The 65,127-nt window shown below is 56.5% G+C and overlaps 3 protein-coding genes and 1 long non-coding RNA gene across 4 annotated transcripts; 1 reads left to right on the top strand and 3 right to left on the bottom strand.

Moving 5' to 3' along the window:
- Nucleotides 1-4,631: 4,631 nt before the first annotated feature.
- On the bottom strand, nucleotides 4,632-23,254 carry ACVR1B (activin A receptor type 1B). The gene is given in 11 exon segments (XM_055792019.1): nucleotides 4,632-7,959; nucleotides 8,132-8,262; nucleotides 8,877-8,904; nucleotides 8,906-9,002; nucleotides 9,507-9,657; nucleotides 10,193-10,259; nucleotides 10,262-10,368; nucleotides 10,747-10,977; nucleotides 12,254-12,502; nucleotides 13,744-13,983; nucleotides 23,085-23,254. Coding segments are annotated over 11 exon segments (1,542 nt in total). The 5' UTR covers nucleotides 23,200-23,254; the 3' UTR covers nucleotides 4,632-7,833.
- Nucleotides 23,255-25,379: 2,125 nt separating this feature from the next.
- ACVRL1 (activin A receptor like type 1) lies at nucleotides 25,380-38,255 on the bottom strand. Its single transcript, XM_055792006.1, is given in 12 exon segments — nucleotides 25,380-26,505; nucleotides 26,619-26,749; nucleotides 28,071-28,268; nucleotides 29,241-29,516; nucleotides 29,590-29,656; nucleotides 29,658-29,737; nucleotides 30,096-30,195; nucleotides 30,308-30,507; nucleotides 30,831-31,055; nucleotides 32,381-32,451; nucleotides 35,539-35,853; nucleotides 37,018-38,255. Coding segments are annotated over 10 exon segments (1,479 nt in total). The 5' UTR covers nucleotides 32,448-32,451; nucleotides 35,539-35,853; nucleotides 37,018-38,255; the 3' UTR covers nucleotides 25,380-26,370.
- Nucleotides 28,607-29,200, top strand: LOC129782864 (uncharacterized). The gene is made up of 3 exons (XR_008744977.1): nucleotides 28,607-28,728; nucleotides 28,776-28,916; nucleotides 28,964-29,200. It is a non-coding gene; the product is annotated as an uncharacterized LOC129782864 (long non-coding RNA).
- A 1,914-nt stretch (nucleotides 38,256-40,169) lies between the features above and the next one.
- On the bottom strand, nucleotides 40,170-42,546 carry ANKRD33 (ankyrin repeat domain 33). Its single transcript, XM_027792860.2, is given in 4 exon segments — nucleotides 40,170-40,431; nucleotides 41,169-41,277; nucleotides 41,279-41,299; nucleotides 42,148-42,546. Coding segments are annotated over 4 exon segments (534 nt in total). The 5' UTR covers nucleotides 42,406-42,546; the 3' UTR covers nucleotides 40,170-40,285.
- Between the last annotated feature and the right edge of the window lie 22,581 nt (nucleotides 42,547-65,127).

The following is a 65,127-nucleotide window of genomic DNA, read 5'->3' as shown; positions in this document are numbered from 1 at the left end:
CCCCGCCCCCCCCCCCCCCCTCCCGAACAATGTCCCTGTTGTGGAGGGTGCGGAGGCGTGGGCGGGTGCAGGGACAGGCTGGGCACTGCAGGACCCTTGCCGCTGGGCAGGGGGTGACAGGGCTGTCCCCAAATGCCCCCTCGGTAGTCCCCTCTGTGGTCCCCAAATGCCCCTCGGTGGCTGGTGGGCTCTGGCGTGGCCGGTGTCACCGTGAGTTGTGCCACGAGAGCGGCACATGGCCCACCTCGGTGCCACCGGCTCCCTCTGCTCCACGCCCTGCGGTTGTCACCTGTCCCGCAGGTGTCACCAAGCCAAGTGGCTGGTGGTCCCAAAGGATCCAGGGGCGTTGTGGAGCAAAACCCACCAGAATTGGCTGCGTTGTCACGCGAGCCCCCCCCTGCCACGTCACCCCAGTGACGGGAAGGTGACGCAAAGGGGTTGACCCCAGACCCCTCAGGGACACCTCCTGTGGTGGCCTTGGTCGGGGAGGAGGACCAGGGCCACCGCACGTGACCTGGCCTGCGCCACTTCTGCTCCGGATGTCACTCTGGCTTCCCCGACGCTCAGGAAGCACCGTGGGGACAGGCGGGGGAGGGGGGAGGGGAGCGTTGGGGTGGTGACAGCCCCAGTGCCACCAGAGAGGGGCTTTCCTGGGTGGCACATGGTCATGTGTGCCACCAAACCAGCCCCCAGGGCACCCTGTGCCCCAGCCCCCTGTGATGTCAGTGGGGCCGAGCCCAGGGGGACCACAGGGACACGTGTGTTCTGGTGACACAGCCACGTAATGGGGGGGGGGGGGGGGGGCTGTCACTGCGCCCTGAAGGCTGCAGGGTGGGACATGGGGAGGAATGGGGACATGACGTGGGGACTGGAGGGGGCAATGGGGGAAAGGGATGCGGGGACACTGGGAAGATGCTGGGGCAGGATGGGACCGGGGTGGGGAGATGCTGGGGTAGGACAAGAGGCTGGGGGAGGGGGGGGGGGCGGGAAGGTGTCACTGGGACAGGACTGGACTGGGGAGATGCTGGGGCAGGGCAAGAGGCTGGGGGCGGGGGGGGAGGGGGTCACTGGGGCAGGATGGGATGGGGGTGGGACAGGACGCTGTAGGGGGGGGCAGGGGGTCACCAGCGCAGGCTAGGGCCGGGATGGGAAGATGCTGGGGCAGGACAAGAGGCTGGGGGGGGGTGTCACCGGGGCAGGACCGGGACCCCAGGAAAAGGCTCGGGGTGGGGGTGGGGGGGTGGGGGCACCGGGACAGGACGAGAACCAAGAGAAGACACCAGGGCAGCCCCGCAGGACGCAGCCACCACCCCAACACGGGACGGGGTCACCACGCACCCCCCCAGTGCCCACCCCTCCCGTTACCGATGGCGGCACCCCCGCCCCCGGTGCACAAACGGGGGGCACCGGGGAGGCCCCCCCCCGGCCGGGGCTGCCGGCAGCCCTACCTTGCGCACCCGGGGCAGGGTGCCACCGGCGGCTGCCAGTGCCCGGTAGACGTCGGCGGGGCCGGGGCGCTCCGGGGCCGCCGCCGCCGCCGCCGCCGCATCCTCCTCCTTCGGCCGCAGCCGCCGCAGCCGCCGCAGGGTCATGGCCGGGCCCCGGCGCCCGCCGCGCCGCTATATAGCCCGCGGGGGGCGGGGCCATCGTAGCCACGCCCCCTCCGCGCAGGACACGCCCGTTACGAGCTAAGCCACGCCTCCTCCGCGCAGGACATACCCAGTTATGGGCTAAGCCACACCCCGTTCCGCACAGGACACACCCAGTTATGGGCTAAGCCACGCCCCATTCTGCACAGAGCACGCCTCCATTGCGTTAAGCCCCGCCCACTGTCCACCATCGCCCCGCCCTAGCTGGGCCCCGGGGCCTGGGGGTTCCCAGGGGTGGGGGGGTCCTGACGTGGGGGGGGGTGTCTCTGGTATGGGGGGTCCCAGTCCTGGGTTGGGGGTTCCCTGGCATGGGGTCCAGGTCCATGGAGTGAGGAGAGCCTGTCCCAGCATGGGGGGGGTCCCAGGGGTTGGGGGTTCCCAGTGGGGTGTCTTGGTCCTGGCATAGGGGTGTCCCAGTCCTGGGTTGGGGGTTCCCTGGCACCAGGGGGTCCCCGGTGTGGGAGCTGTGGTCCTGGTGGGGGGGGGAACCCTGGCATGGGGGTCCCAGTCCCAGTGTGTGTGTGGGTGTCTGTGGCATGGGGGGTCCCAGTCCCGGCATGGGGGGAACACTGGCATAGGGGTCCCAGTCCCAGCAGGGGGGATCCCAGTCCCAGTGGGGGGTGTCTGTGGCATGGGGGTCCCAGTCCCAGTGGGGGGGGGGTCCCAGTCCCAGTGGGGTGTGTCTGTGGCATGGGGGTCCCAGTCCCAGTGGGGGGGGGGTCCCAGTCCCAGCATGAGGGGGGGTCTGTGGCATGGGGGTCCCAGTCCCAGTGGGGGGGGTGTCCCAGTCCCAGTGGGGTGTGTCTGTGGCATGGGGGTCCCAGTCCCAGTGGGGGGGGGGTCCCAGTCCCAGTGGGGGGTGTCTGTGGCATAGGGGTCCCAGTCCCGGCGAGGGGGGTGGGTCCCCGGTGTGTGGGGGGTCCCTGGATCTGGGTCCACAGCGTGGGGAATCTTGGTCCTGGCATGGCAGGGGGTCGCTGCCATTGGGGTCCCCCGGCAGTGGGGGGGGGGGGGCTCTGAGGGATGCTGCTGTGTGGCTGCAAGGAGGGGCAGGGGGGGCAGGGGGGGATGTCACAGGGTGCAGTGGGGGGGGGGGGGAGGGCTGCTGCCCCCCAGGAATCATTTCGGGGACGCTAAGGGGAGAAAGCAGCCGGGTCGTCGGCTTCGCCAGGCTCGTGCCGAGCACCCACGGGTGTTTCACCCCGTGGGACAGACCCCCCCCAAAGTGGGACCCCCCCCCCCCCCCCCCCTCAAAGCCCCGTTTGGGATTTAATCTGGGGCAGAAGCCGGAGCCACGGGTGTGCTGCCAAGGGGGAGCAAAGCTGCTCCCGAGGGATCCGTTCCCATGCCGAGGGATCCGTGCCCACACCGAGGGATCCGTCCCCATGCTGAGGGATCCGTGCCCATGCCGAGGGATCTGTCCCCACGCTGAGGGATCCGTCCCCATGCTGAAGGATCCATGCCCACGCTGAGGGATCCGTGCCAGCGCCGAGGGATCTGTGCCCACACCCACACCAAGGGATCTGTACCCGCGCCAAGGAATCCATGCCTACACCGAGGGATGCATGCCCACACTGAGGGATCTGTGCCCACACTCACACCAACGGATCCACGCCCACGCCAAGGAATCCATGCCCACGCCGAGGGATCCGTGCCCATGCTGAGGGATCCATGCTTGCCTTGAGGGATCTGTGCCCAGACCAAGGGATCCATGCCCACATCAAAGGATCCATGCCCACACCCACACCAAGGGATCTATGCTCGCAATGAGGGATCCGTGCCCACACCGAGGGATCCATGCCCACACCGAGGGATCTGAGCCCACGCCGAGGGACGCGGAGGCGAGAGAACAATTCCCGGAGACGCGGAGCCGTCGTGCGGCTCTGGGCAGCTCCTCGCAGCCGTGCCGGGAGGCAGCAGGAATTTTCCAGCAGGACTCCAGGAGTTGGCCCAGATGTTTATTTCAAATTGGCCAACAACCGCGCCCCCCCCCCCCCCGCCCCCCCCGAGCCGATCCCACCCCCCCCGGGGTCCCGGCAGGCGGTGGGAAGAGCTCGGGAAAGGACAGGATTGAGCCCAGTGCCCAGCCCCGGGCACCAAACCACGACCCTTTACCAGCGCAGACCCCCAAATCCTCTTCCCAAAATCTGGCAGCGCAGGGAACGACGTGGCCGAAGCCATCCCACACTTGTTGTCTCATTCCATTTCCTAAAAGATGATTAAAGATGATTTTTGCCTTTTTTTTTTTTTTAGGTTTTTGGTTTTTTGTTTAAACTCTCCCCGCACCCGCTGCCTCCCTCCCTTTCCAGGATCGGAGCTTCCCGGGGGCCAGGGAAGCTGCAGACAAAGCTGGGAAGGAGGAAGGGGGGAGCGCAGATGGCAGCTCCCCCTCCCCACGACACCGTTTGTCTGAGCCCACGGGGGACCCCAGGCCCCGGCGGATTTTCCCCTTGATCCGCTCACAAGATGCTCGTTCACGGGAGGCTCTAATTAGGGAGAATTAGTGGGAGCTGTTTGCACAGCACCAGTTGCGCTCTGAGCAAACAGGATTTTACTGGGATGCTGGGCGGTTCGGACTGAGATTTATCCTTGGGAGCTGGGGGGATGCTTCGGGGACGGAGGGGAGGGAGGGGGATGCTTCGAGGAGGGGAGGGAGGGGGATGCTTCGAGGAGGGGGGGGAGAGGGATGCTTCAGGGAGGGAGGGGGGGGGATGCTTTTCAAGGAGCCACCTCCCGGCCCCCCTCCTGCTTCCACTGTCCCCCCAGAAAGGGACACCCCCCCCCCCCCCCATTTCAGCTGCTCATCGCGGTGGGGGTTGGAAATCCCACCCTGCCACATCCACAGGGAACATTCAACACAATTTTGCCGAGCGGGATGCCCAGGGAATTTATTTTAGCTGCAGGTGAATGAGCCCCCCCAAAAGCTCTCTTCCCCCCCTCTATGCCACAGCGACCCCCCCCATCAACTCCCAACACCTCAGGTGAATAAAACAAACTTTTAATAATGTACAGCAGAAATCGACAGCCTCGGTTTATATTAAACAAAAGATTTCCTATATTACATTGTATTTACATTTGCATACTGAAGAGGTAAAGTGTCTAAGTGGCTATTTTACAGTCCGTTTCTAATCAAATAGACAAACCCAAACAAATAAAAAAGGGGCAGGCAAGTACCGAGAGATCCGTTCTGAAGCCAGCGTACCCCCAACGGACCCCCCCCCCAAAGAATCACAAGCTCTCCACCTCCGCCTCTCCCCGAGTACCTGATCTCCCCTCGATCCCGTCAGGATTTCTCATCCCCAACTGCCTGTAGCGTTGCGTTTCCCCGCAGCGATTCCCTAGGTTTGCTACCGGTCAGCTAAGTAAGCACTGCACCTCCCTGGCACGTGTTTGCGTGAAAAGTGCTGTATAAATGCTACATAATCAGCGTTCCCGTCTCAAATCCTCGCTTTTCATCACCTCGCGATGGCATCTCTCTACAAACAAGGTTCCTCCTGCCATCCCGCTCGTAGGGGATACCCTCGTTGTCCTGCCCTCACCCCTTTCTACCGTTAATCCGGCCTGAAACCGCTCCGCTGTTTGGTTTAGCGCTGAGGCAGATGCATGTGTGGCTACAGTTGGAGGGGTGGGGGGAGCCAGTGCGAGTTACGTAGCTGATTTAGTGTCCTGGAGAAGCAGCCCGCGCGGTTAACGGGGACGGGAGACTCGTACCGGGGAACGAGAGGCGGCGGCAGACGGACCTATAGCCGCGAGGGGCTTCCCTACGGCAGTTTCCATCGCTAAAACCTTCCTCCCCCAACCCAGCGGGCCGGGCCACGGTGAGGGTCCCGTCAGCGCAGCCACCAAGCGCCCACCACCTCGGTTTCTGAACGCAGGAGGGTTTGGGGAAGGGACGGACGGTACCGGAGACGCAGGGTAACCCCTGGCTGAGACACGGCGTCAGGAGGAACGGGCGAGGGAAGGGAAGCGGTACATTCACCCAGCGACCACTCCACGCTGCTCCGTGAACCAGCCCCGAGCCCGCCGGCCCTCCCGCGACCGCTCAGCTCCACGGGAGGATGCAAAAACGGCTTCAGACACGATGCAAAAACCCCCACTCCTCACTTTACACCAAGTCACAGACAAGAGAGGGAGTCTGGGGGAAGACGGACACACGGACAGATACACAGACAGCAAGAAGAGTGTTTTTTTTTTTTTAAAAAAAAATAAAATAGGTTAACCCCGGTGGCCGGAGCAGAGATGAAACCTCACCTTACAGAGCAGGCGCAAAGTTTGAGTAGAAACAGTTCCAGTGTAAATCGAGCTGTGTGCATTTGGGGTTTTTTTTTTCTTTTTTTTTTTCCTTTTTTTTTTGCAGTGATTTCTTTACAAACAGGTCAAGAGGTAATAATTATAGATTGTTTTTCTTCTCTTATAAAGAATTAACAACATTAAAAAAAGTTAAAATCCAGACCCTCCCATAAAATAATAATAATAATAATAATAATAATAAAAAAATAATAATCAAAACCACTCCAGTTAAAAGTTATGGCTTCAGAGTTCTATACCGTAGATCCTGACCTAACCACCAAACAACCGGCACTTCCCAGACTGCCTTCAACGCCGCGATCAGCGCCACAGGCTCAACCCTTCGCTAATTCCATTTCTGCTCGGCTCAGCTGTAAGACAACACTCAAAACCCAACTCTACTTCGCCCCGAATCCGGCATTTCACCAAAAGAAAAGTCATGCAAGTTCCCCCCCCACCCCACAAGTTATACACAGCCACTTCCAGATGATGAGCTATTTATATATGTATATTCAAAAAAATGGACATCGATTTCCAAACCCACACCCCGGCGTGAGAGCCTGCCAAGCGCCGAGCGCCTCTCGGAGGGTGCAGAGCGCACCCAGCCCCCCCCCCCCCCCCCCCCCAGGAGTCTGCCCCACGCTGCTGAGCGTGCCTGGATGGGGGATTTGGGAACTGCATTCCTACGAGAATGGTCTTCCTGCGTTTTCCCTGTGGTCTGGTCTCCTTCCAGCTAGGCGCAGTGCCTGCTCTCCGACACGCGTCTCGGCTCCCTGGCATCTCTCCCCCCTCCCCAGGTCCCTCTTTCTACCCTACCAAGAATTACAAACCCCAGGGGCTCAAGAAAAAAAAACACAAAACGAACAACCCAACAAAAAAATAAACCAACAAAAAACCCCAACCACCTGGATTCCAGGAGTGAAGTTAAATCCTCATTTGTTTTGTCTTAAAAAAAAAAAAAAGAAAAAAAAAAGGGAAGGGGTGGCAGTGAGGCAACCTGACGGGAAGCTCCTGCAGCCGGTGTTGGGACGGCGAGGCCGCAGCACCCATCGGCGAGCGAAGGATCTGGTTTTAAGCAGCCTGTCCAAGCTAGACAATGCTCACTACTCGACAAAGGAGAGCACCAGCGCGCACAGCTCAAAAAAAACAGACACTCTAGATTTGCACATGCACAGAAAGCACGAACAGAGATGAGCCACCCTACGGGCAGACACCGCACGTCTACGGAAGGAGATGAACAGGCACAGGGGACACGCGCACCTCGCGCATGCATACACCATTGCGCACACTGACAGCCAGTCAGATTTCTGGTTTTGACTTAGAATTATTTTGTTTTCTTTTCAAGCTTAAGAAAAAAAAAAAAAAGAAAAAGAGGAGGGAAACGGTTTCATGAAGCTGATAAACTGTTCAGGCTCAGCCTCTCGGAAGGGAGCACCATTTGTTTTGCAAATGCTTTTTCTGCATAAACGTGCCAGTCCCTGGAAAAAAATAAATCCACAGAGTACGGCAAGAAAAACCTTCCCTTTCCCTTCCCACTCCCAGCACCTAGCACCCCGGCCTCAACCACTGCCAACGGGTGCACCGCGCGCACTGAACTTTACAGGGATTTCTGTTAAAGAAACAAAGAGTTACGATCATGGCTGAGATCCCTCAGGTTAAGTCCCTCTCAAGTCTTCACGCTGTCAGGAGGTGATCATAAAAGGTTTCTGATTGTTTCATACCCAAGCAGGGAAGAGAGCAATTCCATAGGCTCCGTCACCCCACCGAGCAGCCTGTAGGTCACGCTGTCTGGTTGGTAGCAGTAGATTGGGCAGAAACACGAGGTAGGCCTCCGTCACACGTCTACTCTAGCATGGCAGCTTTTGTGCAGTTTCCTCCTGCTGGGGGGGCTCAGAGCCTAGATTTTCACATCTTCCTGGACACTGAGCTGTGAGAGGGTTTTCTTAATGCGGAGGGCAGTGAGTCGAGCCGCTCCGTTGGCGTACCAGCACTCTCGCATCATCTTACCCATCACCCGTAGCGCCTAGGCGAGAAAAAAAGGCAGACGTCAGCGCTCTGCTCTCCTCTCCCCCGACCCCAAGCTGGTCTGCCAGGCTGCTGCCACACCTCCTAAAATCAGAGCTCAAGTCGCAGCACTTCCTCCTTACTCACCTTCTCCCGAGGGAAGGGGATGTGGAGATGAAAGCAGACCTTACCTCGTAGCTTTGCCACCAGTTTGGGATATTAGGCCGTAATTTCTGATCACACACGACCTTCCGCATCTCTTCAATCGAGGGATCAGAGGGTACCAGGTCGTAGTAGGGAAGCTGATACTCCTCATGGATACCTGAAAGGCAAAGGGGAAATGCAATTCCTGGGAATTGCGCTGAAGACCGACTGATACCGGCCCAGACTACATGACTCACTGCAAAGATGCGTCAACACTTTGCAGTTATTTAGAACAGAAATGAAGAATCTGGGATTTGAGTTTCCAAGAAAAAAAAATTAAATAAATAAATAAAAAACCGGGGAAATAAAATGCAGCTGCCCAAACTGGAAGAGAGGCAGCTGCAACCGACACCTCCCAGCACACAGGCAGGGTCGCTGAGCCGAAGGCAGCAGGATCGTCACACGCACGGCGGTGCCGTGCTCCTGCCTGCAGCTGGATGTGCCGAGCCACTCGCTCACACCGATTCGGGGGAAGAAAGTCACCCACCAAACCCATCCCAAGGAACATCGGCCACCAGGCAAAGCAATAACCCCCACGGGTCGGTCTTAACAGCAGTTGTGGGTCACCTCGGTTGACACCCTCGGTAGCCACACACACAGCTGTACCCCCCCCACCTCGTAGCTCCATTCTCCAGGGCTCTTCACACCCCCACCAACACCTGACCAACAGAAACGCCGAGGCTAGGAAATCCGGGAGCAGGCCAAGCCGGCGGCATGGGCACACAATATTACCTCCTGCGTTGCACCTTCGAGCAATCTCCCCAGTAGACCAAGCCCAAGGCATAGATATCAGCACATTTAAATGAATCAAAATGCTTCATGTTAATGGTTTCATCCAAGACTTCAGGGGCCATGTACCTGCAGGACAGAAAGGGAACAGCATGTTAATTTTGAGCAGGGATTCTCTGCAAGACAGCAAACGGCAAGTTTTCCCACGCAGCACTTCCCAGCAGACAAAACTCCGCTCTGCACGGCCTTAATCAGAACAGAACTGGGCCCTGTGGTCTAACAGAGCGAAAAAAATAACTCAGAAAAGAATACCAAGTTGGGAAAGAGGTAAAAAACAGCCAAAAGCACACCAGGCTCCAGGACAGCAGGCCCTAAAAAGCTTCCGAGAACGCCAAGCTTGTGGTCAAGTATTGTACGAGCTCCCTGGTGCCAAGTTTACATAGCTGGCCTACACCCCTTCAGCTTGATGGCGCCTGGAGATGAAGGTACCGAGATACCTTCACCATCAATTTGGGCACAATGCTGACACTCTGAGACATTTAGAAATGCTTAAGAGAGAATTTTCACCAGCACTCAACCAGCAGCTCAGGTATTTGCTAGTCACACTCTCGTGCCTCCCCGCTGTTCTCCTACCGTTTGGTTCCGACCCTCTGATTTGGTGCAATATCAATTGTATCCGTAACGGAATCATGCCGGACGGCCAGTCCGAGGTCAGCGATGGCACACGTGCCGTTCTTCTTCACCAAGATGTTCTTAGATTTCAAGTCTCTGTGAGCAATCCAGGCTTTCCTAACAGAGCAAAAATAAAAAGTAGCGAGGGTCAAGGTCTGGTGAAATCTCTTCCTCAAACCGGCGCAGAGGCGGTACCGGATTTCAAGGCGTCGGTTAAACTCTCAGTGTTGCAACACATTTTCCTGTTTGGATGCACTGAAAAATAGAGCAGTGCTGACAGCCTGTGGTAGGCAAAGGCTCTACTTCGGGCTTCCAAGGCACTGCTAATGCAGTAGCACGCGGGAGGCCTCAAGAGGGATAGAAACTCCATCGTCCCAGGCATCAGAACACGCCGCTGTGGATGCGAGGAGTTCATAATTCTGCCAACATCCCACTCAAGTAGCACCAATTTTAGGACGGGGATGTGAAATGCTGCTATAACTCCCAGGAGCCAGCGCAAGGCTAACCCACTTTGCAGCCCAGCCGAAGCCAACGGTCTATTTCTGCTCAATACTGACCAGATGAATCCGGGCTGACTCAGCCCCCCCCTCTCCTCAATTCTGCTTTATCCTCCCCTCAAACATTCCCAGCACCTTTTTAAACTTTGCTCTTACCCTGAGTACCCACAATCTCCATGTGCAGATGGGCCAGTCCGCTAGCAGCCGACAGGGGCAAGCTTTGATCATCCCCTCGATAGTCACGGTGTATCGATTCAGGTAGTCAAAGAGAGAACCGTGCTCGTGGTAGTCGGAGACGAGCCACAGCTGAGTCCACGTTCCGTTATCTGCAGCAGGAAAGAGACTGTGCTCAGATACAACCCCAGGGTGCAGCCATCGAGCCAGCATTTTGTACCTTATCTTTTTTGATAAAGAGGAGAGCTGCTGGGTAAGGCTGCAGCTCAGCAGGCAACCTGGGGGCAAGTAAGGTAAAGAACTTCCAAGGCAAAACACGAGTCTGTGAGGTACAGCTAAAGCACCGCCGCACCTCTTGGCGATTTTACCATCTTCTGGTGAGACACATTCGCAGATGTAGCTACTTGAAAAGTGGCTGACAGTTTCTTTTAACCATTTAATGGTAAAACCAAGTGATGAAATGGCAGCTCCCAGGAGCAGACTGCACACGCTGGTGAAGTCTCTGCTCTCAGGACCGAGGCACTTCTTACCTTTGTTATCCGCAGCAATAAATCCCAGGATGTTCTCATGTCGCAGCATCACGGTTTGATATATTTCTGCTTCCCTAAACCAGGAACGCTCCTCCCGTGAAGAGAAGATTTTTACGGCGACGTCACCTCCACGCCACCTGCCACGCCACACTTCCCCGAAACGCCCTTTACCAATGATCTCCTGAAGGACAATCGTTCGAGCCACAGTCCGTTGGACAAAAAGTGGCAAACCTACGCACAAGAAATTGAGAGGGATGAAGACTTGTTGCAGCAAAAGAAACTCCTGAAAGCCCAGAGTCTGACACAGAGCATCATCAAACCTAGACAGCTCTACAACCAGCAGCCTAAGCAAGCCCCCAAACCGGCAAGGGGTGGTAGCTCCTGCATGGGACGCATCATTTGGCTGCATCTGTGTTATCGCTTTGAAGCGGCTTGCAAACCGCCAGCGATTAGGCTCAGAGCAGTTGAGGTACTTCTGCTCCACGATCAAAGGAACCTGAGGCTGAACATGAGAAGAATGGAAGTCATGGAAGACAGGCTCCGCTAAAAAGGAGTAAACCCCCAGAACTTCTCTTAAGAAAGGAGGCCCAACGCAGCTGCCACCTGTGATGTAAACCACAGAGCTCACCGGCTGAGAGTGTGTACAGAAAAGATCCCCAAACATTTTATATATAGCAGATGTGGTGCTAAAGGTTTATTCCCTGGTCAAATATCAGGTTGTTATACTCTCTGCCTCTGTGGATTATCCTACAGATCCCCATCTGCTGCAAATTTTTTTTTTTTTTTTTAAACCTAACCGCTTTCATACTTCAAAGTCATGAATAAAATGACAACTTCCCAATCTATTCTGGGGACAATTTCTTTTAAGTGCTACAGGATTTCTTCTAAGTGCTACAGGAGCGAATGCTGTACATCGTCCACTTTGAGGATTCTTTGGGATGAAATGGGCTGGGCAAATGCAGGATTTGCATTTGCAAATGTACTACATTTTTTTTTTTTTTTTTTACAGTGCAAAAGCACTGTAAATTTTCAGCTGCTGGGATCTTTCCTGTTTTCCTGCCAGCTTTGATGCAGGTGACATCCTGCATCCTCCTCTGAAAGCCAACAACTCACCGGTTAGCAGTTAATGTCTCTTTCCAACCCAAACCCAGTTCCAAGGCTAAATTTGAAATAGATGCAGCCGTTGGGAGTTATCCTCTTGCAGAAAAGGAGGAAAGCTACATAGATTAAGGAGGGAAGCTACATAAGACTATTTTTTTACACATCAGCAGTTAAGGAGTTGAAGTATTCCTCTAGAGCCTGACACAGGGCCGTGGCTACAGTGTTTACTGCAGGACTGAATTTAAAACATGCCCTCCACATTACTCATGACACGGCAACCTGAACAGGCTGACGAGGCAAGAGCCTCACAGCCACACAAAGCTGCGGCAACCAGGAGCCCAGAACAGACTCCTACTCCTTTACAACTACGAGTTCTCATTCGTCATTTCCAGTCATCTCTTAATACCTGAGCCAGAGCCAGAGGTGGAGAGATCGTAGACTAGATCTTGCAAGGTCTTATCCTTCGAAAGGCACATTTCACAAGAGGGGTCTTCCATGTCCAGCCGCTGACGATTGTGATAGACTCGTTGGTGGTGATGAAACACAAAGACTACTATGATCATGACAACAAACACAAGGAAGACGGGTCCGGCAATCACCGCCACTAGCTCCACAGGACCCCAGCTTGACGGGGGCTCGTTATCTTTCAGGTGCCCTTGAGAGGAAAGGAAGGAGAAAACCAGACACTTTTAGAAAACTCTCACTCCTTCATAAGCGTTCTTTAAGGACTTTCTTCTTGTGTTTTAATTATTCTCTCAGAGCCTGGACAATTTTAGCTTGCTGTTCCAGGATGGTAGAGGACACATCGAATGACAGTGTTAACGTGGGACTTACCAAGTCATCGGGCAGGCAAACTACAGCTAAACCCCTCCAAAAAAGACGGTGCTTCAGCGGGATTTCAGGGATTATTGGCACTTGCTATTTAAAAGAGGACAGGAGCCTGCTCTGGGCTGAATTTGCTCAAACAGCCTGCGTTTCACCTTGCACTTGAACTCTCCAAGTAAGAGGAAAACACCACCAGTCAGTAAGGACTCATTTCTCCCCCTTTCTCCTTCGCCCTGTAACCACCAGTGAAGACTCTTGCCTGAAGACAATTTTTTGAGAACAGATAAGACTTCCCCACTGTCGCCTTCATCCGACCCACTGAATAACAGCCCCGAATGGAGAGTTAACGAGGTATGAGGAAGTAGTGCATGCCCTTCTCTGTCCCAGGAATTAGAGAAAGCAGCAGACGTTTCCCACACCCTCACTCAAAGGCAGGGCTGCTTCCTCTTCTCGTATTCAGAATCTGGGCACCCCTCCACCCCACACGCTTTACTCTGAAGCTGCTGCAACGTTCCTGTACTCGTGGCTCATCACTGAAAAGGTCTGCAGCCTTAGAAGGAGGAAAGCAACTCTATCTGATAAAAGGCAGGCTACAGCACCGTTCAGCACCAGAAAAGGGATCTAGGCTGTGCCCAGGGAACACGCACTGTCCTCAGGCCCCTGCAGACACAGAGCAACATGCAGCAGAAACTCGTATTTAACTGTAAATGGACATTGCTGCTGCTGCTGCTTCCAGGAGCCTGTGAGGATACCAGCAGCGGGGCTGACAAGGCGAGAGAAACCTCGTAAATCCCCAAACTTTGGAAACTTCGCCTGCCCTGAAGTACAACCCCATCATCCAATGACATTTTGTCAGCCACAGGGGAGTTCGAGCAACTTCACATTTTAATTTGAAGTAGTTTGTTATTATTTCCACTTTACAGATCAAGGAAATAAACCCAGTGCTCAAGTTCACAGAGCAACCTAAGGGAAGAAGTGAAAACAGGGCCGAGAACTCCTTATTCCCAATCCCAAACAGACAGCCTGCCTCCTCCCCACTTCAAACAGACCATTTATTTAGCTTCTACTCACCACTGGGAACCATTAAATCAATTTTGTTGCAAAAATCAGAGTAGCAGCAGTGAGTATTACGCAGATCTTCTGAACTCAGACAATAGAAGGGTTTCCCAGCAGGAATCAATTTTGCTTCAGGAATGCAGGTCCGCACGTGGTGTTTAACACCATCCAGGTTGAAGACCGAGACCATGCACGCACCGTCCGTTTCACACGTGGAGTTTGCTTGTTTGCAGTCGGAGCACAGACATGTCAAAGCTGCAGAAATCAGAACAAGACCATGTCCTTAAAACCCACCGGAGAACAAATGCTTGAATGTGAGAAAATGTTCTGCTTTAAAATCTCCCACTTCAGAGGGAACAGGCCATTGTTAGGCTCAGGAAGAACCTGCTTTAGGAACAGAACAAGTCATGCTCTGTATGTCAGACCCACAAGAACCCAATTCAAACACAAAATACAATGTGGAAGAAGCAGAGAATCCCTTCCAGAAGGTGACTCTCCAGACAGCCCTTTTTTCTGCCCCTGTTGCAACCACTAACAGCGATGACCCAAGTCATCCCTGCAAAACTAGGCTAGATTTTCCCGAGATCTGCTCCCAACCCAGCCTAGGCTCAGAACTCAAATGGAAAACAACAATTACTCCAACTGACAGACTTGATTTCACCCGAACCCGCTGTCCAGGCTTCCTCAGCTACACCAAAACCGAGCTGCCCATTCCGGGTCAGCGAGGGACGACCACCCCAGCTCACAGAAGACAACAAGCAGCTGGCAGATGCCAAAACAAAACCAATTCAAACTGACTCTACGCAAGCCAAGCGTGCTACACCCAACTAGATCAGTCACTTATTTAGTAACTGCTTTCCTGATCCGAGACACTACCACCTTGGGTCAAATAAATTCCTGGCTTTTTGCCTGCTCCCCACGAAGATTATTTGGGTAAAGAGCAAAGGAGAAACTCCAAGGCAGATTCCCACATTTTTTTCCGCCTCCCAGCTGTCACTGTGCTTTTCTCAAGCTGCCTGAAAAACTGTAAGCAAATCCCCAGGCATCGCCATCCTTGGGAACAAAGAGCGAACACAACAATGTCAAGAAAAAGGGTGGGGCTTGTTTAGCAGCACACAGTATTTTCTTCAGCTTTCATCAGATCTTTCAGCCTCCCCGGAGGGATTCAGAAACATGTACTTACCCGCTGCAGAAATGGTCTTTCAGGTAAGAGAGAGTCTGAAGAAGTGTTTTCAAAGATACAAGAGCCACTGTTAACTCTCCCCAGTCCGACAGCTAAATCCTCTATGTTGGCTTATAACCTCTCGGTCTAAAAACAGGCACCAAAATCGGCACCAACGCCTGGGGGGTGTGCGGGAGCCACCTCCCCGTCATCCCACCTCTGGCAATCGGCAGATTTAAGGAGCATCAGCATTCCAAGGATATTCATGGCACAGGAAGAGAGAGCCTCTTGCACCCAGTCAGCATGCGGTCCGCAGCAGAGAGCTACCTCGAGCCTCATGAAAAATAAGCAGGTCCTGATCAACTTCAGGGTTCCTTTAGGAGGAAGACACCCATTATCCCTTATCACCAGGGTCCTAGGTAAATCAGCAAGGCTAATTGCATTAATATTCATTCTTTCTGGATGCTGCCCTCTTCATTTCCTTGCTGTTGTGAGCTGCTTCACAGCTCCAAGGTGGGCTGCAGTATTTCAGACAGGCTAAACGCAGATGCTGGTGAGTTTTAAACCAACAGATTCGGCAGAAGCAGTGAAAAGCCAGTAAAAACCCAGAAGAGCTGTTAAGTGAGACTTCTTTAAAAAGCATCACGAGCAGATGTAGCTTATTACTACGTGCTTAGCACAGGCCAAGGAAAAGGGACATGGACTAGAAAACGGACAGGGACACCACGAGACTGGACTGTATCAAGAAGGGTTGGAGACCACCGCACCTAAGGATTATGCAGCTTTTAAGGGGAAACTTTATAGCAAAAGGAAAAAAGCAAACCCACTAATATTTAACGTGACAAACAGCTCTGAGGACAGTGTTTTCCAGTGGTCAGCAGAGCACAGGAAAGACAACTCTTCCGAAAAATACACACACTTGGGGGAACAAAGGTTGGTTATAATGGAGATTTTATGAAAACACGAGATAGGAAAGAGCAGCCAGGGCACATTCCTACCTTCAAGTATACTTAAAAGGAAATAGTCTTTTAAAGCATCTCCTTTATTCCTTTATCAAAAACTCAAGGTACAAATTAAAAACATTTAAACCACACGCATTTCACCGTGTAGGCTCTTTTCAATTTGATTTAGATACAGCAGAACTGAACTTTGTTCCTGTTAGACTCAATTCTAAGGTCTCGAACCCAAGATTTAAGCTACGGCAGTTTGGCTTTCCAGAAGCTCAGAAATAAACAAAACACTTCAATGCACTAATAAAACTGGTTTCGTAAACTTCTCATTGAAGTATCTGGCTTGAAACGAAGCATCCCTTTGACAAGGAAAGTAGAGGAGCTGGTTGTATCTGCTCACTTTCATTTGCAGAATTAAAAAAAAAAAAAAAAAAAAAGGAATCAGTTTACCTGCAAGGTATAATACTAGAGCCCCAGCGCACAGGGACAGAGTAAGATCCTTATCTGTTCTGCAGAAAGCAGAAGTTTCCTGCTAAGGAGGGGTTTGCCCCACAGAGTTCGGCCTCATTTCACCTTGTGGTGCTGTGGGCAGATGCTCCTCCCTTTTGAGTCAACTGCTCTTTTTTCATTTCTTCTTTATTCTTTTTTAAATTCTGATGTTTGCACCTCAAAAAGCCCTACGATAAGGAAAGCGGTGGGAACAAAGAAAACGAAGCCTTCAGCGCATCGCATACCCCTCTCGTCTTTCACAAGATCCTCTAAAAGGGGCTTTCCTGATATTCCATAACCCCCAAGCTGCAGGCAGGCACTCTCAAATTTTAGGAAAGACTGTCTGATCCCCCGGTAGAAGCTGAAGTCTGGCTTCAGCCTCCCTCACGCATCCAGAAGTTGACTCCATCTATATTTTTATTATGAAAAAGCCTAGGATATCAAAAAGTCTGCCGTGGCTACAGCCCTATTCTCCCTAAGCATCACCTACCTACCGCCGGCTGCCAGCTCCCACAGGCACCGGCTGTGCCAGGGAGGAAAGGCCTGTCTGCACCGGGGCTCGCCGGGAACCCAGGAGCTTCCGGCAGCGAGGAGAATTACAGGGCAACCTGCGTGGGGCCAGCATTTCAAGTTGGATTAACCAGAAGGGAAATTTTTTCTCCTATCAGTAAAACCAGAAGCCAGGAAAAAACCTCAAGCGTTGTCTCCCCTTGGGTGGGGGTCAGAAAAAGTGAGACGGGTACACAGAGCCCCCCGTCACACATCTCTGGGGCGCTCCTGGGAGCAGCCGGGGACGCCTGGGCAAAACCAAAGGAGACAGGAGTGAATAAAAGCATTTTTCATGCCAATAGCATGCTTTTTATTTGGGAAGAAAAGCTCCTATTGAGCAAAACATATAATCTACTTAAAAAAAAAAAAAACACAAAAAACGAAACTGACTGGGCTGAAGAAAATAGATGGGGCAAAGGAAAACAAAAGAGCAGTTCACAGAGCCAGGGCGGTGAGTTGCGAGAGGGTGAGTTCCCCTCTCGCAGAACGCCTGGGGATGAATCTGCATGAAAGGTGCTACAGAAGTTGGCAGCAGAGACTGCTCTATCTGCTCAGCACACTCTTTCTGACATTCTGCTCAGAGACAAACCCAGCCCTTTCAAGAAGCTGTTTAAACAAGCCTAACATTAAGCTGCAGATCCTCCGAACGAAAGCTTTGTTCTCACTCAAAGAGATGGATCAGGTTGGTATTTCTACTGAAGCAAACCCTCACTGCAATTTCATCCAAGGCACAGCGCAGGCGGTCGTGACATCAATCGCAGAAGCAAGCCAGCCCGGTGCCCGGTCCTCCCCGCTCTTCCTAAAAACTGGAGCAGTCAGGCGGCGCTGCCAAAAGACAAACTCTCCTTGAGGCTCAACTAACGCAAGCCAGGGCTTGGCTGCCGGGCCAGGTACTCCTTCAGGTGACCACCCCGAGCCCAGGAGTCACTTCTGCTCCCCGTGAGGTCCCCAGCGAGGTTCACTGCTTACAGGTGGCAGCGGGATTGCTCCCAGCAGGAACCCGGGGCACGGAGGTATTAGTATCCCTTTGCGATACAGCGTAACTACAGCGGAGAGGAAAACCAGAGAAGGCCCTCTTGCAAACTGAAGCAACATATATTTACAAAGTGAATCCAAACAAACAGGTAGGGGGCCATGGATTAGAGCTCTAGACTCCAGGGAGACTAAAATATTAAGCTCTGACAGCCAAAGAACATTTCCTCCCCCCCCCCCCCCCCCCCCCCCAGCAACTCTGAGCTCATTTTGCACATATTTATTCTCACACAGGATTGCATGTGTCAAGATGTCTCTGCAGCTACAGGGGAAAGTTTCACAGCAAAAATCTAATGTAATGGTGTCAACCACCTTTTGGAATACATTTTCCAAAAATCTCCTGAAGCTGTGCTATGCAAGATGACATTTTCTCAGGACTAAACGCTACCTGATCAAGATGTATTAAGATAATCAACCTGAAGATGATCATTGGTAAAATTGCCAATACCCACCCACGTATTTACCAGATAAACAGATTTTTGCAGAGATTGTAAGCTGCTGTTCTTTTTCAACAGTTTGAATCGAGGCTGGAAGAACAATGATTCCCCTGACTTCTGAGCTTTTATAAGGCTCTGGAACAGGAGCTGCAATTTATTATGTCTCTGTACAGCACCTAACTTAATGAGACCCAATCTAGTAGCGATGTTTTAATGCTGCAGCAGCATGATGTTAGCAAGAGAAATGGAAAACAATTGGGTTTGTACCTCTGCTGTTTCTTTAGATGCTATAATGAAGAGGGACGTGTGTAAACATGCTTGGAAGAAAGAAATACCTTTCAGTGTTTCACTATACGCTGTGCCGAAATAAAGAATAACCTTTATCACAGAGTGCTCTGCCCAAGAGCAGGTTAGGAATAAAATCCGTTCCCCCGCGGCAAGGGAGCAGAGGTCCGTTCCAGGAGTCCCTTTGTGCTCCTCGTGCAAGCATACCACCCCAAGAACACTGCTTCAAGAGAACCACCAGGGCTTAGTTTTCAAAAGGCAGGAAGGAGGACACTCAAAGCCATCTGATGAAGACTTCAGAAACAAAAGATTTACCTCCCATTATATTCACTACAATTTTTCTGCTGTCTGGTGTCAATAACTGGGATTTCCCCATCCCCATCTAGGATATGCCCGAGTCCAAAATGCCCTCCTTGTACGGCACACTGGTATCGCTCCGAGCCCCAGAGTCAGCTCATCTACACCCACCACCTCCACCATCGAGTGCGAGGCCAGCTCTGGATGCTCACACTGCCCCCGTTTCCTTACAAAGGAGCTGAAGAAATTAGCACAGATTTGTCCTTCTGTAGATACAGTACCACCACCTCAAATATCTTTCCTACATCTCGCTGCCCCATCAACTTCTCCTCCTACTTTCAGATCTCAACATCTCTTTTGCTCCTTGCTGGTGCTTATGAAATCTACTGACCCACTGCTGCTAAAAGAAACAGAGTTAAAATTAGCTGCAAAGTACTATGAAAAAAAACACTTTCACGCATGTCATCCAGAAACTCAAAATTATACTAGGATATTTAAAGTTGGAAACGAGAGTCTCAGCTTTTTCAAGCTGGCTGCAGTTCCCTGGCACAGGTTGAACCTGACATGAACACATCATGGCTGCCTAGAAAACATATACTAAATGGAAAAAGAAAAAAAAAAAAGGCAGGAAGAACATGCCCTCACCTTTAAAGTGAAGAGCTTTCCCTGCATCCACTCAACTCAACACAAAAGGAGAGCTTCTTAATGAATTTTAAATAAGTGTATTGACAGGACTCTCATCATTAATAGGTTAATTAGAAGAAGCTTTGACATTTCTGTTGCTCTTCAACTCAGAAAACAAACCTACGGCTCCAAACTCCCTCTCCAGGCTCTGGTCTGGCACCTATTTTGTGTTTTAACTTGTTAGGAAACCAGTTTAGGAGCCACCCATACCACACCAGTCCCGGGGAAGAAAGTCTTGCAAACCAGCCACATGGCAAGGCAGATGCACAGGTCATCATTACTGATGGTTTTCAGGACTTAAAACCGATGCTGTGTATTCTCAGGCAATTGGCACACGCTTTTTCAGAGTTGAAATAACAAGTTGTTTAATGTGCAGTCTATATTCTGACACCCAACGGTCCACAGGTTACTTCCAAGAAGCCCACAGAAAGCAGTAAGCGTTAAAAAAGCAAGGCTTTGGTGTGCTGGGAAGCCTGCTTTTCTGCTGAAAAAAAAGGAAATACGGGTCCACAATCAAAGAAAAGAAAGGCTGGCATGCCAGTGGCTTAAATAACGAGGACAAAAGAGCGCTCCCATCCCATATGAACGCTCACACACAACGGTCTGATTCTACCAGCTCAGCACCATCCAGCGTTTCACCCCTGCAATACCACGGCAGCTTTCTCCCTCAAGACGAGCAATTCCTTCTTGGTCTGCTCAGATAACCGCGCTGGCTGTGCGGTGGAGAACATATTTCCACTGGTCAACACCCAGTGAACTTTGCTTGCTGTTAAGAGAATTGACGTTTTACTTCACTCCTTTCGCAATAGCGATTTCCGGAGCATCCACTACTGGCAGCGGACGGCGGTACCCAGGGAAAAAAAAATCCAAGCTGTCTGGCCAAGGAGCTGGAGGAGTTCAAGAATGCTTGTTGGACACTGTTTTTAATTTCCAGTTAGAGAATTCTTTCTTGGAAAGTTGTAAGATCTAAACTTATGGACCACGCGGAGTTTTGCCTGATTTAACCGGGTAAATATTTTAAGCAGGTGTTAATAATAAAATCTGCTGGCGCAAGATTGCTCCCCACGGTATTCTTTTCCTTTATTTCAAGCACGCAAACACAGCCTACCTATAACCACCCCATAACCATTGCTGCAGAGGCACCTTTTATTTATTTTTTTTTTAAAGGAGGGAGCATGTGGGGGGGTGTTTTCTACTCTGTTTACCCATGCACACAGAGGTTCCCAGCTCCCAAGCACTGCAGAAATGAGGATGTTTTTCCAACCTACCCTGAAATAAGCAGCTATTAAGATCTCTTGTATAAAGCACAATAGTTAAGGGCAGCCCTCGCTGGATGAGGAGGCAAACCGAACGTGCATCATGGCTGCTCTAAGCAGCAACCAATTTGCAGGGTTCGAATCCCTGCCACCCTGCACCCAGCTCCACAAACGCAGCTCCCTCGTGTCCCTGAAGCCAGGCTGAGCTCACACCTTTTACCGGACAGCACGAACAAAACCGTACGGCGCGTACTGAGCGGAAACAATAGCCAGCCATACAGAGCCCAATATCAAAGGCACTAAGAGTCGGCTGAGTTTCCAGGAGATACGCACAGTCAATTGGCCATTTCCTGTTTATTTATTGTTATTTTTTTTTAATCAACACCAGCTGCATATAAAATGTGAAGCGAAAGTCTGAGAGCAGACATGCGACGAGTCTCATTTGGTCCTGCTTTGCCATTTATCACAGAAAAGCTGAAACATCTTCCAAAAGCTGCATTTTACTTTAGGTTTAAAACAAAGCAGAGCCACTCTCCCCTAAAGCACATTTCTATTGCCAGATTCAACAGGACTCGTAAATACACCCCTAACCTACTGCCCTAGTGGGGTTTAAAGCCATTTTCTGCAGCTAACAAGTCCGGATCTGCACGTGCGAAGTTATGTATTACCAACCGACTGTCGGAAGGTAATAACACGGACGGTGAGAGGATTGGGGAGGAGAGAAAATATTTCAGTGTGGTTCCTGTTGGAACAGGTACCTGCGTTACACAAGCAGCAATTGCCCCCGATAGCCACAGAGAGATGGACTGTGTTGGTGAAGCCTCACACACCGGAGAGGCCACTGCCACCAGTTTGTCCTCTGTCCCTGCCAGCTGATGCTCAGAGATGATTTGGGCTCGTCCACCTCTGGGGAAAAGGGTCAAAGTCTTCAAAATCACGGAGCCGGTACCCCTCACCCAGAAGCAGCAGCGGTTGCACCCCGCCAGGTAAAGCAAAAGCATCACCACGGAACAAACAACCGAAACAATGAGTTTTCCCTCCCTCCAAACAAATATTTACAGTTGCCACAATCCAGAAGCACAGGGTTTTAGAAAGGTTTCTATTCCAAAAAAATTACCCGCAGATTCCAAGAGGGCGTAGATGAAGCACAAGCTGATCGCTGGTGCGGAGAGAGGGGGGCTGCCCAAGCCCCCCCTGAGCTGGGTTAACAGAGGGATGGGAAAAAGCCACAAACTCCAGAGGTTTGAGGGAGGCTCAGCCACAACGTGATGGCACTTCCCACCCCGGGGCTGAGCCACACACCCAGCTCCTGCCCCCCCCAAACCCACCGCCAGGGAACCGCACCCCCAGCCCCCCAACACACAGAACTCGCCCCCCACCCCTCCCTGTTCTTCCTCACCATGGGGAAAAAAACCCATCAATTGTAGGGTTTTTTTCGTGATTTCCTGAAGACGGGCTGGAAGGTTCCCAGTTTTCTTCCCAGCCAAAGCCTGGAGCATCCCCCGGCACCGCACGACTCCCCCGCACCCCAATGGCTGCAACCCCCCCAGACACACTGCGGAAAGCATGCCCCTCCCCAAACCCCCCCCCCCCCCCCAAACCTCAAGGGTCCCCTCCACACCACAAACCCCGGCAAACGCCCCCCTGCGAGCCAACCCCCCCCCCCCCCCCCAGGATCGACCCCCACCAACACAGCGGGGACTCAGCTCTTTGCTGAAGTCCTTAATGGCTCCTGAGACCCCCCCCCCTCCGCTATGGGACCCCCGGTCCTTCTCCCCCCCCTGAAACACCCGCCTCTGCCCCATCCCCCCTCCCCCCGCCGGCAGCCCCCCCCTCCCCCCGCCTCAGGGCCCTCCCCACAGCCTCAGTGGCACCTTCAGGCCCCCAATCCCCCCTCATCCCCTTCCTCCCCCTCCCCCCCCCGACCCCCACTAAAAGCTCCCCCCCACCCCCTCAGCTGCCCCACAGCCCCCCCCGGCCGGCCTCACCCCCAGGCCCGGCCTCGCCCCCGGTGCCCCCCCCGCTTCCCACAGCCCCCCGCACCGCCTCGCCCCTCGGTTCTCCTCACAGATCCCCGTTTCCCCTCACGATTCCCCCCCCCCCGCCCCGGCTCCCCTCAGCACCCCCCGGTTCGCCTCACGACGCCGGGCGGGGGCGGGGCGGCGCGCCGCCATGTTGTGCCCGGTTCGGGCCGGGCCCGGGGGCCGCCACTCACCGCGGGCCCCGCCGAGCACGCCGGTCAGGAGCAGGGCGAGCAGGGGAACGGCGGCGGCGGCGGCGGGCGGCGGCGGCGGGCGGCGGGCGCGGGGGGGCGGCGGCGGGGCGGCCATGGCGAGCGCCGCGGCCTCGGTGCCGAGCGGCCGGCAGCGCCTGCGGGAGGGGCGAGCGCCGGCGCGCGGCTGGGGGCGGGGCCAGCCTTAAAGGGGACGGCCCGCGCCGCGCGTCTTAAAGGGGAGGGTCCGCCAGGCGCCGGCCGGCCGACACGGAACTGGCGTGTTGGGGGCGGGGGGGGGCAGCGTGCAAGCGTGCGTGTGCAAGCAAGCGTGCGTGTGCAAGCAAGCGTGCGTGTGCAAGCAAGCGTGCGTGTGCGCGCATGATTTGCATGTGCGTGCATGATTTGCGTGTGCATGCATGATTTGCGTGTGCATGCATGCGTGCTGTGTGCACGCGTGGTTTGTGTGTGTATGCATGATTTGTGTGTGCAAGCATGCATGCGTGCTGTGTGCATGCGCAGTTTGTGTGTGCAAGCGTGCATGCATGTTTTGTGTGTGCATGCATGTTTTGTGTGTGCATGCATGTTTTGTGTGTGCAAGCATGCATGCGTGCTGTGTGCACGCGTGGTTTATGCGTGCATGCATGATTTGTGCATGCATGATTTGTGCGTGGAAGCATGTATGCATGCTGCATGCATGCGTGGTTTGTGTGTGCATGCATGCGTAGTTTGTGTGTGCAGGCAAGGTTTATGTGTGCAAACGTGCATGCGTGATTTGTGTGTGCAAGCATGCATGTGTGCTGTGTGCATGCGTGCGTGCTGTGTGTGATTGGGGTGTGCGAGCATGCATGCATGCTGTGTGCACACGTTGTTTGTGTGTGCAAGTGTGTAGGCAAGGTTTGTGTGTGCAGGTAAGGTTTATGTGTGCAAACATGCATGTGTGATTTATGTGTGCAAGCATGCATGCGTGCTGTGTGCATGCACAGTTTGTGTGTGCAAATGTGCAGGCAAGGTTTGTGTGTGCAGGCATGCATGCATGCTGTGTGCGTGTATGGTTTGTGTGTGGGGTGTGCGAGCATGCATGCGTGCTCTGTGCACATGTGGTTTATGCAAGCATGCATGTGTGGTTTGTGTGTGCAGGCAAGGTTTGTCTGCGCAAGTGTGCATGCGTGGTTTGTGCAAGCATGCATGCTGTGTGCATGTGTGATTTGTGTGTGCATGCTGTGTGCATGTGTGATTTGTGTGTGCAAGCATGCATGTATGTATGACTTCCACATGCATGCCTTTGTGTGTACATGTGTGATTTGTGTGTGCATGCATGATTTATGTGTGCAAGCATGTGTGCGTGCTGTGTGCATGCATGATTTGTGTGTGCACGCATGATTCGGGTGTGCAAGCATGCATGTGTGATTTCCATATGCATGTATGATTTGTGTGTGCATGCATGGTTTGTGCAAGCATGCATAATTTGTGCATGCACATGTGATTTGTGTGAGCATGCGTGATTTGTGCATGCAAGCATGCATGCAGGGGTGTGTGGATATGCAGGGCTGTGCACCACTGGGAGGGTGTGTGCAGCATGCATGCATGGGGGGACATGCAGCATGTGTGTGCAGCGTGCTGTCCCGCTGCGTGTTGTGTGCAGGATGTGTGCAAAGCATGTCCTTGGCGTGGTGGGAGCGTGTAATGTGCAGCGTTTGTGCTGCTGGTGCAAGCAGGGTGCTGCGAGCCACTGGCCTGGAGAGCTGGGGCGTGGTAGGGGCTGAGCACCCCAGCCCCTGAGCTGAGCACCCAAGACCCCAGACCCTGGGTTGAAGACCCCAGACCCCGGGCTGAGCACCCCAGCCCCTGGGCTGAGCACCTTTGACAGGGCATCCAAGACCCTGGGTTGAGCCCCCAGCCCCCAGGCAGGGCACTCCAGCTCCTGGCTTGAGCACCCAAGCTCCCAGCCCCCAGGCAGGGCACCCCCCCCCCCCCCCCCCAGGCTGAGCACCCTGAGACCTCCTCACCCCTACAAACCCCTCACCCCAGTGCCAGCCCAGTTTCCCCCAATCCCTAACTGGGCGCAGGACGCAAGGGCAGGACATGCCAAGCCCAGAGTGGCTGCAGGGATGTGCGGGGAACCAAGGATGGCCAGGGTCCCCCAAGCCCCCCCCCCCCCCTTTCATCCTTGGGGGGTGCAGGGAAAGGGTGGGCACGAGGCTGGAGCGAGGTTTATTGTGGGATCCAGCGGTACCGGAGCGATACACGGAGCAGCTACACGGTGGCGAAGCAATAAATTAAGTCATGCAGAAGTCATGGGGGTCCCATCCTGCCACGTCGCCCGCTTGGGGGAGGTTTGGCAGCTGTTAAGTGATCAAATAGCTTTACGCTTTATTCAATATATTAAATCTTAAGAATTAAATAATTACGGAGCAAAGCGGGTTCTGCTGAACATCTTGGTCCTGTCCCAACTGCCTCAAATGGTGGGTTTTTTGGGATGGGTGGGAGCCGGCCGTGGGGTGTACCAAAACCCCCTGGAAAACACCTAAATGTTGGTATTTTGGCAAAATCTTTCCAAAGGGCTTGGAAAGGGGGGCTGCTGGCTGTCCCCCAGGGAAGGATTGCCCCCCTCCCCACGGCTGCGGCAGCACCCAGCTTGGTGGGTCCCTGTGCCATGGGGGATGCTTGGGTGCTGCTCCGTGCCGGCGGCTCCTCGTCCTGGGGAGCCACGAGATGCGCCGGGACGTGGATTTGGCCCAGTTTTGGGGGATGCTGTCGCTGGACGGTCCTTTCCCAGGATAATCCAGCCCTCCTTCTGGGAGAGGCACGCCGGGCACTGCAGGTCTGCCAGGGAATTCCTGCTGCCTCCGCCGAGCCCATGGCATCGCCGCTGCCAACGTGTCGGGCGGGCAGGTTTGGGCAGCACCCACTGCCTGCCTGCTGCGATGGGTGCCAGCGATGGGGTGGGTGCCCAGCTGGCCATGGGGACCGCAGCAGAGGCTCCGGCGCTTGTGGCATCCAACCGGGGGGCTTGGGGTGGGCTACCACCCCCATTGGCATCCCTGCCAGGCGTCCGATGATGGATCCGGGGGGGATTTTTATAACCAGGCTGGAAGACTCCTCCCTGGCTTTTCTTTTTTTTTTTTTTCTTTTTTCCTATTTTTTCCTCCTCCTTGCAAATTAAAAAGGCTCCAAGGAGGGGTGGGAAAGGCAAGAGGCTGTGAGCAAAACCCCCTCTGTGTCCGGCAGCCACCCTGCTGTTGGCTTCGCTGATTCTCCGGCGCAGCCTCTGGCACGTGCCCGGCGCTCACTGCTCTGGTTTTGGCTTTTCCAGGGAATTATTCAGCTTCTTCAGCGTTTTTTTAATCCGCAGAGCGGTGAGGCGGGCCGAGGGGCTCTGGTACCAGCACTCCTTCATGATCTTCGCCAGCGCTGACAGAACCTGGGGGAGGCACCAAAGAAAAAAAAAAAAAGGAAAAGGAAAAGGGATGGATTTCATGGAAAGCAAAGATCTGGCTGGGGATGGGAGTGGGGCAGCCCCCCCCGGGGACTCACCGAATCGGAAAAGAGGCGATTTGGGACCACGGGGGTCTGCTGGTCGATGCACACCACCTTCTTCATGTCCTCGAAGCTGGGGTCGCTGGGGACAGCATCAAAGAAGGGTGGCCGGTACTCCTCCACAATGCCTGTGGGAGCGGGGCGGTGTGAAGGCAGTGGGAAGGGGGCGCAGGGCTCACCCCCCTCCACATCAAGGGTTGCCCCCCCTGGGGGGCACGTGGGGCTCCAGGTGTGATTTGCCCCACCGTGCCGGCGGTGATGCTACCCATGGGGTGCATGGCTCTAGTGCCAGCTGCACCGTGGGACCTCACTGGGGTGGCTTCAACACTGGTTCCAGCACCACTGGTGGCTCCAGCACCAGCTCCAGCACTGCTGGTGGCTCCAGCACCAGTTCCAGCACTGCTCATGGCTCAAACACTGGTTCCAGCACTGCTGGTGGCTCGAGCACTGGTTCCAGCACCGCTGGTGGCTCCAGCACTCGTTCCAGCACCGCTCGTGGCTCCAGCGCTGCTGGTGGCTCCAGCATCAGCACCAGCACTGCTGGTGGCTCCATCACCAGCTCCATCACTGGCAATAGGCCAGCACCAGAATTCCTATGAATAACAGCCCCAGCAGCGGCTCTAGCACCGGCATCCAGCTCCCGGCAGCGATGCCACAGCTCGGCTCTGTGCCTCCACCTGGCAGCCAGCCTGGTGGCCAGCCCACCAGCTGGCCCAGCTAATCTCTGCTTAGGGCCTCCATATGGCTGTGTCCCCACCGGATTTAACCCCTCTGGGCCACCCCAAGCACCCGTCACCTCCCTGGGGGTCCGCTGCACCCCGCGTCCCCCCTGCCCTGGGGCTGTGCCGGGGGCCGTACAGCCCAGCCTGGAGGGGAGGGATGCCTGGAAGGGTTAAAACCAGCTGGTTGGAGGTCATCCCCCACCCATGGCTTTGGTAATTCGGAGTAAATGTTTAATCTGAAGGAGCCCTGGGGCAGTAAATGAGATTATGGGGGCCAGCCTGAGCCTGGGGGGGGGACCTCCTGCCTCACCCGCCAGTGCCCACCATTTAATTAATGCTTCTAATGGACTTTGCCGGTGGTGGTGAGCAGCGCTGGCCATGGCAGCCTTGAGGAGGCTCTTCCACAGCGTGGGGGACCTTGTCCCCATCCCGAATCCCATCATTCCCCAGCCAAGCCCCGCTGGCCGGAGGTCCCGGCCATGGCCAGCTTCCAGGCAGCGCTCGAAGCTGCTTGTTTTCTAATCAGCACTGAACAAACAAAGCGCTGATTGAGTCTAATGGGCCCTTTAATCAGGGAGCCGGGTGCTGACACTAGATTACAGTGTTTATAATTTACAGCTAATCTTCTGGGCGAAGGGAAAGGAAAAAAAAAAATAAAAAAAGGGACAAAAAAGGAGGGAAGGAGGGAGCGGGTGCAGAGCGGGGCAGCCGGCCGGGAGCTGCTCACCGTTCACCACCGTCCGCCGGGTGATCTCCCAGAGCACCAGCCCGTACGCCCAGATGTCCGTCTTCTTGTAGGACTCAAAGCAGTCAGTGCGGATTTGCTCGCTGAGCACCTCCGGGGCCATGTAGCGCTTGGTGCCCACCCGGGGATTGTTGCCAATGTCCAGGTAGTCGCTGCCCTGGGAGTGCATGACGGCCAGTCCTCGAGGGGTAGAAACGTAGAGTTATTGAAGTTGGAAAAGACCATTAAGATCATCAAGTCCAACTGTAAAATGCCAGGATGCTGGCCACGGTCAGCACCATGGTTGTGCTGTCTCCTTAGGATGCTGGGGTACTACATCCCTGGGGTACCACATCTCTGGGGCTCCATATCTCTGGGGCACCGTATCCCTGGGGTACCAGAGCCCCAGGGTATCACATCCCTGAGGCACCAAATGCCTAGGGTGTCACATCCCCAGTGTGCTGCATCCCTGGGTACCATGTATCTATGGGTACCACATCCCTGGGGTACCACATCCCAGGATACCACATCTCCGGGGCACCACATCCCTGGGGCAACATATACCAGGGTATCACATCCCAGAGTATCACATCCCTGGGATACCACATCCCAGGGTGCCGCATCCCCAGGGTGCCATATCCCCAGGGTACCGCATCCCTGGGTACCATTTATCTATGGGTACCACATCCCTGGGGTACCACATCTCAGGGTACCACATCCCTGGGGCACCACATCCCTGGGGCAACATATACCAGGGTATCACATCCCAGAGTATCACATCCCTGGGATACCACATCCCAGGGCGCCGCATCCCCAGGGTGCCAAATCCCCGGGGTACCACATCCCAGGGTGCCACATCCTTTGGGCACCATATCCCTTGGGCACCACATCCCCAGGGTGCCACATCCCTGGGGCACCACATCCCTGGGGCAACATATACCAGGGTATCACATCCCAGAGTATCACATCCCTGGGGCAACATATACCAGGGTATCACATCCCAGAGTATCACGTCCCTGGGATACCACATCCCAGGGTGCCACACCCCCGGGGTACCATATCCCAGGGTGCCACATCCCCACAGCACCACATCCCTGGGGCACCACATCCCCAGGGTACCATTTCCCCGGGGTACCACATCCCTGGGTGCTGCATCCTGCCCTCCCATCTCACCCAGGTCTGCGATGCAGCACTGTCGGTTGCTTTTCACCAAGATGTTCCTGCTCTTCAGGTCACGGTGGGCAATGGCGGGCTTGCCCTGGGTGCCGAAGATCTCCACATGGAGGTGGACGAGGCCGCAGATGATGGAGGAGGCCAAGCCCAGGCAGGTCTCCACGTCCAGGGCCGTCCTCTGCAGGTAGTCGTAGAGCGAGCCGTTCTCGTGGTAGTGGGTGATGAGCCAGAGCTGGGTGCTGGAGTTCCTTGATGTCATGTCAGAGGCGATGAAGCCTGGATGGAGAGAAGGTTAGGACCATGGAGCCACTGCACAGCCACCCTCCGGACCCCCTGGTCCCCCACTCACCCAGGATGTTGTCGTGCCGGAGGAGGACGGTGTTGTAGATCTCTGTCTCGCGGAACCACGACTGCTCATTCCCGGGAGGAGAAGATCTTCACGGCCACGCTCTCCCCATGCCACACGCCTCGCCACACCTCGCCATAGCGTCCTTTGCCTGCCACGGCCATGGCACCACATCACACGGCCCCTCCAGCCCCTGGTGCCCTCCCCACCCCCAACGTGATGAGCATGGTTTCTGCTGTGGAAGAGCAATGGAGCCCCACAGGGTCTGTTGACCTTGGCCAACTGCCACCCACCCACCCAGCTGCTCTCCCCCTCCCCTATCAGCAGGACAGGGGGACAACTTGGGGTCTCTACGGGGTTTTGGTTGAGACGGCCCCATCCAATGCCCCCTCCTGGGTCTGGCATCTGGTGCCATCTCTGGCTGCAGGGGCAAAGGAGTCCGGCACCTGCCCAAGCATTGTCTGGGGTGGCCGGGGCAGCCTCCCCCGATGTGTGGCCACTGTCCTTACCCACGCACTCCACGAGGGTGATCTGCCGAGCCACTGTTCGCTGGACGAGGAAGGGCAGCCCCGAGCCGCTGCCCGTGGTGCAGTCATCATTCAGCAGGTCCTGCGCAGCCGGGGTGGCAGCGGGGTCAGCCCAGCCACCAACCCCCACCCCGGGTATATCCCTCTCTCCCACACCTCGGGGGCATTCAGGGTCCCCCCTAAAGCTCACCCACCTCTAAAGTGCTGTCTCCCACCATGGATGCCTTCAGCATGAGGTCCGTGTCTCCCAAGTCACTCTTCTTGTGGCGGTGCTGGGCCACCTTCCAGCAGAAGAGTGCTGTGAGTGCTGCGAGGACGAGGAGGGCAAGCAGTGGGACGAAGATCATCAGGAGGACATTGGGCAGGGAAGGCGTCTGTCCCAGGGTCTCTTCTCCTAGGTGGGCGAAATGATGGGTGGCATCATGAAGGTGGACATGGGTGGGTGAGTGGAGGTCTTGGTGCTTGGACTTGGACGTGGGTGGAGGTCTTGGTGCTGGGCTTGGACCTGGGTTGGGTGGCTCTGTGCTGCGGTCAACCCTATGGATGGCAGCTCAAGAAGGGACACCTGAGGGCATCTCGCTGGCCCTGTCCCACCTGGGAGAGGGCAACCCTCCAGGTGCTGAGTGAGGATGAGGAGGATCTGGAGACCCAACCAGCCACATGGGCAGCTCTGCCCCTCTCCCCCCCGGCTCCTCGAAGGGGACCATACCCCTGTACCTTGCAGGAAAATCTCCAGGTCAGCATTGCACATGCTGGAGTCGCAGCACCTCATGCCGTACTGCTCCGTCACGAGCGTGTGGCAGTTCTCCAGAATGTTCTGGGAGAAGCAGCCCCGGTGCTGGGTGATGGTCCCCTCCTCCTTCCTCTTGCTGACGAAGCACACCTTGCCCGTGCAGGTGGGCAGGCTGCAGTGGGGCACGTCGCAGGCGCACAGCAGCTCGTCTGCAGGCACGAGGAGAGGGCGTGTTGTGCCGTGGGACCACCCTGCTGCCCATCCCAGGGTGGCTTAGGGGCTTTGGGGGACAGTGACATCTGTCCTGAAGACTCTCGAACCAAATTTCAAGAGTGGGCAACCTGGGACCACCATGGTCCAGGCTGGGGAAGGTGGCTGTGGGTGCTCAGCACAGGGAAGCCCATCCTGAGAGCTGGAAAATTGCTTGCTCCTGGCTGGCACCCAAGCACCAGCTCCAAAGTTGGGGGGGTCACCTGTCCCCACACCCCAGGGAGGCAGCAGAGAGGACATGCATTCAACCCCCCCAACTGGGATGAACTGGGATGCTCTGGTTCACAGCACAGTGTCACATCACGCCCACGGGGTCCCAGGGGACATGGGAGAAGGTCCCGGGAGCCAGGATGGGACCCAAAGCCACCAACTCACCCAGTGCCCCCCCAGTGGGTGCTGTGGGGACACTGTGTTTTGGGCGCTGGGTGCTGAGCCCGGGGGTCTTTCCTGGAGCTTTTCCCAACTTTCCCCCCCGCCGCAGCGCCGGAGCGGCACAGAGGGCAGCCCCGCTCCCAACCTCCCGATTTAGCTCTGCCCTTTCGCGCAGAAAATATCCCTCCTGGAATCAGCAAGTTCAGCGCGAGGGCAGCCAGCCAGCCGGCGGCCGGGGAACGGATGGCTGTGGCCACCCCCCGTCCTGTACCTGTCACCCCCCCTGCCCCAAAAGCTGCCCCGTGCCAGGGCCGTGGGGTGGTGACGGGGTGATGGGGCTGGGTCAGTGACCCCCCCAGTGGTTGGTGGCCCCATGGGCAGGATGGAGACCCAGTGGGGACTTGTCCCCCTGACAAGCTGTGCTGCCCCCCACCCCCAGCACAGCCACGCTGCTTCGGTCCTCCCGGCACAAGCACCCAGCCAGGCTCTGTCCCCATGTCACCCCCAGGGGTGACGAGGAGCTCGTCCCTGCTCCCCACCATCACCCCTGGGAAAACCCACGTTTTAAGGCACGTGCGTGCGAGCCTTTCCCTCATCTCCCCTCTGGTGATGTCAAAGCACTTGATGAACCGTAATTAATTAAGCCCAGATCCTCTCTGGGAGGCACGTCACCATCCCAAGGGGGAGAAGCCCCTTGCTGGGGACAACGCGGGTCCCCGAGGAGGCCCGCATCCCTCGGCGCTCGCTCCGGGCGAGCTTGAACGAGCCGCCCTCCACTGTGGTTTATTTTGAGCAAAGCCATGACGTTCCCAAAGAGCCCAGGGTTTATTTTAACCACCCCGGGTGGGTGACAGAGTACTGGCTGCCTTCACCGCATCGCTTTGGTACTCACCGGCGGCGAAGCCAAGGGAGAGGGTCATCAGCGCCAGCACCACCCGGCCGCAGGCTCCGCACAGCATCTTCCTGCGGAGAGCAAGAGGGGGTGAGAGACAGCCCCCCGCACCCCCCCATCACCAGGCTGGGGGTGGCCATGGGGGCTTTGGGAAGGAAATGGGGGGGACCGGTGAGCGATGGAGGACAGGCAGGGTGGTGGGAGGTGGGATGTGCTGCTTGCACGCGGAGTTTGGCTCCGGACGTCCTGGGTACAGCCCTTCCTGAGAGCAGATCCCTAGCACCTCCCGAGCTTGGGGGATCTCCCCACGGTGGTGTGGGACACCGCACCCGGCCCCTCGGTGCTCAGGAGCCCTCCAGGATGGGGACCTCGCCATGTCCGTGCTGCCCCAACAGCCTTTATCCCAGCAATCCCTATTCCGGTGCTTCCCACCATTCCCATCACGCAGCCGCTGGCAGACCCCAATGGGCTCGGCCGCCACGGCGAGTGCGGTGATGCCACGTTCCCAGGTTTGGCAAGACTCCAGGCAGAAGATGGAGCTCAGAGCCCCCACGCTGCTCTGCACCCCCCCACCAGCACCGCAGCCGACGGGTAAAAGCGGCGCTGGCTCCCAGGGGGGCTTTTGTACGGAGTTTATCCATGACACAAGCAGAGGTGCTGCGGGAAGCCAAAAATTCCTCCGCTGTGCCTTTGGGGGAAGTTTGGCTATTTTTTCTCTCTCTCTCTCTTCTATTTTTTTCCGAGTGAAAGAGACATTTCTGCCAAGCCAAACACGGCGGAACCGGCGTTGCCCTCCACCCCACGGCATCGCTGCCCCTTTCACATGGCTGAGAGCTTGGCTGGCGGCGACCGGGGCTCCCCAGCCCCTCCTCGGTTCATTCTTCGTGATTCCCGACATAAACACGCCAAAGTCGCCGTTTCCTGCAATTGAAGGAGCCCTGCCCAGGGCTGCTGGGACAGGAATCAAGATTGTTTAGATTTTGGCCTTGATGGGGAAGCGAAGTCACGCAAGCCTAGCCCTCAGGAGCACGCATGTCTGCGGCTGACCCAGGCAGGCTCCGGCTGTGCATAAAACGGGCTTTTCCTCCCCAAAATAGATCGCTTGGTGGGGAGGAAACGGCAACTGGGTCCTGGGGCTGAAGGGCAGGAGCAGGATCTGGTCCCATGCACCAGGAGCAATGACCAGCTGAAGCAGCACTTCTCCCTCGGCTGGCTTGGGATCAGCTTGATTTTATAAAATTAATTCCCCTTGGAGGGGGGCTGCTGCTCTCCCAGCCTCCGGGATGCTCCCAGGCACAGCGCTTCTCCTTGCAATCCCGAGAGCTGCAAAACGCATCTTTTTAAAGGGAAGCTGAGACTCCCAGGTGATGCTTTCCCTCCTCGGGGCCACTTCCATAAAATCCGGAGCCATTAGACGGCTGCGGGATATTTGCCCTGAAACCTCACCCAGAACTGAGCAAAACAACCCAGAGCCATCCCTGGCATCCCATGGGAAAAGCATCCTAGACGCTTCTGTAACGGGTCAGATCAAACAACCCAGAGCCATCCCTGGCATCCCATGGGAAAAGCATCCCAGGTGCTTCTGTAACAGGTCAAACCAGCCTGTGCATCCCCATCCCAGCCTTTCTCCCTCCTTTTCCATGCTGGAGCTGCAGCTCACGCACCCTCCTGGTGTCCAGAGCATCTTTCCCAGCCTGGCTGGGGGGCGATGGCAAGTCATGGTGCCATGTTACATCCTTCCATCCTTTGGGATTTGCAGCAGCAGGAGGAGAAGGAAAAAAACCCAACTGGAACCTCTTGGATGGGGCGCGGGCGCTGGCAGAGGTGGCTGGGAACCATAGGCAGCCGTGGGGGGTCTGGAGCAAGACCCAAACCCAGGGATGGGAAATTTTCAGGGATGGGGAAACCCTGCGGAGAGAAAAGTGAAGGGGCTGGTGGTGGTGGTGGGGAGATGGAGCAGGAGGTGTCCCTGGGGACATGCAGGATGGCTAAAGGAGCCCTGGCTTTTACCAGGGCGGCTCGGCGGAGCTCTGCAGTCCCCTGCTTCTGCTCTGCCCTGCGGTTTCTGCTGCTCCCAGGGGGGTTTTGCTGCAGGATGCGGCTCGTGACTCAGTTCCCCCCTGTTGCCCTTTTCGCAGGGAGCCAGGCACCGCAGAGACCCTTGTGCCGGAGAGCCGGTGGGAAGCAGGATGAGCCAGGCGGGCGCCGGCCGGCTGCAGGTCTGAAGGGCAGGTTGGACACCATGTTGGATGGTGTCAACAAGAGCTTTGCCACGGGATTCTCCTGGTTTCAGGCAACAAGGAGAGGTTTTTCTCCCCGCTCCCCCATAGATGCGGCTTGGTCACACACACCCGCTGGCATCCTCCGGTTCGACTCGGGGACCCCCACGGGTGGGCTGCACCGCCCCGGTGCCTCCTACACTGCTGGGCATCGCTGCACCATAAACCAGAGCCACGCACGGAGCGTGGCAAAGCGGCTGGTGTTCATCTCTCCGCGGGGCTGGCATCACGCGTGGGCTCCTCGTGCAGCGTGGGGATGAGGGGGGTGCTCCTGCCCTGTGGTGGAGTTTGGATGCCGGCGACGGGGCACAGCTCCCACAGTGTGGCCGGCACCAGCTTCGCTTTAGGGGCTTTGTTCCGCGAACGGAGCCTCTTGAGGGGCTGTTTGGCTCTTCCTCGCCCACCCCTCCTTCCAGGGACCCGGGGGTTGGCTTTGTAAAAGGGGTGTGTGGAGGCGTTGCGTTCTGCAGCGGCGCTGCCCTCGGTGCCCCATTGCCCTTGCTCCAACCCCCGGCTAGCGGAATTGTCAACTTTTCCTCAATTTTTCCCCATGGCTTTTCCAAATACACCCAAACTCCCCGTTTCCCGTGTCAGCGCCAGGCTTTCAGCAGCAGCCGTGTATTATTGCAGCTCTTTAGCAAGGACCTGGGGGTGCATCCTGCTACCAGTGCACCGGTGTAAACCCAGATTTATGTGCCCGACTCCACCAGTGCCCCAGTTCCAGCCATTGCTAATCCTGACGTCAACCCCGGTGTTGCACCGAACATGAAGGAAATGGGCTCAAATCCTGACTTCAGCTGCCCAGGGGTAAATCAGGAGGGAGGTGCTGAGCTCGGTGCAGCCCTGGACCCCACGGACACGCGGTGCTTCCCCACTCACCTACAGCATCCGCGTCCTGCAGGCGCTCACGGCACCGCCGGGCCCCGGCAAGGCTCTCCCGGCTGCGGTCCTGAGCTCGGCAGCGGCGTGCGCAGCTCAGCCAGGGCAGCTCTGCTCCGTGCCGTGCGCCCCGGTTTGGAGGAGCTTCATGGATCTGCTCCCCTCCCGCCACCCGTCCCGTCCCGGTGGGGGCTCCCGTGGCCGCCGCGTTGCCTGTCCCGGTGGCGGAAGGTCTCCGATGTTGTCCCAGCCCCGGGGGCTTGGCTCAGCGGCCCCCGTTGTCCGAACGCAGCTGCTTGGCAAGTGCTCTGTGGTCTGGATGTGGGAGAAGTCAAAAAAATGTTTCTTATTACTGCCTCTTCCTGCCTGGCTTCTCTCCACCACTCCCAGCTAATAAAGCATTTCCTATTGCTGAGCACACATCCAGGGCCAGCCTCCCTTCCTCCCGCACCCCGGGCCCCAGCTCCATCCTGGTTGCTCTCCCTCAACCCGTTCCTCCCGCTCCTGCCCTTCACCGGCTGCTTTCCAACCCCATTTTCCAGCTGGCAAGGCAACCCCAAAGCCTTGGTGGGGGGATGTCCACCACGTCTCCCACCCCGAGCATCATAAAACCTTGGGCAGAAACGCTGCCAGTTGCTTTGATGGTGCCGGGGGTGGGAATGGTCTGGAGAGATGCTGTGGGAATGACCTTGATGTGCTTGGCCATCCCTCCTGCCGCAGCATCCATCCCTCCTGGGGATGGGAGCATCACGATGGAGCCAAGGGGCTCCCCAGTTATTCGATGCTGGCCACAACGCTTTTAGGGTGCTGTGCTGGAGGGGGGGGGGAACACCCCCACCCCCCATAGGGATGCTCTGCCCTGTCTGTGGGCACGGAGCAGGGCTGGGGTGGGCCCAGAGGGTTTGCTCAGTGCCTCCTGCCGACACGTTCCCCGCCGTGGTCCTTGAGATGCTGTAGCGATGGGGGCTGGGATGCCGGCAGCGGGGCTGTTCCCACGGGGGGAGGCTGGGCACTTCCCGCTCCCCCAGGACACGTGGGGCTGCGGGCAGCAGAAGCATCGCTTCCCCTTTTGTCATTTCGGGGTTGGTCTTTGGGCCACCCCACTTTCAGCAGCTTCACGCTCCTCCCGGCCCCCTCCTCTCCTTCCAGCGCCTTCCCCGAGCCCCATCCCTGCCTTGGTCCCAGCCATTCCCCCAGCGCAGTGACCCACTCCCACGGGCAGGCAGCAACGCATGGGCTGGCATCGCAACCTCTTCCCTAACGAACTTACAGGGCCTGATTTCCCTCCCTGTTCCCCGTTGCACCACCAACCCCAGTTGCACCATGAACCCAACTGGCACCCGGAGCCTCCCGGCGCCGGAGGGGGGAGGGCAGCCGAGAAGCTTCGAGTCTTGCCAGCCGCCTCTTCCCAGCTTATCGCCCATGATCTAGGAAGTTCAAACAAACAAAAGCACAAAACCAGGATAAAACAGGAGGGACCTTCATGGGTGACCTTGCCCGCGCGGGGGCCGGGAGCTTTGCAGGACCGGCGCAGGGGAAACGGGCAGTTTCCATCAGATAGAATCCACCCGGGAGGGAGCCGGTGCCTGCAGACACTGTATCGCCGTGACCATCTTTGCTCCGGTGAGCGGGTCTTGGGGAGCTGACTGGTGATCAGCCCCTCCTGGGGTTATTCCTGGGTGGCTCCTGTGTCCCAGCTGCCTCCCATGGGTGCAGGCACACGTTGGGCAGGATTTTCCCTTTGCAGCCCAGCTCTCTGGTGACGGCTGGTGCTGGCTGCTTCGGTCCCTGAGCTTTCATCTTCCAAATGGGGCGGCAGCGCTTTTTTTTAAACCATAATCATCACTGCGGGGAGAAATAATTGCTTAAAACAATCTAGAAGTTACTAAGTCTTAATCCTGGGTGACCTGAAGGGCAGGGAGGGGTGGGAGCCCCAAGCCAGGCTGCAGCTCTGGCACTGCCGCGGTGGGAAAGCAAATTAATCCAGGACTAAAGGTGCATTAACGAAGATACCCAACGCACCCCATGCTCCCGGTTGCACCGGTGCCGGTGCCAGCCCCCGGCTGGGGCAGACAGGGTGAATCAGCGGGGCTGGGCCCCCCGCCTCGGCACTGGGCTGAGCGCCGGCACGTCGGCAGCACCGCACCTCACCGTCCCGCGGCGGCCGTGGCGCAACCTCCCCCCACCCCCTCGACGTCAAAGACAAGACTTTTCTGCCGTCGTTTGGGTTCTCAGCGCCACGACTTCACCCCACAATGGGGCTCCGGCATCCCCGGAGCGTGGTCGGACCCCTACCATGGTTCCACCGCTGTGGCAGAGGGGGTTGAGGGGCCGGTGGGACCCGGCTCTCCCTTCCCCCCTACGTGGCAGGAGCCCGGCTGGCACCGTGCGTGCCGCGGCTTCTCCATGTGCCGTCCGCCCCCGGCTCATCTGCCAGCCGCCGGGAGCTGGCGAAGGAGGGCAGCCACGTGCCGGGGAGCCCAACGTGAGCCAAGGGCTGGAGGGGAACAGACGGGGAGGTTACGGCTCCTTCCTGACGCTCATCCTTCCCCTGCCTGCCCACAACGCGCCCCAAACCTCCCCCCGCCCTCCAAAAGCAGGGAGGGGGGCTTCTGTCCCCCTAAAGAAGGGGGCAGCAAGGGGAAGGGGCTCCGTCCTGGGCTGCGTGCCTGGCCAAGGGTTATTTGCTGTATTTTATATTCTTTTATATTACTTATTTAGTATAATCAAGCCGCTCTCGCTGCTGGTCACTCTCCCTGGGGATCAAACCCTGGGTGCTCCAGGAGCCAGCACCCCACTTTCACCTTCCTATTTTTTTTTTTTTTTTGGATCGATTTATTCCTATAAAAAGCCTGATTTAAGGGGTTGGAATCCAGGGAGCACAAGCTCCCCGCCACTGCAGCACATCCAGGGGATGCCAGCACCTACCAAAAAAAGCATCTGCACGGCTCCCTGTGGGAGGGGGTCCTGAGGGCTTCGTGGGTGCAGGCGAGGGGTCCCAGGGCTCCGTGTGGGCACAGGCTGGAGCTCCTGGAGGGTGGTTTGCTTGGGAAGAGGGAGCACTAGGTCCCATCCCGGGTAATGTTGGAACACAAGAGCTGCCTCCCCTCCTATCACCCCCTGCCCCGGAGGGCAGCGGGGGAGGGAGCCTGGGACCCCCCCCCCCCCAGGTTTGGTTTCCAGCCCTTGCCTGGCACCCGGAGCTCAGGTCAACCTTCCTCCAGCAGAGATGCTTCCCCATGCCGAGCCTTGGTTTGTCCTTCTGCAACCCAGGAATACGTGGGAACAGGGAAGCGAATGTCACCGAGGGGGTGACAGGGGGGCCAGGGGATGCTGGCAGCGAGGGGGAAGTGTTCCTGCCAGCCTGACAAGCAACCCTGAGCTTTATTCATGAAATCAATGCTGTTAACATGGCAACCACTTCCATTTTAATTCGCACAGCCACATTCCACCACACGCTGCGATATCAAGATCTCAGGAAGAGCAGAGGGGGGAAAAAAAAAAAAAGAGGAAAAAAGAGAGGAGAAAAGAGCCACTTCTGCCACAGATCTGCTCCCCGGCAGACCCAGAACCTGGCTTAGGGCAGGGTCTCAGCACAGCAGAGCCCAGTATGACCAGTGCCAGGCCAGGGTGGCTGCCCTTGAGGTGGGAGAGGACGAGGGGCTGGGGACCTGGGACCACAGGGGCTGTGGCATCGTAGCTGGGTATGTCCACAGCATCCTTCTCCCTTGAGCATCGCCATCCTGCTGAGCAAGGAAACCACCCCGTGCCAAGAACTTAAGCAGGTCCAAGGGGCCAGTGGGGACCTTGCCCCCACCCTGCCACCTCCCACCTTAGCGTTTCTTCTCCCCCTTTCTTCTTTTTCCCCCTCGTTCTTCTCCTCCTCTGCCTTCTTCTTCTCCTCCTTCAGCTCCTTGTACCTCCACTTGGGTGGCTGCAGCAGGTGCTTGTCCTTCCCCGCGCTGCCTGCGCTCCCTCGAGCCAGCAGGAGGGCAGGAGGCTTTGCTCACTTTGATTTTGGGGATGGGCTCCCCAGGGAAGATGCTGTTGATGCGCCGCAGCCGCGGGGGCAGGAAGCGCAGGAGGCCACCAGCCGGCTGGCGCGGCTGCAGGAGCCGGATCTCCGACACGGCTTGGCCATTGCAAGAGGATGCCCCGGTGCTGGGGCACGATTCTGGCTCAACATCTGGATCCGGCACGTGTTGCCCGAGGATCTCCGGCACGGACAGCCTGCGCTTGCCCACCTCGGGGGGGCTGTTGGGGCAGATGGTTTGGCAAGCGGTGGCCACGAAGGGGCTGGCGAGGGAGGTGGTCATCCTCACCATGTGGTCCATCACGCCGTCCTCCTCAGGGTTGCGGGGGAAGTTGAAGGTGAATATGGATCGGATCTTCTCTGACAGCCTCTTGGTCCTGGATTTGGGGCTCAGGGCTTTGGCTACCAGTTTCGGCCAGGGCTGGCCACTCGGGCCGGTACTGGGTGCCAAACTGCTCTGCCCGCGGGCGCCGCAGGAGGGTTCTGATCCTCACGGTTGTCTCGAAGCGGCCAGTGAAGCTGGCCCACTCCCTGGCAGTCTTCCCCTTGATGGGATCCACCGCTTCCAAGTCTGCCCCTGGAGACACCGGGATGCAGACAGCATCACCGCAGCATCCCACCCTGTCCCACCCCGGAGCGCTGGGTCCAAGCGCAGAGTGAGCAGCCATGCCACCCCTTCCCCCCCAAAATCCCGGGATGTCCTTGGGGGGATGCTCACCCGGCCAGGAGCAGGGTGGCCACGCAGTCCTGCCGCCCCTGCACCGCAGCCTTCATCAGTGCCGTCAGGCCCCTGGGGTCTCGCTTGTCCACCTCAAGTGCGGGGTAGTAGTTGAGGAGGTAGTTGACGATGGTGATGTGTCCTTAACAGCCAGAGAGAAGCTGCGTTAGAGTTTCGACAGTTAACGAGTGATAACCACTGATGCCTGCAGGAGAAAATATTTAGCAACCGCATCCCATGAGGACAAAGACGCAGAAACTCGGAGGGATCAGGACTGAAAGGGTTTGGGGTTATTTTTTTGAGGGCTTTGGCCGTGCAGGGAGCAGTGCTGGCGCACCAGCTGCTTCAGCAGAGAAGGCAGGAAAGAGTCCAAAAAAGCAGGGAAAAAAAATAAATAAAATCAGCATCAAGGATAAAGTGGGAATAAAGCGTGATCCTGACTTTGAGATCCTCCTTTTCCCCACCGTTAGTTGGGATGGAGGGAGCTGGACTCTTCTCCTGCCATGAGGAAAACCATTGAGATGGGAGATTTGGTCCCTGCACGTGACGTTTGCCAGCTCGGAGCCCTGGCGCAGGGAAATAAATCCCTGTGGTTCGTGGGGCTTTTCCAGAACACACAGGGCAGCTCGGGCTCAGCACCACTGCTGGATGTGACACATCAAGCCAGACAATATTCCTGTAGGAATTCCCATTTTTTCCCTCATCTGCCTGGTTTTATAATGGTGCTAAGACCAACTGTAGGCTTTAGCCAGAGAGGGTCACATCCCTTGGGATACTCAGCTTTCCTGATTTTCGGGTTTTTGAAGGGGGCACGCAGGGTCACATCACTGGAGGGGTCTCAGGGGGCTGCCCCGTGCCCAGGCTGAGCGCCGTGCCTACCTGCCTGGGCTGCCATCATGAGGGCCGTGTTGCCATCCTTGTCCTGCTGGTTGACATTTAGGTAGGGGCACTTCTGCAGCAGCGGCACGATGTCCACAAACCCTCTTGCAGCAGGCGACCATCAGCCCGTTCTGGAGAGAGGAGCAGCACTCAGCACCGGGGGTTGGCACAGCATCATCCTCCCCACCACGGTGCTCCCCGTGGTCCCCCCCACCCCAAAGCAGACAGGCTCAGGATAGGAAGACAGATGAGGGTCTGCCGCAAGGAGTGGATCAATCCCAGGGGACTCATCCATCGTCAAACCCGTCCCACCCAGGGCTTCCCAAACCCATCCCACCCAGGGCTTCCGATAACCATCCCACCCAGGGCTTCCCATAAACCATCCCACCCAGGGCTTCCAAACCCATCCCACCCAGGGGCTTCCGAACCCCATCCCACCCAGGGCTTCCATAACCATCCCACCCCAGGGGCTTCCATAACCATCCCACCCAGGGCTTCTATAAACATCCCACCCAGGGCTTCCATAAACCATCCCACCCAGGGCTTCCATAACCATCCCACCCAGGGCTTCCATAACCATCCCCACCCAGGGCTTCCGAACCCCATCCCACCCAGGGGCTTCCCGAACCCATCCCACCCAGGGCTTCCGAACCCATCCCACCCAGGGCTTCCATAACCATCCCACCCAGGGGCTTCCATAACCATCCCACCCAGGGCTTCCGAACCCCATCCCCACCCAGGGCTTCCGAACCCATCCCACCCAGGGCTTCCATATACCATCCCCACCCAGGGCTTCCAAACCCATCCCACCCCAGGGCTTTCCAAACCCATCCCACCCAGGGCTTCCATAAACCATCCCACCCAGGGCTTCCCCCCACCTGCTTTTGCAACCACCATCCTTCAGGATTTGTCTATTCCCAGGGAATCCTCTTTCTACTCCGTAGGGTACCCACACCACCTCTGTAGGGTACCACTCAACCCTCCCATTGATGTCCAGCTCCGTGGCCTCACTCCGGGTCACCCCGTGCTCCAGCCTCTCCTGCACCAGCTTGGCATCATTCCTGGCACAGCACTGGTAGAGGCTGAGACCCCTGGCACCACACCAGCCCCCCAGGGAGAGCTCGTAGCAAGGGTAAACGGAGTCATCGGAGAAGAATGCTGCACTGCTGTCCGAGGGCTCTGACTCATTCTCCTCCTCTCTCTTCCTCCTCGTAGTGCAGCTCTGGGTCGGAGGCATCCAGGCTGGAAGCGGGCGGCTGCAGCATCTTCTCCTCCACCGCAGGCATCTGTCAATCCGGCCCGGCCGGGGGGGGAGTGCGCCCGGCTTGGCCCCGAGCCCTGTCTGGGGCCAGGGAGCCCCTCTGCGGGGGGACGAGGGGACACTCCGCGCACGATCACCCCCCCTGCGCAGACACAGAGGGGGCGTGGGAATAGTGTGTGGCTTCCGGCATCCCTCATCCCACTGGGAAGCGTCAGTTGGGTTCCCAGCCGCCGCCGGCACAACCAGTGGGCTCCAGTTTCCATCCTCTGTTCCATGTAAACGTTTGTACTGGGGGTTTGGATGCTGCGAAAGCCTGGCGGGGAGAGCAGCTCCCCACGCACGGCACCCGAGTGGGAGGAAAATGAGGGGGACAACTTGGGGGTCCAAAAGGGGGGACAGATGTCCCACGATCTAGGCGTTGAACCACAGGAGTGGGCACACTGGGAATGGCTCCAGGATGCTGGTGGGGGGCATTGGGGCTGTTCGTGCCCAGCAACCAGCAGGATAGGGGACACTGGGGAATGGCTCCAGGGATGCTGAGTGGGGGCACTGGGGGCTGTCATGCCCAGTGGCCATCAGGATGGGGGACACTGGGAATGGGCTCCAGGGATGCTGGTGGGGGGGCACTGGGGCTGTCATGCCCAGTGCCATCAGGATGGGGACACTGGGAATGGCTCCAGGGGTGCTGGTGGGGGCATTGGGGCTGTCGTGCCCAGCACCAGCAGGATGGGGACACTGGGAATTGGCTCCGGGATGCTGATTGGGGGGTATTGGGGCGTGTCATGCCCAGTGCCATCAGGATGGGGGACACTGGGAATGGCTACAGGGGCGGGTAGGGATGCTGATGGGGGCATCCGGGCTGTCATGCCCCAGTGCTATCAGGATGGGGAACGACATCTCCATCCCTCCCCATCGCCACACGGTGGGGGGTCTGAGCCCCCTCCCCACTTAATCCGGTGCACACCAAAGCAGCTGCAGACCTTTCCTAGCTGCAGAACTAGAGAGAGAAGGGTTAAATCCTGCTCCTTAGGACCAAGGAGCAGGGGGCTGGAGCAGCTCCTGAGGAGCCTCTTGAACAGCACTTGCACAGGGCAACCCACAGCCCTGGGGCCGGAACCCCACCGGCTACAGCCCAGCAGCAGAAATTAAACCATTTTTGCTTCTAATTAGGCCTCCTTAACTATGAATTGATTGGTGCTGTGAAAGGAGGAAAACCTTCACAATTCCACCAAATTTCACTCTCCCACCCCTCTCAGGCATCCCAGAGCAGGCTTTGGGGATGAAGGATGCTCCTCTCCGCCATACCCTGATCTTACCTGGGGGCTGCTCAGACCTTCCCCACGGGTCCCCTCCTCAGCCGGAGACCATCCCAGCTCCAAACCGGGGAGGAAAACTTGACGAGAAAGAGCAGGGGAAAAAAAAAAAATCACCCCTACCCCTGGCAGTGAGAAAGAGGTGTCTGCTCCGGCTCCGAGGTGGCCTTTAGGCACCAAAGCTGTGACGAGTGGCACGTTGCCGCGGGCTCAGCTGGCCAAGGTATCTTAATTTAAACCGTTGCTTAAAATGGCTCCATCCATCCTGAGCAGGATCAGGGCTGCTCCGGCAGGATTTAGCATCTTTAGCTGAGGAGCTGTTGGCAGTCCTGGGCTTTTTATACCCAGCTCACCTCGAGAAGATGCTGCTGGCCTGAGCAGCTCCCAGAGCTCTGCTAAACGCGCCCCCCCCCCCCCCCCACCCCCCCCCCCCCCAAATAAAACACCCCCCCTTCCAACTCCTTTACAAGCAGGTGAGTCTGCTGAGCAGGGAAAACTGGGAACTGCTGCTTCAGCCAAGGGCACTGATACCTGTGACCGTGCAAGTGGGGACTAAATAAACTCTGCAACCCCCCCTCAGGAGGTGCTGTGCAGCATCCAGCCCACCATCAACCTCCTCCTCCTCCTCCTCCTCCTCCTCCTCCTCCTCCTCAATCCTCATCCTCATCCTCATCCTCCTTATCATCCTCATCCTCATTCTCATCCTCATCCTCACCCTCAATCCTCACCCCTCCTCCTCCTCCTCCAGGCATCACCATACCAAACCCCTCAGAGCAACTTTTCCTTTGTTTGGTTTTGGGTTTTTTTAACGTGTTTTCTGAGGTACGGTGGCCAGCTGGCCTGTGGGATCTGGGAAAAGGTGCTTTGAGTCCCTGGATCAGCTGTTTTCACAGCAAAAAGGCTGGAGCGTGATCCCAGAGTAGATTGTGGGAAGTCACGTTCTCCATGGAAAGGAGCCGTTAAGGCGGGATCCCAAAGGTCACTGTGTTCGCATCCGTGAGGATGAAAATACGGAGCAGATGAAGGATCCCAGCTGTTTCCTCTGTGCTGGGCGCATCCTGACGGGGCTGCTGATGCTCAGTGTTGGGATTCTGATGCAGAACGTTGGAATCCCAATGCAGAACATCAGGATCCTAATGCTGAACTTCAGGATCTCGATGCAGAACATGAGGATCCCAATGCAGAATGTTAAGATCCCAATGTGGAACATCAGGATCCTGATGCAGAATGTTAAGATTCTGATGCAGAATGTTGGGATCCTAATCCAGAATATCAGGATCCCGATGCAGAACATCAGGATCCCAATGCAGAACATCAGGATCCCGATGCAGAATGTTAGGATTCTGAATGCAGAACGTTAGGGTTCTGATGCTGCATGTTGGGATCCCAATCCAGAACATCAGGATCCCGATGCAGAATGTTAGGATTCTAATGCTGAATGTTGGGATCCCAATTCAAAACATCAGGATCCCGATGCAGAACATCAGGATCCTGACACAGAATGTTAGGATTCTGATGCTGGATGTTGGGATCCCAATGCAGAACATCAGGATCCCGATGCAGAACAAACATTAGGATTCTGATGCTGAATGTCAGGATCCCAGTGCAGAACATTAGGATTCTGATGCTGAATGTCAGGATCCCAGTGCAGAACATTAGGATTCTGATGCTGAATGTTGGGGTCCTGATACAGAACATCAGGATCCCGATGCAGAATGTTAGGATTCTAATGCTGGATGTTGGGATCCCAATGCAGAACATCGGGATCCCGATGCAGAACGCTGCGGAGCTGGAGCTGGGCTCTGCACCCAGTGTGTCCCCCCCCCAGCCCTGTGTCACTGTGTGGCCGGCTGGGTGTCACCCCGCTGTGACACCCCCTGCCCCACAGCCCCCCTCCCATGCTGCTTTAGCTCGGGAGAGGACCGGGAGCAGATTTAGGGCTTAGGGAGTTATCTGGGGAGCACCGTAATCTGCCGTGAGCGTGAGGTGGTGAGCCGGTTGCATAAGGATGAGGTCTGGGGTGCCATGGGTGCAGCACCCCCCCCCCCCCCCTCCTTTTGCTGGTACCTGCGGTGGGGAGGGGGTTTTCCCCAGCACGGTGCAGTCCTATGGGGGCAGCCAGGCCAAGGAGGGGACAAGGAGGGGTGGCAGCAGGGGACAGATTTTTCTGGCAAAGCCTTTTGGCACCGGTGGGGCTTTGCAAAGCCTCCGGCTGCCACAAGGGGATGCCGGAGGCCGCGGGAGGAGGCTGCGCCCCGGTCGTGTCCCCGCCCCCCCCCCCCCCCCCCATCTTGGGGTTAAATCTGATCTCTTTTTATTATTGACTTTTTTTTTTTTTTATAAGAAGTTTGTAGACGTTGGACGAATCCTCCCCGCCTTCGTAGCATCCTTCCAGATGTGATGGCACCCCTCCCAGGTGTTGTAACAACCTTCCAGATGTGGTGGCATCTTTCCAGAGGTCATAGTATCTTCTTAGATGTGATGGCAACCTCCCAGATGTCATAGCATCCTTCCAGATCTCATAGTACCTTCCTAGATGTGATGGTATCTTTCCAGAAGTCAGAGCACCCTCCCAGCTATTGTAGCATCTTCCCAGATGTGATGTCATCCTCTCAGACATCATAGCGTCCTTCCAGATGTCATAGCATCCTTCCAGATGTGATGGCACCCTCCCAGCCATTGTACCATCCTTCGAGACATCATAGCATCTTCCCAGCCATCGTAGCATCCTTCCAGATGTGATGGCATCCTCCCAAACATCGTAGCATCCTTCCAGATGTGGTGGTATCTTCCCAGACATCATAGTATCTTCCGAGATGTGATGGCAACCTCCCAGATGTCATAGCATCCTTCCAGATCTCATGGCATCTTCCCAGATGTGATGGCATCCTCTGAGACATCATAGCATCCTTCCAGACATCATAGCATCCTTCCAGATGTCATAGCATCCTCCCAGCCATCGTAGCATCCTTCCAGATGTGATGTCACTCTCCCAGGCATCATAGCATCCTTCCAGATGTGCTGGCATCCTCCCAGACATCATAGCATCCTTCCAGATCTCATAGTGTCTTCCCAGATGTGATGCCACCCTCTGAGACATCATAGCATCTTCCCAGATGTGACAGCATCCTCTCAGGCTCCATTGCACATACCTGAGCCTCACAGCTTGGGAACCTCTTCCTTAAGGATATCCCGGAGAGAGGGAGGGAGGGAAGCGCAGCTGGGGGATGAACAACCCAGGTGACAGGTGGAAGCGGTGATGGGGAGGACAGCCCTGGCCAGAGCACCGGTACTGGCTCTTTTGCTGTGGGATGCTGCTGAAGAGCGGCTCCTCCAGCAGCGGAGCATCTCTGGGTGAACCCACACGCACTAAATCACAGCCGACACTCAGGAGCATCTGCACAGGTGGGGGGGTGGGGGGTGGGAAGGGGCTGGGAAGGGGCTGGAGGCCAGCCCTGATCTTTCACCCCTCGCCCAGGGTCCGGCTGGGAACGCCGAGCCCGGTGGTCTGGCCCAGGTCACTCCTCCCTCACTGCCTGGTCATCTCCATCACAAAACCGGCGCGCAATAACTCAGCGAGGAAGGGAAGTGGAGGGCGTTGATTTAAACCTGGGGACGGGGTCTCCTAACCCTGGCCCTCCCCACCGCGGTCAGGGCTGGGTCACGGCCGAGTGCAGCTCCCGAGGGCCGTGGGGACACGGGGACACGCTTCGCTGCGTGGCCGCATCCAGCCCCGCTGCCTCCGCGCTGGGGTGATGCCCGATGGAGGAGCTGAGCGACAGCCCAAGGGCTGGATGCTGCCCGAGGGGTGAGGAGGGGGCTGGAGTGTCACAGCCCTGCTCCCAACCGGGTGGTAAATCAGCAGCGGGTGTCACCGGCCAAGGTGACAAAGCCAACCCTTGGCAGAGGCCGGCAGCTGGTGCAACCCGGGGGTCAAGCCGGGATTTACATCGCCGCGGCGGTGCCAGGGTGGTTGTGCCAGTGGGTGGCTGCTCCTGCACGGGCAGCCAAACCATGGAGAACACAGGGTGGGCAGCAGCAGGATTTGTGCATGATGACGTGTGAGTGGAGGTTCCTACACCCTGGTGCAAAATCCTTGCTGCTTTCCCATCCAGGAATTTGCTGGGGGCAGCAGCAGGATTTGTGCATAACCTGGGAGCGGAGGTTCCTACACCCTGGTGCAAAATCCTCGCTGCTTTCCCATCCAGGAGGTTGCTGGGGGCAGCAGCGGGATTTGTGCACGACGTGTGTGCAGAGGTTCCTACACCTTGGTGCAAAATCCTCTCCGCCTACACCCTGGTGTAGAATCCTCTCCACCTTTCCCATCCACCACGTGGCCAGACACCAAACCACCCCTTCCCCGCTGCCTGCATCCCCTTTCCTTACCTAAAACACAGCGGAGGGGGGGGGACTGCCCCCCACCCGGGGGGGTCCGGCCGTGCTGAGAAATGTCCCCCCCTGCCACCAGCGAGGACAAAGCCAGCCCTGCATCCCTCACACTCTGCTGCCCACCTTGGGGACCTGCTGCCCGCCGGGTTCGGGGCGCTGGGACGAGAACCCCCTTGTCTTTTCCCTGCTGGGGGCTGTGCCAGGACCCCCCCGCCGGTGCCCCACGTCGAGCGGGGAAGCAGCAGCCCACCTGCCCACTCCGGCACATGCTCCAGCCCCAGGGATTGCACCGGGATTTACCTTAAAGGCAGGTTAAGACCATAAAGCGCCTTATCCAGGCAGGTGCGCTGGGCAGGGATGTTTTCTCCTGCCTCCTGGTCCAAAGCCACCCGGCAGCGCTCGGGCGTCTGCGAGCAAAAGTTGTCATTGGCAGCGATAAAATAGAAAATCCAAGGGAAATCTGTTGGGGTTTTTTTTTGGGTTTTTTTTTTTTTTTTTTTACATTTTATTTTACAGTTTCCCAACCCCAGTGCAGGCAGAGGGGGATGCAGCCCTGGCACAGCCCAGCTTCGTTGCCTGAAAATGCAATTAAGGACTTGGGCGCCTTCCTTAGAAGTAATTTCTTTCTCATTTCTGCTCCCATAAAACCAGCAGCAGGTCAGAGGGTTTTTCCGAGGTTTTTGCATCGCCCTCGTGCCGTTTGCCTTTTTGTTTTTGGAGCCCAGCACGACTAACGGCCCCCAGCCCAAAACAGAGCCGCTGGGTGGGGGGTGTCCATGCGGAGTAGGGTGCAGGATTGGGCCCTGGGGTCCAGGTTATCCAGCAGCTGGGCACAGCGCCCCGGCACTGCTGGACGCCCAGCAGCAATGCCCAAACCAGTCTCCACGTGCTGGGGCTGGTGAGATGCTGCGGGTCCCCTCCGGCTGCTCCCCTTTCCACCCTGCCACCGTCCATTTTAATTTAGGACCTTGGGGTTAAAAAAAATAAATAAATGCCAAGAGAGAGGCTTTTCTGATTAAATTACAGCTGGCCAGTGCTGGGGATCAATTTCAATTTCTCCCCCCCCCCCCTTTTTTTTTTTTTTGGAGGGGGGATGCACCGGGGGACGTCACAGAAGGCGGGGCGGGGGGGGGGGGGCAGAAAATCAGACTTGCTAATTCCCCAGCTGTAATTATAGCTAAAGAGAAACGATGCTGCGTGAGGTCCCTGGTGTGCAAAGAGTAATTTTGTGAGGCCTCTAGGAAATTTGGAAGGAAAGGGGCTGCTCCCCCCCTCCTCCCCCCCCAACCCCCCACCCCCCCCCCCAGTAATTGTATTTCTGGTGCCGCAGATGGTGCTGGCTCCGGATCCTGGCTATAAAGAAGATGGATCGCGGCGCGTGGAGGGAGGCGAGGTGACGGCATCGCTCTCTCGCCTTCATGATGAGCATTATCCATCAGGCCCTTTACAAGGCAGCGGGAGCCGGGACAATAAGGAATTGCCCAGCAGGTAAAGGCCACCACATCCAGTGGCCACTAGCCCCAGCCAGTGGCCCTGCATCCACCTGTTTTTATTTATTTTTTTTTCCCCAGCCCATTTTTCCCTGTTGGCATCGCATCCTTCAGCCTATCTCCATAAAACCAGCTTTTCACCAGGAGCCCAGGTCCAGCTAAGGGTGATGTAGCACCGTGGTGGCTGCACGGTCACACATGTCTCTGTGCAGGATTTGCCTGATATTCAGGCTAATTCTTGGAAAATATCTTGGAAAAGCTGTTAGGTGCAGGCTGAGGAAGAGCCTGGCCATCAGGGCTGCAAAGAAAAGCCTGGAAATGAGCCCAAGGACAGCAGTGGAGCTCCCATGGGCTGGTGGTGACCGTGAACGAAGGAATTGATTTTTTTTTTTTTTTTTTTAATGCTTGTGGCAGGGAAAACGGCTGTGACACTTGCAGGTATTTCCCCATCGTTATAAAACAGTTTCTGGAGCAGCTGCCTGGGTATCTCCCAGGACCGCAGGCGTGCACAGCCATGCTCCCACACCCATCCTCTTCCTCCAAACGCTCACCAAGGGTTTTCCAACGGCTCCGTGCGATCCGCAGCCGGGGTAAAAACAGCTCCTGGGGCTGAAAAAAAATTAAAAAAAACACCTCAATTTTTTCCCCCACCTCCAGGATGCTTAATCCAGCCACACCAGGGTCTCTTTTGGGTACCTAAACTGTCCTGGAGTGGCCATGGGGAGGTAAAAGAGGCGCCGCATGCCAGGCTCCGTAAATAAAATCCCAAGTTATCTGATCACGCAGGCAATAAATAGAAACAGGAGAGTGAAGTGATGGGAGCCGCATCCAGCCAGAGCGTCACCGCACGGATGGGATGGGTGGGATGCCCCGAGCTTGGGGAAGGGATGGGGATGAAGCTGGGTTCGGTGATTTACAAGATGTGACAAGAGCAGCTGAAAATGATGGATAGGAGGTGGGTAACGCCGCTGCCCAGCTGGGCTCCGCTGGTGTTACTGGAGGGGAGAGGACATCCCCAGCTATTTATCATGTTTCCCCAGGCCCCCGTATGACTGTGAACACCCAGTGTCCAGCACCCGGTGGGGGGGTTAACCCTTTCTGAGGATGCCTGGGGGGTAAAACTCCGTTGCGCGTATCCTGGAGGATGCGGTTTTGCTCTGGTTCTCTGGTTTTGCCCCCAAAACACCCACAGATGGGTGGGATGCTGCTGCTCCGGACAAAGCAGGCAGGGGCTGGGAGGGCTGGATCCGAGATGGAAAACACAGGTTTTTCTCTTTTTCCAGTTTTTTTGGGGGGCTTGGGGTGCGGCGGGGGGAGCACCAGCCAGCAGGGAGGGGTGCACAGGGTGGGCAGGCTGAGATCGGCAGCTCATCACAGGAGTGAGGATGATGAGCCCCAGCATGGCCTGTGTGGGGAGGGGGAGGTAACGGGGGGGTGGGGGGGGTGTGGGGGGGGGTGGGGGCAGCAAACTGTGACCGGCAGCTGGAGCCCGAGGGACCCTCCCAGCCCCCCCGGCATTGCCGCTCCCTCCTGCAGCTCCTCGGCCAGCGCCGCCTTATTAGATTTGGCAAAATATTACGGGAGTGTTTGGAAGGTTAATTAACACAAGGCACCGCAGCATGGGAAGCGGTGGCACCGGTGGGTTAGCGCTCGGCCAGCCGAGTTCAGGCTGTCACCCTGAAATAAAACCTGTCCCGGTACGGTGTGCCCAGGACCACCCGGTGCCTTTGTACAGCCTCCTTTGTGCAGGATTAGACCTGGCACCGTCCAGTCCTTCGATGGTTCACTGAGGTGTCAGAGCATCCTCAGAGCATCCTTAGAACATCCTCAGAGCATCCTCAGAGCATCCCTGGTGTGATGCTGCCCGGTTATCCCAGCCCTATAGGTACCAGGTATGTAGGGGATGTGCTTCATCAGTGGGGAAACTGAGGGATGGAGCTGTGAGGGGAGCTCAGCAGCAAGAAGCCACCTCATCACCCTGCCTGGGTGCTGCCTCTCATCCCCTGTGAGCCCCGAGGCACGGATAAACCCAGAAACAGCTCGGAACGATGCGCTGTGGGCAGGGCAATGGTTTATCCCTTCCACATAAACTGCATTTAGAGGGAAATCCCGCGCCTGGCAGCTTGGTGGGGGCTTCAGCATCACCGCGCTGGAGCTGGTGGGAGACACTGGGTGCCATTCCCAAGGCGAGGATGGAGAAACTGGGGTGGCAAACCAAGCCGGACTGGGGACACCACGTCGCCAAGGCTATTTAACCCCTCGGGGTCCCTGCAAGCCCTGCGTGTCGGGGTGCAGCCGCACAGCCGGTAACCTGACGCTCCCATTCCTGTCGTGTTTTACAGGGCTGGGCATGTGGTTATATTTTGTTTTGCCAACCTTTGCTTTTCCCAAAGGAAGGAATGAAAGGGCCAGTGTGCCGCCAATTTATTGTGCCTCCCGAGAGCCCCATGGCTGCCGAAAAAGCAGATGCCTTCTGCTTAATCTGGCCTGTTGCTATGTAAACCTCCTTCCTGCTTTGATGTCCCCTATAAATACTCCATGTGTTTCCAATAAACTGGCATTTTTATCACTGGAGCTGTTAAAGGCAGATCTGTGTCAGATTTGTCCCTGGGCTCGGCTGGGGGGTAACGTCCCTGCCCTTGTAAAGGGGCTCATTGTATCTGGGAACGGGGGTGAGAGGGGACGCGGCTGCCACAGCGATGGCACCTCTCCCTGGTCCGGCGTGATGCTCCCCAGGGAATGGGGTGATGCTCCCCAGGGAATGGGATGCTGCTTGTGTGCTGGTCCCACATCAGGTGGGGCTGAACACTGGGCTGGGACCACCACGACCCTGGGGACCCCCAGCTGCCTGACCGCGGCTCCTCCTCGCAGCCTGGCCTCTCCAGAAGTGCTTCTCATCCACGTTCAAGTGCCTCTCGCAGGGATGCGGGAAGCCTGGGCTCCTTGGGGGTGAGATCGGGCATCTCTCTCTTTTTTTTTTTTTAAATTATTTTTTCCCTCCCAGCCCCTAATTTTGTAGCTGAAATGATGTGATGGCCAAAGGTTGTGCAGGGAATGCAACCCAGAGTCCTTCCATGAGGAGCAGCCCAGAAGCAAGGAACTCCCTTCTTCTGATAGCATCTTGCCGGGATGTTAGGATGAGACCCACCTCACCTGCTCACAAACACGTTCTTCATCTCCCTGGGGTTCCCCCCTGTCCTTTCACTAATATAAATCTCTCTGATTATCGTTGTCACCCAAGGATGGAGCATAAACCTCCCCTGGCTCAGGGCATCTCCTCCATCACGTTCACAGGTCGGTCCCCGGCCCCTGCGGTGGCTGCTGCTGCCAGTGATGCTGGCAGCACACAAAGCTTCGGGGTGCTCAGCCCTGGTGGGGGGTCCCTGGGGGAGCTGGGTTTTGCTTGAAGCATCAGCCCCGCTCCTCTCTGCAGGAGGAGGTGGCCTGGGGTGTCTGAGGAGGGGTAAGTCCCCATGTCCTGGGATGTCTGGGGACAAGGTCCGAGCGTGTGCTGATGCCTTAACAAGGATGCTTGGGTGACAGAGCTGAGACGGATGCGTGCGGCATTTCAGAAGGGGGTCCAGGCAGGGTTACTGGGGGTCTGGGTCTGCCCAAAAGCTCCGTGTGTTGGCTGTGAACATCACCACACGCCGCATCCCTGGGCAAAATCCTCCCCAGGAGACCACGGTGGGGCAGGCGGCTCCGTTTTAAACCTTTCCAGCCTTGGATGCTCCAGCAGGGATGGGGTTCGTGCTGTGGCTGCCGGCGGGATGGCAGCTCCATCTCATGCCCCCACAGCTGCTGCCTCCTCCTCCTCCTCCTCCTCCTCCGCCTCCTCCTGCCACCCCCATCCTCCCCCGGGGGCTTCTGCCCCTTCCACTGCCCGGAGGTGAAGGTCTGGTTGTGCTCCCGCATCTCCAGCATCCCCACCCCGATGCCACACGGCACATAGATGGCCCCTGGGGGGGGACCACCCTCTGGGCACGACCAGCACGAAACTGAGCTCCCATCAATGTCCAGCGGCCACTGGGCTACCAGCCACGGGGTTGGGCAACCAGCATCCCTGCTCTGTTGGGAAACAGGGGGAGAGGGTGTTGTGGGCAGGGTTTTCAATCCCTGTTTTGGCCTGAAATGTGGTGTCAGAAGCCCGGCTGATATATGCTGCAAAAAAAGGGGTCGGCAGCGCCGGTATTCTTTATTTTGACAGGGCAATGAAAGTGTTATGTAGTCGTGACGCCTCCCTGCTGCTCCACCCCCCTTGGCCTTTATCAACCTGAAAGAGCCCAGGACCCTATTTATAACCTAACCTGAATTGGGCGATGGATGGGGAAGGGGCCACAAAGAGCAGTGATTTATGAACGCGGAAAAAAACAATGCAGACCCTCCGCGCTCTCCCCCGACCAGAGGGGAGACCCCTTCACCCAACCCCAGCCTCTCGGGGAAGAATCTGGGGGTGTGTGTGTGGGGTGAAATGCCCCCAGTTTGGTTTGTACAAGGTGAAAGCAGCTCCTGTGCGTGGGTTTGGGTTTGGGATGGGAAGACTGAGCTTCTTGGGCACCTGATCCCTGCCCGGGCACCTGGTCCCTGCCCAGGTACCTGATCCCTGCCCAGATATCTGATCCTTGCCTGGGCACCTGATCCCTGCCTGGGTACCTGTTCCCTTCCCGGGCACCTGAACCTTGCCTGGGCATCTGGTCCCTGTCAGGGCACCTGATCCCTGCCCGAGCACCTGATCTCTGCCCTGGCACCTGATCCCTGCCTGGGTACCTGATCCCTGCCTGGGCACCTGATCCCTGCCGGGGTGCCTGATCCCTGCCCGGGCACCTGATCCCTGCCCGGGTACTTGATTCCTGCCCGGGCACCTGATCCCTGCCCGGGCACCTGATCTCTGCCCTGGCACCTGATCCCTGCCCGGGCACCTGATCCCTGCCCAGGTACTTGATCCCTGCTCAGGTACCTGATCCCTGCCCAGGCACTATGGATGCTATATGGACCGAGCGATCTGCCCTGTCCCGTTGGGGTTTGCTGCCTTCATGGGTGGGTTGTGTTGAACATCCCGAGGGTGCTTGTACTCCAGGTTGCCTCTTCTGCAACGCTCCTCACCTCGAGATGCCCACAAGCATCTTTCTAATATTATTTAATAGGTTTTAAATGAATTACTTCGATAAAAAGTGCTTTCTGCTTGCGCCTCGGGAGCGCTGACAGATTGCAAAGCCCCTTGTTACAGCTCGGGGGGGCAAGGAGAGGGATGACAGCGAAGCTTCTCTCCAAGGTCAAACCCCTGCCATTCCTCACCCTCGCCTTCCTAATAACGCTGTCAGGGAGCGCCGGCATCGGCAGCTCCAGGATCCAAGGAAAATTCCGGTCAAGCTCGGCTCCACGTGCGGGCACACATGGACATCCCCGGCAGGGTCTCGGGGATGAGCATGGGGATAGGGATGGGAACAGGTTTGGAGTGCCTGGGTGCCTCCCTGGCCCTCGTTACATGCCTAATACCCACCATCCTCAGTGGCAATTAAACTTTGCTTGCTTTCTTAATTAACTAATTAAGCTTTGCTTTTTAAGCCTGTGAGCAGCTTGAAGGAAAGCGTTGGGGCTGTCCCTCTCTGTGCTGGGTTTCTGGGGGTTCCCTGTGCCTTTTGCATCCCAGCACTCTGCTCTCATTCCCATTTTCCCCTTTTTTCCAGAGAGAAACGACGGAGCACCCAGGGCAGGGGTGGTGCTGCTGGTGCCACCGATGGGCCTCTTGCCCCTTGTACGTATATCAGGTTATTGCTGATGACATCTGAATTCGGCGTTTGGAATATCTCCCTTCTGAGTCGTGACACGTTGATGGTTGAAGCAACCCAGCAGGGTTTTGACTTTCCCTGCCTAATTACTGCCAGATTGCTTGGCCCCGTCCCCATGCTCCCTGGGGACGTAGTTGCACACGTGGGGAGCTGGGCAGGGGCAGGGTGGGCTGCCCAGGATCTCCTGAGCTTGGGAAAACTCATCCTTATCCCTCCTCCGCTGCAGCCAGGCTCCGCTGGGAAAGCTGCGGCATCAGAATTTGCTTCTTAGCAATTTCCAGGGCAAAAATATTCTGGAAGTTGAGGCGAGCAGCACAAAGCGTTTGGTGAAGGATGCTCTGCCCGCTGGTGGAGATCCCCCCCCACCTCTGCATCCTCAGCTGGGGGTGATGTGCTGGGTACCACCATCCGCTGGTGTCAGGCCATCAGCTCCCTGCTCCCGGCACAACCCCCATGCTACGGTTTCACGCCAAAGAGCTTAACGAGGGTGTTTCTTCTATCTTAACTAATTTATTCTCGTATACATCGAGGTCAGCCAGGGTGCAGGGCGCTGCAAGCAGAGTGAGAAAAGCTCTTGACAACGGAGATCTTGCTCTGCTTTCCATCAAGTGTCAGCCCTTCGGCCATCAGCGTTTCCCTTTGGTGTCGGAGCCGAGCCGCTGGCCAGGGATGCGGCACTGGGGGATTCACCGGGGGATGATGCCAGGGACCGGTGCTGCCTGTGTTACGGTGAGGTTTGGTCTTACCCGTGCCAGCAGCGAGGGCAGGACACGGCTCTGCATGCCCGTCTGATGCCACGGCCGCTGGAGGTGCCGGCCGCTGGGCTGCGCTGAGCCACGGCGCTGGCAGGACTGCCCAGGGCTGGGGGGGGAAAAGAATAATAAAAAAAAATTTGAGGAGGTAGCTGCTTGCAGAGGCTTGTTGTGGGAAAGCAGATCCAGGTGCTGCACCTCAACCAAGCATGAAAAATAGCAGAGGGGAAGGGGTGTGGGGAAGGGAGAGGGCTGCCGCTGTTGCCCAGCTTTTACCGTGCAAGGGGAGACCCCAGAAGCTCATCTGGTGTCCCCAGACCTTGGGGACAGAAGGAGTCAAACCAGCTGGAGAGGTGGGATGTGGCTGGATGGACCCTGGGGATGTGAGGAAGCGATGGAGCTGCTGGGACACGGGGGCTCTGTGCCAGCGGAGCTGCCCCCGCACGTTCCTCCCTCCCGCTTCGTTTGAACAGGCTTTTGACCCCACTCGGCCTCCTTGCCCTGCGGAGGGAGGAGAGGTTTGGGGTCCTGCATCTGCCTGCTGAGATCCACCCGCTTGGGATCCTTCAGCTCGGAGCAGACCTGCGGCTCCTCCTCCCTCTGAGCCCTTCGGTTCGAGGAGTTGGGATGAAACTGGACGGGAAACACCGTTGTCCTGGGTGTTGGACCAGCCATTGCCTTCTCAGCCTTCTTCTGCTTCCACCACAGCCTCAGCCCAGAATAAAAGCTTTGCCTCGACGGGTTCCTGAGCAAGAAGGACCAAATCGGGACTTGCATAAGCCTGGAATTAGTCATACAATTGGTGCTTTGCCCTGAATTCAAGTAACATCGCTGCCAGTATAAATCCCCCCTAGACCCATGGCTTGCTTCTTCCAAACCCAAACCAAATCCAATGCCCAGAGCTGTAGAATCTTCAGATTTAGGACTTTTTTTCTTCAAAATACTGTTCTTCTTTCCTCAGTTCCTGGAGGTCGGTAGGCACATCCACGATGTGTTTGAAGTCCTGCTAACTAACCAAAAAAAGTCAAGAGGTTCCTCAACGGAGATGTTCAAAACGTCTGTAACAACGCCTGCTGGGAGTTCATGTTTCATTGCGCGTTGATTTATCATCCCTTGAGTTAATTATTGACCTTAGCTTTGCCTTGGTCAATATTTACCTCCCCAGGTCAATAAATCTTGACGTTCACCTCAACAGAAGTCAATATCTCCTTAGTGTTTATCTATTCCTTCTGTTGCTAATTTTGCTGAAAGCTTTTATTTATTCTTATAAAGCGTGCTGGCTCGGTGCAAGGTCCACATGGAGAGGAGGAACTTTTGTTTATCCTCTACGGCCAAAGCCCTGGCTGCTCTCCCATGGCTCACGTGGGACATCACGGACACAAACCATGGGTGGCATCACTCCAGATGAGGCAGGACACTGCTTGCTTTCATCCAGCTGGTGAGATCTGGCCAATTTTCAGTCATTTTGGAATGTTTTTTCCTGATGGAGCTGATGGCTTGTTTGACCACAGCTTGGCTGCTGAGAAGACCATGGGATCTAACCGGCCAGGCTTGGAGCTGGCCGAGTATTGGGGCAGGAGGAAGAAGAATCCCAGCTTCTCCTCGAGTATTTATGGAAGATAGAGCAGTTCTTGAGGATTTCATCCCTGCTTTGCTGCTCGGTCCTTGAGTTTCGCAGGCAGCTCGTGGGGGCCGTTGTCACGACCCCACTTTCATGGAGGAGATGCGGCTGTGGTAGGGATGGATGAGGGAGTTGGGATTTTGAAGATGCTGTTTCTGTGGTCTGAGTAATCCTCTCCTCCGAGTACAGCAGTGCTGGGGTCTAAATCGTTCCCCACCCCCGCGGAGGCAGGAGCACCCCATGGTGTCCTCAGCCTTGACCACTGTGGGGGTCTGGGGGTCCTCCCAGGCGATGCCTCTGGCCCGAGAGCCTGCCCTTCCCTTCTTTCCATTAAATGGAATTAGATTAATTGCTGACGCATCTCTATGCCCCTCTCTCCTCTCCTTTTGATTACCCTGTGACAAAGATTAATTGGACTTGCTGCGGGAGGGTGTGAGAAGCACTTTTGGTGGGGGTGTGAGTGGGTGACTTACAGTGCCAGGAGCCTGAACGTCTCCTGTGTGCTCCAGCTGTGCCATGGCCAAGGGTCCTGGCCACCGTCGGCAGAAAAGCCCAGAAACCCATGGAGGCACAGAACATGAATCCGTAACTCTTGGAGATCCTTCTGGACACCGACATGGTGGGGGGTACAGAAGGATCTCCAGGTGATGCTCATTGGTGGCAGTGCTGGCTCTTTGGTTCGGAAGCAAACCCACCTCTTCATCACCTTTTGCACCCATTTTCTGCCATCTCAACCCAAATCCCAGCCCTTTTTTTAGCCAGCTGGAGTACCGAGGAGGACCCTGGCTGGGATGGGTTTTCTGTGTCTTCACTAGCGCCGGGGGTGGGAGTTGGGGTCTTCCCCCCCTGAGGGCTGGTGGTGGAGCACATTGGTGGGGGTGGCTGCTGCCTCCCAGCAGCGTCAGGCTGAGGACCACGCGGTGGCAGGGGTTCTCCTCTCTTCTCCCTGATGCCATCGACAGGGTCCGGGCTCCTGGGGCTGGTGGGAGCTCTGGTAAAGGCTGGATTCTGTAGCTTTGGGTACTGCCAGAGATTTGGGTTTACAATCGGTCAACTTGGGAATAAATCTCTGCTCCTTGCCTCTTGGTGCACACCCCTTGCCCACCAGGACCCAGCACCCCGCCCCCCATAATCCCTAATCTCTCTCCCCCTGCGAGGAGAAGAGGGGAATAACCTCCATCTCTATGCTCCTGCCTCGAACTTTTAATATTTTAATTGAGTGAATTGACCTGGAGTAGTCTATTGAACTCTGCCTGACCTTTTAAATAACAGGTCAAGGATTTAGCTTTGCAGCGCTGACCTCTTCCCTTATCTGCTAATACTGCTCCTCTCTCAATTAGCTGCCGTCCCCCCGACCCGGTGAAGTTAGGGACCACTTTGCAGGCATCTGTGGGGCTTCCTCCACACCCAAGGATGCTCACCTCCGTGGCTCTGAAACGGAGATCATAGCTGCTCCCTTGAGGTTTGCTGTCACTGTCCTACAGCATCCTTCCTCAGGGACAGGCCTCCAGGCAGGGATGTCCACTTGGGCACCAGCACCCAAAAACCCCATCCTCCTTGTCTTTTATAGGTGGGGGAAGCTGAGGCGTGGCAGGGGGTGACACGAAGATGAAGCTGCTGTGAAGGTCCTGTTACAGCTCCAGCCTCCTCAACCACATCGAAGGAGACTTCCAGGGCATTTTCCTCATTTCCCTGGATGTTGAAGGGCACCAGGAGGAACAGCTTGAGATCCCACCTGCCCTGGTGAACCAAAGGGAGGTGACCCCTCTGGACTAGCTCGAGCTGCTGCTGTGGTCCAGCCAGAAGGTCCTTCCCAAGGGCCACAGTGGGAAACTCTTGCTAGGAGAGTTGTGTCCTGCTGAGGGTCATAAAAGAGATTTTTTTTGGCCTTGCAAGAAGATCTGAGACATGGGACCTTCCATGATCACATCAGCTCCAGCAAGAGGTCCCGTGTCACGAGCTAAACCAGCCTCTGCAGGTCCTTCATGCTCTGCACTCCGGGCCAGCTCTCTCCTGCAGCCAGAAGATGGGATCATGTCCAGATGAACCACCAAGGGGTTTGGACCCCCCTCTATGGCCCCTTGTCAGAGGTTCCTCGGGTAGTGGCCGGCCGTGACCGTGCCACCCTCTCCCACCCAACCCAGCTGCCCCGTCCATCGGCTCGGCGAGGTGGCCGCTACCTTCACCAGGAGCATCGTTTAACTTTTACGGGGATGTGAGGGGACGAGGCGACAAACGCAGAGATTTGTAAACCCATAAAACTCCGCCGGGTCCAATTTTATCTCGGCGAGAGCCCAGTTTGGAGAGCAGCCCTGGGTTACCCAGCCCTGTTAAATTAGCACTGGGCTCTGCATTCCAGAGTATAAATATCTGCCATTGTAGTGCTGAGGAATGCAAGCGTGTTGGAGTCTAAAATTAAAGAGCTGGGACGAAAGCATCTCGGGTTACCAGAAACAAGACTCCATTGTGCTCCCGTTGGGGCTTCGCCTTGGTGCAGGGAAGCGGGCTGTGAATGTTTAGAAACCGCCTGGGTTAAACACAAGGGGCAAACTAGCCTTTAATGACAAAAATTTTGATATATATCTGAAGCGAAACCCCCCTCGACTGATGCTCTGGAGGGCAGGGTGCCCGCCGGGCGCTGGGTACCACGTGCGGAGGATGCTCTGGGGTTTTGCAATGTTTTCGGTTTGGTTTTTTTTTTATCATCTGCGTGGGATGCTCCGGTGTCCTGTCCTCTTCTGCCTCCCAGCTCCACATCTGCAAGCACATGCCTCAATTCAACTCCTCTGAGGCTCGGGTCAGTGTTAGCTCCCACCCCACGAGGAACGTGGTGCAAGACCCCATCCCCGTGCTTGGCCCCATCCACGTCCACCCTTAAACGCAGCCGTTGCTCATGTCGCTCCGCTCTGTTTAACACGCGGAGCCAGAGATGCTCGGCTGATGTTTACCAGCAATGAGGCCACTTGCTCAGAGGAATTTCTGGCCCCTGGAAAAAAAACTGGTGCAGGGGAAATGAGTGTCTTTTTTTTTTTTTTTTTTTTTTTTTTTAAATGATACGCTATATTCTGCAAAGGAGTGGAAAATGGGTCAGGGCGGGGGGGGATCGTGCTGAGGTTGCACGGGGGGAATGCGCTGGTTGTTGTTTGACCTCCTGGGGAACCAAATCCTTCAGGGAAAAATTCCCCCCTGTTTCTCACTTCAGATGCAAACATCTCCTTGGCTGAAAATAAGACGCAGGGTTAGAAAGAAGAAGAATTGAGTCAGATGGATGAAATGAGCAGAAAAAGTACGATTTACTTGGTTTTTGCTCTTTTGCTCCACTCGGCGAGGATGCAGTTCTTCACCAGGGGCTTTGATTCTGAGTGTTCAGCTTTTTGCATCTTGCTTTTGCTCTCTCAGCTCCAAGCACCAGGTGCTGGTCCAGCTGCAGCCGTGGGACATGCAGCCCACTGGGATGTTTGAGGTGACCTGGGGATGCTCAAGGTGATCTGGGGATGCTCGAGGTGGCCTGAGGATGCTCAAGGTGACCTGGGGATGCTCGAGGTGGCCTGGGGATGCTCAAGGTGACCTGGGGATGCTCGAGGTGGCCTGGGGATGCTCAAGGTCACCTGGGACACAGGAAGCTGCAGGGAGAGCCACCATCTCCCTGCCTTCGCTGAGGCTTTCATGCCACATCTTGCCCTGAGCCCCCCCCGGCAGAGTGGATGGGGGCTGCCGCAGCCTCGGGGATGCTGGATCCCCCTTTGCCAAGGCTCCAGCCACCTCCTTTTAATCCCAACCCTGCCAGCGTGGGCTTTGATTGCGCTTCCAGCCCCGTATGACGCAGAAAAAACACAGAAACCTCGGTAAATATGGAGCTGTTTCCTGTTGCCGTCGCCGTGTCCCCTGAGCAATCAATTTATGGCCCCTAAAGCTCCTCTAAGTGGATTTAGCCTCTCCAGATAAATCTTTTCCCTTTGTGCCTGCAGAGCGCAGCCCTTGTTTCTGCGGCTGCTGTTGCTCCATGGGGCATTTTGGGGGGCTGGCACCCCACGGCTGGACCCCCATGGGGGGGTAGCACCCAGCTGCGGGGTGGTGGCCGCTCGGTTGGGTCCATGCTGGTGGCTGATGCCCAAATCGTTCTCATAGTCATGGGAATTTTTATTTTTTTTTTTTTTAATTCAGGGGACACCTTTGCCCTGGGGTAAGGTCTTGAGTCTGAATTACGATTTTCCTTACATGAACGGACTAAACAAAGACCTCCTGGAAATCGTCTCCCCGCTCCCCTCTGCCTTGCAACAGAGATAAGCCCACGAGGACCCTCCTTGGGATGGAGTGGGATCCTCGAGCAGCTTTATTTATCCCCGGGAGCTGTTTGAAATAAATAAAGCTGCTAAAGGACCCTCTGCCTTCTCCATCTTCCCATGCTTTGGCGTGCAGGGGGTCCCCGTGCTGGGGGTGATGCTCTGGGGCTCGGGGCTCGCCCGTGGTGCTGCTCCCCTTCGGGGACCACTGCCCTTCTCCATCACAGTGGGGAGCAAAGCAACCAGCCACGGGGAAAGGGAAGGGAACTGAGGCAGTTTCCCCTCTCGCCGGAGAGGAGGAGCCGGCTTTAATTGCAAACGGGAGCAGGGATGCTCGGGATGGGGGACGCGCCCCAGCCGCCAGCAGCACAGCCCCCGGCTCCAGCCTTCTGCTTGAGCTGGGCTGGAAAAAGCCCTATTAGCTCCATGAATTTTAAGCACAACCAGATGTGGGAGATGAAGCTGTTAAACTCCTTTTGTGCTCTCAGCAGAGGCTAAGGGGGGGGGGGTCCTGGGCCCCCACTCCTCCCCATGCCCCCTCCACTGTGGTTACTGAAACCAGGGGCTTCGCTTGGCCTGGGGGGAGGACGATGCCGCTTCAGCTCTTTCACATGTGAGGATGCGGGGAGCCTCTCGTTGCTAAAACCAAGCTCAAGGCTCGTGCCACGAGCTTCTTCCCCATTTCTTCCTTATTTATGAGCATCACCTCCTCCAGAAATTCTGTGCAAGCCCTTGAGAAACGGCAGACCCATTTCCAAGAGGCAAATCGCAATTGCTGGAGGCTGAAGGACTGCTTCACGCGAGGACTCGGCAGAGATGGTCCCTCTTAGGAACCGGCGTGTTTTTTGGTCTTGTCACCGGGAGCAGGTATCCCCGAATCCCGGGAGAGAACACGAGCGGTGAGGATCCAGCAGCCCCACTGCCAATAAATCAGCAGCTCTCTGTAATTTTATGTAACGTTAATAAATCAGACAAATGAAAATAGCTCGAGCCTTGTAAGGCATAAATCAACCTTCCGCTCTGGCACGGTGCTTTAAAATAATTTGTAGATTGATGGTTGTCTGGTTGAATGAGGGAGTTGGGGGCCTGGGAAGATTTTTAATGACCACTGCGGTGTAATGTCTCCCCGGGCAGAATCCCAGCTCCTCCCCCCTTCCCAGTTTGCCAGAAGCAGCTGGGAGGGAACTGGGGGATGGCTGAGGTCCGAGCCGGCCGCCCTGGCACCATCTGGGTGCCTTTCACCCCTGGGATGGGTGGCTTTTGTGATGGAGCTGAGGTTCCCCAAGCTCCGGGTGTAAACTCAGTGGGACCAGGTCACCTTCCTGCTGGTTTCGGACTGGCATCGCCGCCAGCACGGGATCCCTGCCCCATCACGGGGGGCTTTGGGGGTTTTGGAAGAGGAAGAAGCCACAGGAGATGATGCAGCTTGGCAGAGATGATGCACCGCTGGCCGGAGCACAAGGAACCCACCAGGGCTGGTTCCAACAAACCCACCCCCTCGCCCTTCCCTGCGCCGCCCCCCCCCCCCCCCATGCAGCCATGCTGGGGACACGGTGGCATCACCATGGTGCCAGCTCTGGCAAAACAAGGACCTGCCTCTTGCTTTAGGCGTGGACAGTGTGAGCATCCAAACCAGCAGGAGGAGAATCTGTCTGGGGCTTGTTCCTCTTCTTCTCTTCCATCCTGGTTTGAGTTTGTGGGCGCTGCACCCCCCACCCTGAAGGTCCCTTGGGGTTTTGGGGTCGCTGCTGTGGGGGGTCAGGGCTCCTGTGGGTGTCCCCATCCTTACCGCTCGCTGGTGGGCAACTGGTTAATGCTTCTTGGCCTCAGTTTCCCCATCCGCACGCTGAAAATAATATTCCTCCCTAAGGGCACTGACTCCATTAACTGCTGTTTGCAGTTAGACCTGACCTATACCCAGATTCTGTAACTGGTTATACTGGCACAACTGGTATCCTTCACCCACATTTGCAGGCTTGATACCCACCACCAGACCCAGCTGGATGATACTGGGGGACCTCAAACCAGCCTAAATCCTGCCTGCCTGGGCTCTGACCCCTTTGCAGCTGTTTTTTGCAGACAGGGGGTCGGCACCCACCCCAGGCCCCCCACCCCAGGGTGTGGTGTGCCAGGAGAGATGGAGCGAAGGGTTTGCATGGCTTTTTGTTGTGGTGCTGCATGTTTTACTGCTTTTGGAGGTGTGAAGAGTTAAGTGCTCGGGCCGGAGGGAGATGGATCAGGGTAATTGCTCTCTGACACGAAGGCGGCAGCGTGTTCCAGCAGGATCAGCTGCTCTGCCTGCGGGTTTGAGTCTTGTGCATGAGGCTTCCAGTGGATCCCCGGCACTCAGGGAATCTGAGACCCCCTGGAAGCGGTGGTGTGCTTCCCCACCATCCCAGGGAGGGATCCTCTTTGCCAGTCCCTTGGGGTCCCCACGGCTTCAGCCGGATCCCAGCCCCAAGGCAGGGGCTGCGGCACCGCAGGGCAACAAAGCGGGGCTGGGATAAAGTCTCCCTGTACCGCTCTCCATCCCCATGTGAGGATTCCCAGGGATGCTGCCAGTGCCGTGAGGCTGGAAGCTGCTGGTCTGCTTGGTTTTAAGAGCTGAAACGAGTTGGTCCCCAAAAGGGAGCAGCGAGGAGGGCCCTGCTCCGGCATCACATCTCCGGCATCTCCCAGCCAAAGCGCATCTCGACCCCATCCCACCACCCAGGGATGCGGCGCCACGAGCATTTTGGCTCACCCTCTGACGGATCCGTGGCCAGATTTTAAACCCTTTTTAGCAGGAATTTATAGCTCTTCCCATTCCCTAGGGAAGAAGGACACGAAATAATTAGAGACCTCTTCAACGAATGCCTCTGCCTCAGTGCTGGGCACTTGGAGTGCCTCAGCCCCGCTCTCGGCACAGCTGCTGCTGAGGGAAGCACCAGCCCAGGCAGGGAGATGTCCCCCCTCCAGGGAGATGTCACCCCTCCGTGAACCGGCAGAAAATATCAGGCATCACATGTCCAAAACTCGCAGCCCTCGGATTATTATATTTTGTTGTTAAACCCTGTGGAAT

This window comes from Falco peregrinus, chromosome 19, assembly GCF_023634155.1.
Source record: "Falco peregrinus isolate bFalPer1 chromosome 19, bFalPer1.pri, whole genome shotgun sequence".
NCBI lineage: Eukaryota > Metazoa > Chordata > Aves > Falconiformes > Falconidae > Falco > Falco peregrinus.
The sequence above is the reverse complement of the archived record's forward strand: the minus strand, read 5'-3'. Positions and strand labels throughout refer to the sequence as shown.